This window comes from Heteronotia binoei, chromosome 20 (assembly GCF_032191835.1).
Source record: "Heteronotia binoei isolate CCM8104 ecotype False Entrance Well chromosome 20, APGP_CSIRO_Hbin_v1, whole genome shotgun sequence".
Taxonomy (NCBI): Eukaryota; Metazoa; Chordata; class Lepidosauria; order Squamata; family Gekkonidae; genus Heteronotia; species Heteronotia binoei.
In genome coordinates this window covers 10,086,976-10,158,626 of record NC_083242.1, presented here as the reverse complement: position 1 = coordinate 10,158,626, position 71,651 = coordinate 10,086,976, and the positions used below count along the sequence as shown (strand labels likewise).

The following is a 71,651-nucleotide window of genomic DNA, read 5'->3' as shown; positions in this document are numbered from 1 at the left end:
TGGTGCTTGCACAGGGGACTACCTTTACCTTTATACTAGTGAACCTAATATCTAGGAAGTTTAAAGTGCTACCTTCTTTCCCAAGAACATCAGCTGTCTGCAAAAACTTGCTAATGAATGTTTTCCCCGCAAACTCTGTGCACACAGTCGTGCCGTCTTTTCTCGCAGCGCGAAATGTCTGTTATGGTTGCTCCTGAACAGGTCTGTCTACGGGGATGGTGCCAGCGCAAAGCAGCACAGAGCCGAGCGGGCAAAAGGAATTATTCATGGGCCTTCGCCACTCCAGACGAAGTGCTTCGTGGCACTGAACTGCAAAGGGAATAATTGATGACGGTGTTGCTGGGAGCTGCTAATAAGGATGATTTCGGGATGCCCAGGACAACGGCAGCTGTAAAGAATTAAATTGCGGGAGGGAACGTCTGGAGATATGTGACAAGGACGCCACATATTAAGACAGAGCGGATCAAAAACCCTGTTCTGCGCTTTTAGATTTTGAATCAGGGAACCCAGAGTTGGAGAAATGTTTTGTAGCATTGCATAGACTTTGAGTGTTCCTCGCGCCTCTGGTATTTGGTTGTGGCGAATAAGATGCACAGATCGTGTGTCTAAAGAAGTGCGGCAGCACCCAAAAGCTCATACCTTGAATAAATTTTTGTTGACCACTTTGGCGTAGGGGTTAAGTGCGCAGACTCTTATCTGGGAGAACTGGGTTTTGATTCCCCACTCCTCCACTTGCACCTGCTGGAATGGCCTTGGGTCAGCCATAGCTCTCGCAGAGTTGTCCTTGAAAGGGCAGCTGCTGTGAGAGCCCTTTCAGCCCCACCCACCTCACAGGGTATCTGTTGTGGGGGGGAAAGATATAGAAGAAGAAGATATTGGATTTATATCCCGCCCTCCACTTCAAAGAGTCTCAGAGCGGCTCACAATCTCCTTTCCCTTCCTCCCCCACAACAGACACCCTGTGAGGTGGGTGGGGCTGGAGAGGGCTCTCACAGCAGCTGCCCTTTCAAGGACAACCTCTGCCAGAGTCCGCACACTTCTTTCCTCCCCAAATCCATCCTCTTTCATAGCCACTATACGAAACCATTATGACATTTCCAGACAGTCAGTAGACACTTATCGCAGATGCCCTCGGCCAATTTACCTGAGAGCACAGACGTTGTTGATCACCGTGTCCTTCTCCTGCAGCCAGCTGTAGTGGTTAAGAGCAGTGGTTAAGAGAACCGGGTTTGATCCCGCCCTCCTTCCCTACATGCAGCCAGCTGGGTGACCTTGGGTCAGTCCCAGTTCTCTCAGAGCTCTCCCAGGCCCACTCACTTCAAAAGGTGCCTGCTGCAGGGAGAGGAAGGGAAGGAGATTGTCAGCCACTCTGAGATGCCTTTGAGTAATGAGAAGTGGGCTATAAAACCAACTCTTCTTCCTCCTCTTCTAGAAGACAGCCTCCCCAGAAGCCGGCTCTGCGGTCAGCGATGTTGCAGTGCAGACATGCCCAGGAGTTCAGCTTTGGGCCACGGGCGTTGAAAGATGCGCTGATCTCCACTAATCCAGCGCTGCAGGAACTGTACGCCAAGGCCTTCACCACTGCCGAGAAGCTCTTCCTGTCGGAAGCGTACAATCCTCGCCGGACGCTCTTCTGCGGCTTGTTCATCAGGACGGCCTTCGACTGGCTCCTCAGCCACCCCGACGCACCCGAGGACTTTGAGACTTTCTACTATTCCCTGCTGCGGAGGAAACCCCGCTTCTACCGCAAGCACATATACCTGCAGCCGATAGGTAACCCCGCAAGATTACCGGGGGGGGGGGGAAGGAAGGACGAGGCAGAGGTGGGAATTGAGTCAACCTTTTCCGCTGGCAAACTTCTTCAGCCACCCGACATGACTCAGTAAACAGTTCAGAAATTACATAATATTATCCTGCCTACAAGTAGGGTTGGCCCTGGTTAGTATTTGGATGGCAGACCGCCAAGGAACACAAGGGCTGTGACGCAGAAGCAAGCAAGGCCCAATGGCCTCTTGCCTTGAGAACTCCACCATGGGTTCCCGTAAGTCAAGGCTGATTCGGTGAATTTCAGTGCAATGAAAACGGCACCGATGCTTAGCATTTGAGCAAAAATTCTATGGTAGAAGCGGAATTCACCATAGAGTTTTTGCCCACAGGCCAGAGCATTGCCACAACATCTCTGAAGTGATGATGTCACTTCCAGGTCACATGGGCAGTGACATAGACACATCGCTCCACATTGGTTGGGCCTCCCTTGCTGCTCCCAATAAGACCCCCCCACCCCCCGCCAATTGTCAGGAAGCACCAAGCAACCCTAGTGTCATGTTCCGCTTCAGGGCGCTCTGCTGGTTCCAGACATGGAATCATAGAATCCTAGCATTGGACGGAACCTCCAGGGACATCTAGTCCAACCAATGCAGGAACTTCACAAATACCTTCCCCCTCTCACACACACCCAGTGACCCCTGCTCCTCCAGGATCCCTGGCCTGCAGAAAATGGCTTCCTGGCCCCAAAGCGGCCAGGAAGCATTTCCCAGGGTGTGTAAGAAGAACTAAGCACTGATGCAACCCTTCCCACCCTCCTTCTCATGATCCGCCTAATTCAGAGAATTGGTAACCGGAGAGAGGACACTTTCAACTGGAAAGATAAACGACTCAAAAGTTATAGTGACCAAAATTACTAAATTCTAATGTACAGTATTAAACATACAAGAAACATAAGAGACGTAGGGACAACCAATACTACAAAAGTCCGTTTAAAGGAGTCCCAAAGACTTCCGGAAGAGTATCATGCAGAGCACCAAAGTGCAATTTAAAAGATGCTTTGAGACGACGGGTCTTTTTCTAATGTACCTTAACAGACAAAAATTAGTTGTTACTGGAAGAGGAGAGAGGAATTAGCGCTTTTCAAGCTGTCCTTTTTGAAAAGATAAGAAGCGGAGCGTACCATTGGCTTGAAGATTCGTCGAAGACGACACCCTGCACTTTGGTGCTCCACAGGATACTCTTCTGGAAGTCTTTGGGGCTCCTTTAAATGGACTTTTGTATTACTGGTTGTCCCTACATCTCTGTTTCTTGTATGTTTAATATTGTATATTGTTGTTCAATTGCACAGTCGAGTCCAACTCTTTGCAACCCCACGGACAAAAACACGCCAGGCCCCCCCTGTCTTCCACTGTCCTCCGAAGTCTGCTCAAATTGGCGTTAGTGATATCAGTAACGCTGTCTGGCCATCTCCTCTTTTGCCGTCCCCTTCTTCTTTTGCCTTCTGCCTTTCCCAGCATCTGGGTCTTCTCCGGGGAGTGCTCCCTTCTCATTGGGTGGCCAAAGTATTTGAGTTTCAGCTTCAGCATCTGACCTTCCAGGGAACAGTCTGGGTTGATTTCCCTTAGGCCTGACTGATTGGAACTTCTTGCAGTCCAAGGGACTCTCAAGAGTCTTGTATATTAGAATTTAGTAATTTTGGTCACTATAACTTTCGAGTTGTTTATTTTTCTTAATTCAGAGAATCAGCATTGAAATTCAGAGAATCAGCACTGACTTCTAAAATCTTACTGCCTTGGCTACTGACTATCCCGTGTCATTGATTCTACTAGCTTGCTATGGGTAATCCGCCTTGAGGCCTTTTGAGAAAAGTGGACAAAAAATAATGTAAATAAAGATAGTAACGGACAATGCTGTAGGATGAGGGTTGTAGAACCAACCAGAAATTTAAAAAGGAAACCAACCAGAACTGAAGCAAAGCAAATGGTTAACAGGACACATTAAATGAAGCAAAACCACATAGTATGGTCCGACTTACAGCAAGCCATGCACAGGAGAACAGAGCACAGTCCCTAATAATTTGTCCAAGTTACTTTGTGGAGCCTTTTGTACAGTTCTACCCAGGGTTTTTTGTTTTTTTTAAAGCAGGGACTCCTTTGCATATTAGGCCACGCCCCCTGATGTAGCCAATCATCCTGCAGCTTACAATAGGCCCAGAGTCCTGCAAGCTCTTGGAGGACGGGCTAGTGGCTACATCAGGGTGTGTGGCCTAATATGCGAAGGAATCCCTGCTACAAAAGAGCCCTGGTTCTACCCAATTATCTGCATAGAAAAGCCCTTTTGAAGAATTCAGGTTGGCAGAAATCGCCCCATTTCTCCCCGGTGAGCCAACACCAATTTATGGCCACTGCCCAAGGTTTCTTAGGCAAGCAGTCATCCAAAACGCCCTTCCAACACATACATGGAGATATACGGTATGCAACTTACAGGATGGAAGGGGGAACAAGCCGAGCTTGATGCACACGTTATGGCCGCACTTCATCAAATAATATAATAATATAATAATAATAATAATATTTTATTTTTATATCCCGCCCTCCCCGCCAGGCGGGCTCAGGGCGGCTAACAGACATGGGAGTCCCATGATTCACATAAAACATAACAGTAAATATCAATTACAAATAAATTAATTAAAATAGATAAAACATATAAAAATAGGTGCTAAAATGATGTAATCCTGATGTACATAAGATGGCTAAGCATCTGTTCGTTAGTTAATCAGGTTCTGTCTCAAATGCCAACTGAAAAAGAAATGTTTTGCAAGCCCTGCGGAATTGGTTCAGGTCCCACAGGGCTCGCACCATCTCTGGAAGGTCGTTCCACCAACGGGGGGCTATCACCGAGAAGGCCTGCTCCCTAGTGGCCTTCAACCTAGCTTCTCTTGGCCCAGGGATTGTTAATAAATTCTGGGAACCAGACCTCAGTGCTCTCCGGGGTACATATGGGGAGAGGCGGTCCTTTAGGTAGGCAGGTCCTCGACCATATAGGGCTTTAAAGGTGATAACCAGCACCTTATAGCGAACACGGTAGACAACGGCAGCCAATGCAGATTGCGCAGCCCAGGCCGTGCAGGCTCCCACCGTGGTAGTCCCTCCAACAGCCTGGCCGCCGCGTTCTGGACTACCTGGAGTCTCCGTGTTCGGTACAAGGGCAGCCCCATGTAGAGGGCATTGCAGTAGTCTAACCTCGAAGTGACCGTTGCGTGGATCTTTACACTTTATCTTCAAAGTGGCATGAGACTCCTTTGCGTTTTCTTCCATAACGGTTTAACAATGCAATCCATAAGAAGAGTTACTCCAGTCGAAGCCACTGAAGTGTATGGGTTTCAAAGGAAGTAAGTCTGCATAGGATTACACTGTAACATGGCTATCCCCACGAGAAATCTTTTCCTTTGGAGCATTAACACTCGAAATGTGCATACAGCCAACTTCTACACAAATAACAAACCTGGGGGGAGATCCCCCCCCCTCCTTATATTACTGCATGGTGCATGCTTCTTTTCGTACTCATGTAAAGAATGGGGGTTACAGATCCCGATGCCTCTGTTTTTTAGACCTGAGTGAAGGTCCCGCCGGGGTCTCCCTGTTGGACTCCCTCCGGAGCTGTGTCGAATCTTTCTTTCTGGGCCTCCGAGTCAAGTGCCTTCCTTCCGTCCCGGTGTCCTCCATCCACTGCTGTTACCGCAACAATGAGGATTCTGATAGGGTACAACTCCACACAGGTAAGGAGAGCCAGTTTGGTGTAGTGGTGAAGTGCACGGACTCTTATCTGGGAGAACTGGGTTTGATTCTCCACTCCTCCACTTTCAGCTGCTGGAATGGCCTTGGGTCAGCCGTAGCTCTCGCAGGAGTTGTCCTTGAAAGGGCAGCTTCTGTCAGAGCTCTCTCAGCCCCACCCACCTCACAGGGTGTCTGTTGTGGGGGGAGAAGATACAGGAGATTGTAAGCCGCTCTGATTCAGAGAGAAGGGCAGGGCATAAATCTGCAATCTTCTTCTTCAGTCTTCTTAAGGCAAGGTTCTGAAATGCCAGCCGAGGCAAGCAGATCTCCCAGAATTGAAGTCCCAGTAGCAGAGATCTGGAGAAAATGGTTGCTTTGGAGGGTGAACCCAATGGCGTCACATGCTGTCTAAGCCCCTCCCCTGGCTCCGCCCTGAAATCCCCAGGAATTTTCCAAGCTGGAACTGGGAGTTTTATGGATCATCATCCCAGAAGGGGGGAAGGGAGCAAGGCGGGAAAAATCCTGTTTCCGTGGAAGAGAGTTACACACCCAAGCGTTAAAAACAAAAGCCAGATGGACAATTTTCCTTTTAGGATTCGGCTATTTTTGCTCTTTTGTTTTCAGGGCCAGGCTGGAAGGGTGTGTGTGGAACAGACCCTCGATTAAACTGATGCTTTCTGGGTGGCCTCTGTTTGCTTTAGTCATCCTGCCTCATCCCAGTGGCTTTGAGCAGCTGACGGCAATATTTACACTGGAGCACAGAATTAAGCTCTAAAAACATAACCAGGATATCAACCCATTACAAACCTAAGCTGATGAGTTGTCTTTCAGTGAACTGATCAAAATTTACGTTTTACCAAAACCTCAATAAGTAGGGATGCCAGCCTCCAGGTGGGACCTGGGGATCCCTCCAGAATTACACCTCATCTCCAGACTGCAGAGATCAGTTCCCCTGCAGGAAATGGAAGCTTTGGGGAGTGGACACCATGGCATTGTGCCCCTCTGAAGTCCCTGTCTTTCTCAGGCTCCATCCCCAAATCTCCAGGAGTTTCCCAACCTGGATCTGGCAACCCTACCCCTTCCCATCCTCCCTAGAGACCCAGGTGGCACCTGGAAGGTGAGAGCCAGTTTGGTGTAATGGTTAAGTGTGCGGACTCTTATCTGGGAGAACCGGGTTTGATTCCCCACTCTTCCTCTTGCAGCTGCTGGAATGGCCTTGGGGTCAGCTGCAGCTCTCGCAGGAGTTGTCCTTGAAAGGGCAGCTGCTGTGAGAGCCCTCTCAGCCCCACCCGCTTCACAGGGTGTCTGTTGTGGTGGGGAGAAGATATAGGAGATGGTAAGCCGCTCTGAGACTCTGATTCAGAGAGAAGGGCGGGGTATAAATCTGCAGTCTTCTTCTTCTATCAATGAGAGCAGCTTTCCCAGATACCATTTGGTCCAGCCACAACCTTGTTAGAACAGACGGAGCAGAAACAGCTTAAAATAAAAAAGGGCAGGGTTGTAAATTGCAGGCCCGCTGATTAAAACCGGTTCACTGCAACAGCTCAACTGGATGAGCTGCCTATTGATCAGTCCGTGCTCGGTTGGCAGCCCCCAATGTCTGTGCCAAACGGCGAGGCTGACGTGGCACAAAACCCTCTGGGGAATAAAAGAGCCCAAGCAGATGCTTGAATCTAAGCCAGCTGCAAAGTCCTCCCGCTCCAAAAACCCAGCAGCAAGGAGAATTAAAGACAGGAGAGGCCCTGACAATGAATGGGCAGGAGAATGGGCAAAAGGACAGACTTCTCTTGGGGCCAATTGTTCTCATTTAACGAAGTATGCATTTTCACCCAGCTGTCCATCACAAGGGTCCACCCCCAATGTGGTGCCTATGGGCACTGTGATAACCCCCCCCCTTTCTTGGTGCCCACCAAGTGTTTTTTAAATGTGGGTGTAGCTGGGTGGGACTTTTACCCAACAGGGCTTCTGAATGGCCAACCGAAGATCCAACTGGCTACGCAGATTAAAGTAGCGTTTTGTGGCAGCTGCCACCGCTGCGTTTTTCTTCTCTCTCGCTCCTCTTCCCCAGTGTATTTTGTTAAAAAATTATCCCTCTCCGCTCCTGCATTTGGGCTTCCTCTGGGTGCTTGGCTCCGCCTCCAAATTCAGCCATTTTGGGGTTGCGCCCCCATGTCACAATCCCCAAGGTGTCCATAGGCTCCAAATGTTTGCCTTCCAAACACTGAGGTTTCAGCGTTGCTCTCTCGCTTCCTGCTTGCAGATGGGATCCTGACCTTTCTGAAGAACAACAAGCCGATGGATGCCCTCTGTGTCCTGGGACTCACCCTCGCAGACCTCTACCCCTGTGAGACGTGGAGCTTCACTTTCGGCAAGTTCCTGCCAGGCCAAGGTACTAAAAATTTTTGCTCCAACTGTGGCAAGATCACGAGTCACAGAAGCACTTGGGATGGGAACTGGGTTGGGAAACGAGGGATTCCGGGGGTAGAAAGAGTTGCAGCCAACTCGTGACGACCTTACAGGGTTTTAAAGCAAGAGAGGAACACTGGCGGCTTGCCGTTGCCTGCCTCTGCGTAGCGACCCTGGACTTCCTCGGTGGTCTCCAGCCCAAATAGTAACCAAGTCTGGCCCTGCTTAGCTTCTTAGCTGGATTCGTGCTCTTTCCCGCTGCTACAAATGGACTAACGTGGCTACTCATTTTGCTCTGTCTTATTTCAAAGGCCTTGATTCTCAGACGTTATGGCATTTTTAACCCTTCTCTCTCTCAAAAAAAAAAGGCCCTTCACCATCACAGTTGCCACGCTGCCATTTCCACGTAACAGACCCATTCTTGGTCTATTTGTAGGCCCGCTACTTCAAAAGATCCAGTCTTCTGTAGCAGCCCAATTTCCTAGAAACCCCGGTCTAAATAGTTCAGCTTGATGTAACCTCCCGATAGACCAACGCCACAAGTGCTTTCCTGGCATGCTTAGGAAAGCTGTTCCAGCAGGAAACGACCATCCCAGAAAATGCTCTGCTATGGGTAGATAGTTTCCCCTTGCTTACGAGATGGAAATTTATGATTACGAGATGGAAATTTATGAAATTTATGATTATGATTGCACTGTTAGCCACAGGGTATTGATGGAACTCTCTGTCTGGGGCAGTGATGCTCTGTCTTCTTGGTGCTTGGGGGGAGGAGGGAGGGAAAACAGTGGGAGAGCTTCTGGTGTCCTTGCCCCACTGGTGGACCTCCTGATGGCACTTGGGTTTTTTGGCCACTGTGTGACACAGAGTGTTGGACTGGATGGGCCATTGGCCTGATCAAACATGGCTTCTCTTACGTTCTTATGTTCACTTGAATGGACCTGACACGGTACCGCATGAAGTGGTCCCTCATTCCATCTGTTCAGGGCAAGCTCTCTCTGTTGTTCAATTCGCTCCCCAGATCCACCTTTTCACCAAAGCCCTGAGTCAGTCTACTCCTCCCCTTCTCTGATGCAGGGTTCCCCAACACGGTGCCCGTGGGCACCACATGCCCATGACACCTTTCCTGGGGCCTGCCAGATGTTTTTAGAAGTGGGCAGGGCCCAGCAGGGGCTTTTGTGCAGCAAGGCTTCTGACTGGACACTGAAGATCCGATTGGCTGTGCAATTTTTTTAGAATGTTGAGTTGGCAGCAGCTGCTGCCACAGCATGAGGATCTTCACTGTGTGACTCAAGGTAAGCCACGACAGCCCTTTTGGGGCTGACCCCACCTCCTGCAGCAGCCATTTTGTGGCTCTGCCCACCATGTGCCGGAATTCCAAAGGGATCACAGACTCAAGAAGGTTGGGGACTCGATTTTACAGAACATGATTAAGGGTACTTGGTTTGAGACGAGCTACCGATTATAATCCTGGATTAACTAAGGGTTATAATCCTGTTTAAGAGCCCCGTGGTGCATTGTGTTAAAGCTGCAGAACTGCAGTCCTAAGCTCTGCTCACGACCTGAGTTCAATTCCGGCAGAAGCTGGGTTCAGGTAGCCAGCTCAAGGTTGACTCAGCCTTCCATCCTTCCAAGGTCAGTAAAATGAGTACCCAGCTTGCTGGGGGGAAAGTGTAGATGACTGGGGAAGGCAGTGGCAAACCACCCCGTAAAAAGTCTGCTGTGAAAATGTGAAAGCAATGTCACCCCAGAGTCGGAAACGACTGGTGCTTGCACAGGGGACTACCTTTACCTTTTCTCCCCACAATCTGGTTTGTGGGGAGAAAACATGCTCGAATTCACCTAGGAGTCTGCTTTTCTATGTCACAGGGAGCTGTGAATCCTTAATAGCGCACTGGGAAAGATGGAATGGAGAGGAGACAGGCAGGCACGTGATCTGAGCAGGGAGCTGTCTTCGTGCATGTCTCGGTTTAATGTTTTTCAGTGCACTTTAGTACCTGTAACTATGGAAAGGCACCTGTTGTTCCAGCTTCCCCCATCCCTTCCCTCAATGGCCCTTTAAATAATATTTTTTAAATGACATTTTTTGAAATGTGCAGTACAGTGAGTATTGATATATATTAAAGTATATTTTAAGAAATCATCCTGCAAATTGGTGCTCAACTTGTTTCTCATTCTTCTGTATGGATGGAATAGTTCTCGGCTACATACGCAGCAAGTCCTGTCATCTTTAGGCCCACGTCCCTCTTGGTTAACGATCTCACTTACTTTAAAATACAATAATGTCAGAAATGTCTCTGCACTTAGAGCTGATTTCCTGGGTGAGAGGACAGCGTTGGGGTCTTGATAAAAGGCAACACTATTTCCTATCACTTGTGTTTGGGGTGGGGATATGGCTCAGTGGTAGAGTGTTTGCTTGGCATGCAGAAGGTCTCAAGTTCAATCCCCAGCATCTCCAGTTAAGTGGATCAGGTAGGATGAGCAAAGGACTCAGTGGAAGAGTAACTGCTTGGCATGCAGAAGGTCTCAAATTCAATCCCTGCCATCTCCAGTTAAACAGGTTGGAGACAATGTGAAAGACCTCTGCTTGTTACCCTGGAGAGCAGCTGCTGCTCTGAGTAGACAATGCCAGCCTTGATGGACCGAAGTTGTGATAAGGCAGCTTCACGCATCCCCATGTCCCCCCTCTTTCCGCAGAAGTGGGCGTGTGCAGCTTTGCCAGGTTCTCCGGAGACTTCTCCCAGGTGGGCTGCGCCATGCCGAACCCCTCCCCCCGGACGCAAGAGGGAGACCGTGAAGCCGTAGAGCAGGCTGAGAACCAGACGCTGTTGTTTAACATGCTGGAGATGCTTCAGTGCTGCAAGGTGAGAGGCGCATGGGCCACTAAGCCAGGACTAGGGAAGATGCATTTTCTAAAAGCCTCCCACGGGAGCTGTGCCGATGAGACAGTCCTCTTTTATGCCATCGGGCCTCAGCAACGACCGAAGCAGGGCTCTTCCTGGATTGTGGGCCACTTCAGAACTCTCTGCCTGGGGCAAGTGATGCTCTTCTGTATTCTTGGTGCTTGGGAGGGGCAACAGGGTGAGGGCTTCTAGTATCCTGGCCCCACTACTGGTCCTCCTGATGGCACCTAGCTTTTTTGGCCACTGTGTGACACAGAGTGTTGGACCGGATGGGCCATTGGCCTGATCCAACATGACTTCTCGTATGTTCTCATTACAGAGGAGAACAACTTGTTTGAATTAAAAATCCCACACTGAATTGATTTATAGCCTGCCATTCTCGTAGAACGGGTTCAGGGCGGGTTACATCGTAGAAGATGACAATCGACAGTTAAAACCAAATTAAAATCGATAGAATCGAACATTGCAGACTAAACATAGGAAGCTAAAAATGACATACATGCCTGGCTGAATGTCTGTTTTGCACACACCCTGTGGAAATGTACTAGGTTCCACCGGATGTGGATGTCACCAGGCAGAGGGTTCCACCAGGCCGGAGCCAGGGCCTTTGGATGAGGACCGCCGGACGTCTTTTGGGCCAGGGATCACCTGAAAATACACTGAGGCTGCCCTGACACTAGATAGTGATTAAGACAAGGCCAGGGGTGGAATTCTAGCAGGAGCTCCTTTGCATATTAGGCCACACACCCCTGATGTAGCCAATCCTCCAAGAGCTTGGAATTCTAGCAGGGGCTCCTTTGCATATTAGGCCACACACCCCTGATGTAGCCAATCCTCCAAGAGCTTACAAAAAAGAGCCTTGTAAGCTCTTGGAGGATTGGCTACATCAGGGGTGTGGCCTAATATGCAAAGGAGTTCCTGCTAGAATTCCATCCTTGCTTGAGGCCCTTTTTAAGAGCATTGGAATATCAAATAAAAGAGGGCGATTGAAGAACCGTTTTTGACAGTTTGGCAGTTGTTGAAGGGAGCTTTGACTGTCAAAAATGCACACACCCCCCCCCCCCCCCCAAAATCATGTTGGTTTCTAGGGAGATACCTGGATTCGAAGTTAGTTGGTTTGACAGTGAATGTTTGAGTAGGTATTTTAAAAAAACACTCCCTGCATGAGAAAAGATAGCAGCTGAGGGAGATGGCTAAGATAAATCCTTTCCAGGTGGGCATGTGCAGGGAATTCGGACTGGAAGGAACATCTAGCCACACAGTTCTTCATCAGTATAGCAGAAGAAGAATCAGAGGTGCGGAATATTTGCTAACAGTTGAGCTGCTCTTAGAAAACTGAGAAAATGAAAACAGGAAGAAGATGATGTTATCGGATTTATACCCCGCCCTTCACTTGGAGTCTCAGAGCAGCTTACAATCTCCTTTACCTCCCCCTCCCCCACAACACACACCCTGTGAGGTGGGTGGGGCTAAGAGAGCTCTCCCAGAAGCTGCCCTTTCAAGGACAAGAGCTATGGCTGACCCAAGGCCATTCCAGCAGCAGCAAGTGGAGGAGTGGGGAATCAAACCTGGTTCTCCCAGATAAGAGAGCTGTGGCTGACCCAGGACTTTTCCAGCAGGTGTAAGTGGAGGAGTGGGGAATCAAACCTGGTTCTCCCTGATAAAAGTCCGCACACTTCACCACTACACCAAACTGGCTTTGGAAGGGGAGGGGGGATGAAGGAAGAGAGTGGAAGAAGAAGGTGAACTTGCTTGAGGTCGGGAAGAAGAGCCTGACACAGCTGCTTTGACGGCTCTCAAGAGGTTTTTATTTTCATCTTCTCATTTACAGGTCACATGCCACGAAATCTGCCACCTGATCGGCCTGGGCAACTGCCGCTGGCTCCAGTGCATCATGCAGGGGGCCCTGAGCTTAGACGAGGTGCTGCTGCGGCCGCTGGAGCCCTGCCCCATCTGCCTGCGGAAGCTGCAGTACGTGGTGGGCTTCAAACTGATCGAGCGCTACCGGGTGAGAGAATCCGGGCAGTGTATGACACGCACGCACCCCCCTTTCTGTCAGGCGGGATAATTGCAGTTGTCTCCTCTAACCAGATCGGCTTATTTGTCCCAAACGGGGCAGGGTGTCAGAAGGAGGGAGCAGGGGTTCTGCAGGGCAAAAATGAATCAAGAAATCAGGCAGCTCGAGTAAGTGAGCCAAGCCGCACAGTCCAAGGGAAGGAACTTCCCAGAGTTGCTTCCCGAGCTGACCTAGCTCATCATTTCTGCTTGACTCATAAAAATGGCGATCGGTCTGTACGCCTTATTTCCTGGTCAACCTGTTAATACATAATCTGTTATGGCCAGGCTGTGAGGCCATGACGTACTGTTGGGGGACGAGACTGACCTCTGACCCTTAACTGAGAATTAACAGGAGTTTGCAGTACCAAAGGGCTGGCTGAGAATTGCACTTCCTGGGGAACTTCACTGAGATGACTGTTGTCATAGAGTCGTAGAGTTGGAAGGGACCTCCAGGTCATCTAGTCGAGCCCCTTGCACAATGCAGGAAATTCACAAACACCTCCCCCTCACACCCCCAGTGACCCCTGCTCCATGCCCAGAAGACGGCAAAAGAAAACCCCTACAGGATCCCTGGCCAAACTGGACTGGAGAAAAATTGCTGCCTGATCCCAAAGTGGCAATCAGCATTTCCCTGGGAACTCAGCACGGATGCAACCCTTCCTCCCCTCTCTCTCATGATCTACCTAAGTTCACGGCAGTGCTGTTGTTCCAAAGCCCTTGAAGTACCTGAAGGACGACCTTCTCCCATACATTCTTGCCCAGGAATTAAGACCATAAGCAGGGTCCCTTCTGTCTCACCAATTAAAGATGCTTGTTTGGTGGGTATACAAGCAGGGCCGGCCCTAGGGCGCATAGCCTTGCTGCCCACCGCCCCCCTCTGTGGCACTGCACCACATCCGCCCCTCCCCCCACAGCACTGCCTCCTCCTTCCCTCCTTTCCTCTCAAATTTAATGCCCGGGGAACCGGTGGTAAAGCGCCGCGTTCCCAGTGCTCTTTAAAGGCCGCCACCGATCAGCTGATTGGCAGGGGGACGGCCTTTAAAGAGCCCTGGGAACGCAATGTTTTACTGCCGGTTCCCCAGGCATTAAAATCGAGAGGAAGGGCGGGAGGAGGAGGCAAATAGGTATTTGCCTAGGGGGCGGGGAGAGGGGAAGGCCGAATTTGGCGCCCCCACCCTGCCGCCGCCCTAAGCAATTGCGTAGTTTGCCTCGTGGGTGAGCCAGCCCTGTACACAAGACAGGGCCTTTTCTGTGGTGGGCCCACATTTAGGAAACCACCTTCCCAGGGGGGGGGGCATGCCTGGCCCCTTCATTGTCAATCTTCAGGAGGCAGCTGAAGACAGTTTTATTTAGGTACACCTTTTTATTTGGCTTACCTTTTATTATTGGCAGTCTGATGTGGAGGTTTTAAATGGTGACTTTTAACCACAAGGACTAGAAACCTGTTCGTTGAACAAAAATAAAATAAAACCGTCAGGATGCATACATCCTGCATTTCCAAGTCAAGGCAGAAGACACGCCTAAACCTGATGCATAGTGCTGCACTTAGTCTATAAGCCACAATCCCATTTTTCCCCCCTTGTTTGGCACAGAAACTCTATGCCTGGACCCAAACCATCCTGGCAACCTGGCCCAGCCAAGCAGAGGCAGACCTGTCTGTAACCGAGGACGCTCTTCCCTACAGCGCGGACTCCGGGATGGGCGGCGAGACCAACTCGGAGGCTGTGACCTCCCTCTCAGAGCCCCTGACTCCTGATACCTGCAGCCAGGCGGTGTCCACCCTGCAGGATCTGGACCTCGATGAGGAGTCGTGCGCTCTGACCGACGCTCCCAGCGAGGAGCAGCTGGGGGGCACCCCCAAGCCCCTGGACATAATCAAGGAATACATTCTGTGGCTGGAGATGTGCATCGCCGCTCTGGAGAAAGACATCTCCGAGGAGGAACTCTTGCAGGTGGACAGAGCCGTGGACACCCTGGCGCGGTGGGAGATGTTCACGGGACGGCCACCGTCCGTACGGAGAGACCTGCTTTTGCCCAGCGACAGCCCGGGGCTGAAGAAAGTCCTGGGGGACAAATTTTCCTCCTTGAGGAGGAAACTAAGTTCCAGGAAAATGGCTCGAACGGAGTCGTCTCCTCGCCGCTGGAGGTGGGAAGACAGCTAGCTCCCCTGGAGGCTTGTTGCCCGCGGGGAGGGGTTGTGGGGGTGGGAGTATGCGCTCAGCGTGGGTTTTGTTAGTCGCACTTCTTGTCACACAGCTCATCCTTCTCGTGGCAAGTTCTTGTCATTTTTCATCGGAGAAAAGGACCAAGAATCCCAATTGATAATAAAAGAAATTTTGTCCTATTGCTGTGTTATCCTATCTGAGGCCCAATATTACCTGGAAATGGAGAAATTCAGTAGGTTCATCTTCAGCTGCTTGCTGGACTGCTGGAAACAGATGGCCCCAAAGGGCAGAGAAGGGTTCTAGGTTCTTATACTCTAGGTTATGGGCACCCAACCTTTTTGAGCCTGTGGGCACCATAGAATCATAAAGTTGGAAGGGACCTCCTGTGTCATCTAGTCCAACCCCCTGCACAATGCAGGAAATTCACAACTACCTCTCCACACACACCTCCAGTGACCCCTGTTCCATGCCCAGAAGATGTGGGAGGGGGGAACCCTCCAGGATCCGTTGCCAAACTGGCCTGGAGAAAATTGCGTCCTGACCCCAAAGTGGCAATCAGCATAAGAACATGAGAAGCCATGCTGGATCAGGCTAATGGCCTATCCAGCCCAACACTCTGTGTCTCACAGTGGCCAAAAAACCAGGTGACATCAGAAGGTCCACCAGTGGGGCCAGAACACCAGAAGCCCTCCCACAATTGCCCCTCCCCTGCAAACTACCAAGAATACAGAGCATCAGTTGCCCCAGACAGAGAGTTCAATCTATACCCTGTGGCTAATAGCCATTGATGGACCTCTGCTCCAGATGTTTATCCAATCCCCACGTGAAACTGTCTATGCTTGCAGCTGCGACCACTTCCTGTGGCAGTGAATTCCATGTGTTAATTACCCTTTGGGTGAAAAAGTACTTCCTTTTATCAGTTCTAGCCCAACTGCTCGGCAATTTCATTGAGCGCCTGCCAGCTCTTGTATCGTGAGAAAGGGAGAAAAGTATTTCTTTCTCTACATTCTCTTTCCCATGCGTTTCCTTGGGTGTGTAAGAAAGAGCACATGCTCACTTCTTCAGAGAGAGGGTGAATGCACATGAAAGGTCATACCCAGAGCCTTGTTGGCCCCAGAGCACACTAATTTATGCAGGAGCTCGCAACTTTAACGCCAGTAGCTCACAAAGTAAAATTTTCGCTCACTCTGCAGCTTAAAAGGAACATTGACTGTGACTGGCCCAACGTCAGTCCACTGCATGTGGAGAAGTGAGGAATCAAGCCCAGTTCACCCAAATAAGAGTCTGCCGCTCTTAACCACTCCGCCACGCTGGCTCTCCCAAAGTTTGTTTCAGCAAAGGGATGGGGCCGGGGGGTGGGTGGGGAGGGAAGCAAACTCTCCTTCCAGTTGCATCTCACGTTCTTCCTCCTTTTATCTCCCTTTGAAGCCTTTTTATGCCCTGAAGTAGGTGCCTCATCACAGCTCTGATTTTTTTTTGTGGGGGGAGAGTTTAGGTTTTATTAAATTTATCCCCCCCCTGCTTAGGCAGGCTCAGGGCAGCTTACAACCATCATCGTAAAAGCAATTAAATTGAAAACAATTGAAAAACAGTTGGTGCTAATCCTGATATTATTCAAGATCGATGACGTCAGTATTCCCTGGATTCCTCCCGCTGTTACAAGTCTCAAAGTCAGTCAAAAGCAAGCCGGAAGTGTATGGTCTTACAGGCCTTCCGGAATTGGGTAAGAACTATGAATGCCATCTAATACATCCTGTAAGATTATATATATCACCCTGCTTCAGATCTTGAGATGCATCTGACGAAGAGAGCTGTGTTTCTCGAAAGCTTACGCTACAAAAAACTGTCTTAAAGGTGCTACCGCAGCTCTGCTATTTTGCAGCAACAGCCTAACACAGCTGTGGATCTATGCCTTCTTAGGAGTCCCTCCAACTTTGCCAATTGCAGAATCCCGCCTGTCACAGAGGGCTCCGGAACCCGCTCTCTGGTACGTTCTCAGATCTAGCCAGGCCAGTTGGAACCCGTTCAAACCGACACGCCTCAGACATACCCACTCAGATCCAATTTTGAGATTTTGCAGGGGATGATGAGTGGCAGAGAACCTTTCTTTGGGGTTAGATCTTCCTGCTGAAGAGCCTCTGATAATAAGCCCCACAGGCCACAACATTTCCAAGACCGCGTGAGGAAAAATCGCAGCTGCGATGTGCAATTTAAGAACTTTCCAGAGAGCTGGACAGATACAGGCCTGGGAAATGGAGAACTCCCCGTTTTGTGCTTTCTCTATTCAGGCTTGTATAATTACAGAGGCCGTAAAAGGAATTTCAAGCGTTAACACGTTAAAGAAGTCTAAAACGAAACACATGAAGGGTGAAATAAGACGGGGACTGGTGAGTGAAGGCGGACAATCTAACAGCGTCAATTACTTAGCAGAAACGTTCTCCTCTCTCCCCCTCCCTTCCACAAAAAAACCCTAGTGCATCTGCAAACTACACATCTGGAGTGCATTGTGCTGCTGCCCCCTACTGGTTGTTTAAATATTATGGCGCCTAGTGCTTTTGGGGGGGGGGGAAATCATTTCTGATTTGCAGAAAAAAACACCAGGAAAACACACCCACCCCTGATAAAACAAGTTCTGCCTTGCAAAAAAAAGAGGGGGGGGGTATACACATCTGGTAAAGCCAGCTCTCTCAGATTCCTTCTTAGCCCTTTAAAACAAATGGCTAGTTCAGGTAAAATTGGGAAGAATGTCGGAGGCAGACGGGGTTGGAGATTTTTTTGTTAAAACATCATTTTAGCGAGCAAATGTTTTTAAAAGGCATTGGTACGAAGGCAAAGACATGTCTGCATTTCCCGCTGTCGACCAGCCAAGCATTCGCCACCCCGGTGCCGTTGTTATGGCAACTGATCCAGCAGACAAGAGAATCTCTCTTCTACCTCCTTAAGCAAGATGTGTATTCACATCACATATTTATTGGTGTTTGTGCAGCGGTGGCGGGAAGTCCCCTAAAACTCCTGGGACTTGTTTTGGTTCAGGAATGAGCTACTGGGAAGGGAGTTCGATTCACTGCAAACAGAAGCACATGGGGGTTTCTAGGTACCACCTATCAAGCATTACAGACGAAAGCTCTTTTCTTCCTAATGGTTGAAGGCTGCTCTATTAGTGGATCGTACCACTTTAAAGAGCAGCCTGTGTTTGCATTGAACGTTTAAGCACGGCCTCCTATCTAAAAACATCTCAGGGCATGCTCAAACCTATTTATTTAGAAATATATATATATATATATATATATATAAATGCTGCCACATGGTGGCTTATGATGAAGCCAATGTGAAGAGAAACCAAAACAAGCCCTTTTAAAATGAGCGAGTGCATAAAAACGCTGCCTTGAGCAAGCCAGAGCTGATACTCGTAAAACAGTCCTTGGAATAGGAATGGAACATAAAACAGGTTAAAAAAAGAACTCCTTGTTGAAAGCCTAGGTTGACATGTTTCAACCAGGTGAGCCTCAAAGGAGCGGGTATTTCAAAGACTGAAAATGGCCCATCTCTGCTGTAGGTGGGGGAGCACACAGAAGAGGGCTTGGAAAGGAAAACTCACCAAAGTAACCCACCACATTTAAGTCCAATGAAGTTTAATTCTGTGTATACGCTTTTGTGGGGGGGGGGGGGGCATGGCGCAGAGTGGTAAAGCTGCAGTACTGCAGTCAGAGCTCTCTGCCCACAACCTGAGTTCGATCCCGGTGGAAGCTGGGTTCAGGTAGCCGGCTCAACGTTGACTCAGTCTTCCATCCTTCCGAGGTCGGTAAAATGAGTACTCAGCTTGCTGGGGGGGGGGGGGGAGTGTAGATGACTGGGGAAGGCAATGGCAAGCCACCCCATAAAAAGTCTGCCGTGAAAATGTTGTGATGTGACATCATTCCAGAGTTGGAAACAACTGGTGCTTGCACCGGGGACTACCTTTATCTTTATATGCTTTTGTGCACATGCCCACTTCTTCAGAAAAAGGCTGAAAGCACATGAAAGTTCATACCCAGACTGTTGTTCTTAAAGGTGCCACTGAACTAAAACTTTTCTATTGCTTCAGGCCACGGGCCAGCATACCTATGGGACTGCCTCTCCCTGTATGAGCCCCGAAGGTCTTTACGATCAGCAACCCAACAACGTCTGGTGATATCCAGCCCCAGAGATCTCCACCTGGCCTCGACAAGGGCCAGGGCCTTTTCAGCTCTGGCCCCTGCCTGTTGGAATGAGCTTCCCCTGGAGATCTGGGCCCTGTGGGATCTGCTTCAGCTCCTTCCAATGGCTCAGTCAAATTTGAGCTTCATATCTTGGGCCAATCGTGCTCCTGGGAAAGTGGGTTCCCATGTCTAGATATGGGACCCTTCCCTATAAAAAAAGCTACCTCATATCAGTGAGGTGTGTACCAGGTTCTCTCACTACCCGAACACCTCTGCAACTGCTTCGCAGGCTCTCTTTGGAGCTCAGCTGCGTGTGACCCAGGACCTCTCCAGACCCAAAAGAGCCCGTGTACACATCTAGTATTGATGAAATGGGACAATCAGGCCAAATAAAAGATATGGTGGCAAACAGCAAGTGGGGACAACTGGATCCTGTTGTGCTTGGCCTCAGCACAAGCAAGGCTGCAGTCTCTTACTTCACCCGACGGAAGCATTGGACCGGGTTGCTGGAAGGGTTGCCATAAGAACATAAGAGAAGCCATGTTAGATCAGGCCAATGGCCCATCCAGTCCAACATTCTGTGTCACACAGCGGCCAAATATATATATATATATATATATATATATATATATATATATATATATATATATATATATATATATATATATATATATATATATATATATATATATATATATATATATATATATATATATATATATACATATATATACACACACACACACACACACACACACAGTGGCTAATAGCCACTGATGGACCTCTGCTCCATATTTTTATCTAACCCCCTCTTGAAGGTGGCCATGCTTGTGGCCGCCATCACCTCCTGTGCCAAGTCCAATTCAAGAAATATCTGGGGACTTTGGGGGGTGGAGCCAGGAGACACTGGGGTGGAGCCAGGAGCAAGGGTGTGACAAGCATAATTAAATTCCGAAGGGAGGTCTAGCCATCAGATTGAAAGGGACTGCACACCTTTTAAATACCTTCATTCCACTGGAAATAATGAAGGATAGGGGCACCTTCTTTTGGGGCTCATAGAATTGGACTCCCTGGTCCAATCCTTCTGAAACTTGGAGGGTATTTTGGGGAGAGGCACTGGATGCTAAGCTGACAAAGTGGTGCCTCTACCTCAAAAAACAGCCCCCTCCAGCCCCATATACCTGTGGATCAATTCTTCATTATACCCTACGGGGATCAGTCTCTACAGGGAATAATGGATTGCCCAGCAGACATTTCCCCCCTCCCCCGCTTTCTGATGACCCTGAAGCGGGGGGAGGGCCTCCAACCCGGGGGATCCCCTGCCCCCACCTGGGGATTGGCCACGCTGGTTGCTGGTGACACAGGGTTTCAATCTGTGCCACAAAAAAATTAAACGAGATGGGCAGAAGCCCACGTTAAATCTGTCAACTGCAGAAGACATGAACCCCAATGAGATTTGGTCACCGTTGTTCAGGTAAGCCGTTTATTGAAAGTTAGTTAGCAGAGGGTCTCTCAGCGGGCAAGAGCGAAACACCAGTTTCAGTCTACACTGCAGACCGGGGGTGGATGGGGGAGAACGTTCAAGCTGTCCCACAAGCAGTGCCACCACACACAAAGCTCCATTGTTCCTTGCCATAATGGGGAAGGGAGAAAAGGCCCCTTGAGCTTAGCAAGTGCTTCTGTTCCCCATTGGGAGCCTGCCTGTCTAATTATGGCAACATTGCTGTCGCGCAGTGTGCCTGGAGACTTCCGGAACGGTTTTAGGGGGGGATGTTCAGATTGCAAACTCAACAAATGCGGCCTGCGACTTTGCAACACCCAGTTGAGCTGGGGACAAAAAACGCCTGGCTCTCAAAACCCCGATGGGTGAGAAATTAGTTCTGCTCTGATGTGAAATGCCTCCTCTCAGCTTCCATTGGCTCTACCGGGGAGGGGCACACAGATTGTACATTTACCCCAGTGAGGTAGACATTCACTCAGAGGGGCTCGTTAGAGGCAAGATAAATTGTATTTGGAGAGAGCTGACCTCCATCTCCTCCAATTCAAACGAGGCCCTGCAGCAACGGTTAGCACATAAGCGTTCTCTGAAGACCTGTTCGCAAATCTTATAGCGTCTTGTCGAGTTAAGAGTCTCAAGAAGTGGAAATGGAGGCAGGCACGAGGAGGGGGGAGAAAACTCTTTAATATCTCTCTTCACAGATTCACACATCTTTCTGCAAAGTCGGGATCACGGCATATTCCCCAAGGCAAACAGATGGTTGCCGTACGTTTGGGGGAAACGCTCAGCGAGCAAAAGAAAGGGAAGAGTAGCCAGCATTTGAGAAACTATACGACCGTTTTCACCACCAACCGATTCACCCTCTCCAGTCGCCCCTGGGAGGCTGGGTGTTTCAGCTACCCTATCAGATAATTTCAAAGGAAAGTTTTGTGAGCTTTCCTTCCCAAAAGGGCCATCAGCATAGGAAGAGGGGGGGGGAGGAGATAATAAACGCCCCACAATGTGTAGTGTTGAAGAAAATGGGAGGAACGCCACTGCCTTGGTCAGAGAATGCCCCAAATGACAGAAGAGAGTGGGAAGGATTGTGTCTGTGTCCCATATGCTTGACCTGAAATGTTTGGAGAGCATAGGGAAAGGGGCACAAATGTAGGTCATGTTGCTATTCCTGGATTTTACGCCGCTCAAGAGGAATCACTTAGCAGGTGCTGTCAACTGAAACCAACAGGAGTTCCAAGTCAGGGCTGAGCATGACATATCGCACAGAACAAGGGTTTCTGGCCGTGGGCCACCCGCTTTAACATCTGTACAAAATACTGAAAGGCTGGAAGACTCCTCAGGAGTTTAAACAGCTCAAGGCTTTTTGAGTTCTTTTCTGCTGGGTTCATCCTCTCCTGATCCTGAGAGCCAGTTTGGTGTAGCGGTGAAGTGTGCAGACTCTTCTCTGGGAGAACCGAGTTTGATTCCCCCACTTACAGCTATCGCAGCAGTTGTCCTTGAAAGGACAGCTGCTGTGAGAGCCCTCTCAGCCCCACCTATCTCACAGGGTGTCTGTTGTGGGTGGAGAAGATATAGGAGACTGTAAGCCGCTCTGAATCTCTGATTCAGAGAGAAGGGCGGGGTATAAATCTGCAGTCTTTTTCTTCTTCCTTGAAGAAGCAATCGCTCTGTTTCTTCTTCTGCTCATGTAGAGCCCAATATGAATTGATGTAAAGTCCTTTGTCAGAAGATCATATGTGGTTCAGATGTCCCAAGGTTGGAAACCAAAGCGCAACGGTGAACTGGTAAACAGACCGTTTCCCAGAATGCTTCATCAGTTGAAACTGTGATAGTGGGACTATGTGATACAATCACAGTTGCTTTTCGAGTCAAGAATGCAATGCTGGCGTCTCCGGAATGAGCATCTCTAATGTGGAGTGGTATTGTGCAGTGACTGTTTTTGTTCGTGTCAGCATTGTGAATTTGCAACTGTATGTGCATGAAAATTTGTATATTTTTGATAGTACTTGTTCACTGTTTATAGTTATATATTAGTTTGCAGTAGTTTGGCCGTGAGCTTTGTGCTTTCACATTTCCAGTCTTGAGGCTGCAGCTGGCAGTGGGTGACAGAGGTCGGTGTCTCTCCTATTTCCCCCAAACAATTTGCTGACTTCTGTTCAATGCCAGGGTCTGAACTCCTGTCTCTTCCCTCCCCACTCCTTAGCAAGGCGGAAAGAACTAGATAGGGTTTGATATAGGGTCCCCGGCTACTGACACCCTGTGCTTTAGTTTAGGCCAGGGGTCCTCAAACTTTTTAAATAGGGGGCCAGTTCACTGTCCCTCAGACTGTTGGAGGGCCGGACTGTTGTGGTGGCTGCCGTTACTGTACAAGGCCGCGGGCCGTCAGTTCTCCGTCTTCTGCATCTCTCTCCCTTCCCCACACCACACACCCCAGCCTGGGAACTCACCTCACCTCGGTATCGCCTCACACTCTGTCTCCGCCACCTCAGCCCAGTGCCGGAAGTGTGCGTTGCTAACGCGGGTTTAGGTCGAACGTCACTTCCGGTCTGATTTTGCCATAACCCGGCGGGCCGCATAAACGTCCTCAGCGGGCCGCAGTTTGAGGACCCCTGGTTTAGGCTGTAGTAAAAGCACCTAACACTCATCTTAAGTACGCTGGAAAGCACAGTAACAAGTCAGGTTTTAATAAACTTACAAAATTCATATATACACAACAAAAGCAATTCCAAAGTTATAAAGTACATTTTTTTTACACCACAATATATATTTCTTTAGAAAATCTGATACACTTCATAAGCTGAGGGCTATCACCGCAAAACAGGATGCAAAGTATTGTGGATGCTCTTTTGGCACTGAGATCGCCAATTCAGATTTTTAAGAATCCCCCAAAGCCGCAACTACCGTATGCATCTTCCGTCCAGTCGCACTTAGGTTTGGCACCGTTTTTGCACTTAGCCCTCTCCAAACAGTTAAGAAATGAAGGCTAAAAAACCAGGCCTTTCCTGTCTGGGTTTTCTAACGCCTTGAAACGTTGCACTGAATGCAGCTCTAGATTGTTGTGCAGAATGGGGAGCTGAACAGGAAGTCCTTGGCTCAGATCTCATGTCGGACGCTGTCACACTTGAGGCCTCTCTCAAGGCAGGCATTCTTTTTGCACTGTAATTATGGAGGCCGACCTGACAAGACTATGGAGAGAATGCAGGCAGGCGCTGCGAATACTTGAAATGTGCTACGCAGGTAATGTGGTGACGCAGAAGGCATTTCACCAGCCAGCTTTCACCTTACAGTTGCTTATGTGCAGCAGGCTCAACCTGTTCTCTGAGAGGCTCATTTGCCTCCATCAAGGGTCCCCAAGCTGGAAAGCAGTGCGCCTCCCCACTCCACCCCCGTATGGACCAGCCCCCCCCAAATACCACTTTATGCATCCTTGCAGTTTGAACTTAGTGAACTGCTAGTAACAGACAGAGCTTGTAGTTGATCTTAATGGACTTGATGGAATAAAGACAGTAGTGATCTTGATACGCATGGTCCCCCAAGGCATTAATGGCTTCACATGCATTTTTTAAAATGAGGCACTTGTTAGATTTGGGGAGGTACTGTCTTATCTGGGCAGCGAAAAGGTTCTCATACTACACTGGAGGAAGCCCAAATTGGTGTGCCCCAGGCATAGACAACTCAGCAAGCTTGTGGGGGGGAGGATTTGTAATGGGCACCCCAACAGCCGACAAGGATGCCAATATGCTGTTTTAATCGGCTGCCAAAAGCTTCTTCTGGAGACGGTCACTGCAACACACAGGCTCTTCATTGATGGCATTTTGTTTCAAAATACACAGACCGTCAAGTGTTTAAAGCAGCAGTCCTTGAAAGCCTATTTAAAACTAGATCCTACCCTGACCCAGACCTCTCCTGCCCAACAAAAGATTTTGGCTCGCCCCCAGAAAACCAAACGCAAAAGTCCAGAAGGCCCTTTCCCTTGGCCTGCGGTAACATTCAAGTTGGTTACAGTCTGCTAACTATGGGAACCAAGCCAAACCCTAGCGTACCATTGCCAAAGGAATAAGCTAAACAGGCTCTGGGAATGGCAAATGCTATGAACAAGAACAAAGAATTTAAAACAGAACTTGGAGGCAACACAGAACCCAAGTCAGGCAGCTGTTTTTGCATTTTGGGGGTTAATGTGCCTGGAGTCGGCACCCAGGGCATGGCTGGATGAACCAACAGACACCTAGAATATTACAGCCACTGGCGGTGTGCCTATTCGTAACCTGTCATCCTATGCAAGTTCAGAACCAAGCTCAGTTCCAAAACAAACTTTTACACAAGGGATGCTGGGAAATTCCCCAGGAGCCAAGCCATTCACATCTGCATTTAGGCCACTGCTGCCATTAGAAACATTCACTGATATTTAGCTCCCCTTTGGCCTGATTTTCTGCATACACCTTCACAGTCACCTTTTAAAAGTTCAAATTTTCCAAACACCCCTAGTCCTTTCCACTACTTAAGTATAAGAAGTGGCTCACTGGGTAATCAAAGCAAAGGCAGCTTCTTGCTGTATCATTCAACATTCCAAGAATTTATGCTATACAGATGTTACAATCAGACAAGGTAAGGACACAATGAACATTAGAACAGGCACCAGCTGATTGGACAGCCAGGCGACACAGGCAAAAAGTGAGAAACTATTAATAAAATGCAAAGGTGAAGATCTCCAATCTTTTTTGAGCCTGTGGGCACCTTTGGAATTTTGACACAGGGCACAATCACAAAATGGCTGCCATGGGAGGCGGAGCCAACCACAAAATGTCAGGAAGCAAGGTTATACATAAACTCTAATAGTATCTCTTCACCACTTCAGGAAGAATCTGTTTAACAGGATACATTTTTAAATCTGCATAGTCGCAGTCAGATCACCTTCACAACCAATCAGCACAGTCAATCAGAAGCCCTCCTGGGCAAAAGCCCCACTAGTCCCATTCACTTTCTGAAAGATCCTGGTGGGCACCAGTTGGGGCCCCCTGGCCTAATAGGACAAAACACCAGAATATGCCATTCCCAATGCTGAAGAAAAGCGAAAGAAGCATGTTAATATCTGAGCAATACAATATACGCTATACTATGCTGTAATGCCAAGATGTGCCTCACAAAGGACTGCGGGATGTGTGATATTGCCAATGACTTTTGGAGTGATACACAACAAGCAAAAGGTGTAGGGCCAAGGAAAATAAGTAACATAAAAGAGATAAGAAGTTCTTTTAACTGAGCAGTGACATCATATCAAACCACAGGCTATTGGCCAAGCAGAAGACCACCCCATTGAAGATCCTCCTAATAAAAGGCCACATTGGAGGGTCAACAGAAGATCAATGTGATCTCAGGCAGAGTTTTCATGTTTCCTGCAGGGTCAACTGAATTCTATCTTGGCCTGGCTGGGTCAACATCAGGATTTCACAGAAAACAAGATATTGTTGTGTTAAGAACTAATCTGCAGAGGTAAGGATTTTATTTTTTTTTGGGGGGGGGGGGGGCAAGATGAACCTTAACTAAGTGATACTGAAAATCCATGTGTTGAGACAAAGAGCCTGGAGCGTGCAACCCAAGAGATCTTATACCCCAAAGACTTGTTCTGTCTCAGAATGCTCTCCAAAACAGGGAAGAAGAGCCCAGTGCAGTTCAAAGTCTGAAGGATCCCATGTGGTAAAATTAAGACACCAGCAGCTCTGGGGAAAAGTAAAACTGTGTTGAGGAAAATCTGATTAATGACAGAACCTCTTCCTCATGGCTCATGGAGCAACCCTAGAAAAGTTACCATTGTAAGAACTTGTTCCATGAGGGATAATTTAGTCCACATTGTCGCGCTGTTTTTGGAGTATCTACCCGGGATAGAGAAATATCAAGGGAAAAATGCATTCAGCTATTACGCAAGGTGCTTTCTGTGTGAATGCCTGAATCTGCCTTATATGTAATCAGACCACTGGTCAATCAAAGCTAGTCAGTCTATTCTGACTGGCAGCAACTCCCTGGTCTCAGGGAAGATCTTTTACGTCACCTTCTGGTAGGGACTGAACCCAGGACTTTCTGCATGTTATGGAGATACTCTGCTACTAAACCACAGCCCCTGCACATGTGCTTCAGCTAACTGATGAACTGACTTCATGCTAAGTCTTAAGAACATAAGCAGAGCCCTGCTGGATCAGACCAGAGGTCCATCTAGTTCAGCATCCTGTCTCACACAATGGCCAACCTGTTCCTCTGGAGGACCAACAACAGGGCAGAGAGGATGAGGCCTTCATAAGAACATTAGAAGAGCCCTGCTGGATCAGACCAGAGGTCCATCTAGTCCAGCATCCTGTCTTACACAGAGACCAACCAGTCCTGTTGCTCTTTGCCAAAACTAGGTGTTTCAGCAATGAAAATTAGAATAGGGGAATACATAAAGCCCTTGGTTCAGAGGGTTCCTTAGTTCATTGAAAATAAACTGATGGTAGAAGTAATCAAGTATGGTTATGTTCACATGAGCAGTTCCAGAACTGTCTCAGATGGAGGGGCAGGGAATTTTGGTTACGGCCCCCAAACCGTCCAGATAAGGCCTTCTCACACTGTCTGAATTTCAGGAGATGTGTTCAGCCTTTGCTCTCTTCACTTCCAGTCATGCAGCAGCTTAAGAACCTATAATTAAAAGTTTGCTGAAAAAAACATTATTTTAAAGCAACTTGAGCAGACAAAAACTGGCGAGGGCACAGTAACGCTGGCAGTTTCAGGACTTGTTCCAACCGTGTACCGCTGGGCCAGACTCACGTCAGACCACTCAGATGAATTGGCCATGAACAGCATAAACTGGAGAGCTATGAATTCTCAAGCTTTTTTCTTCTTCCATAGAAGGAAAGCTGTAAGTTTCCCAAGACTTATTCCTGAAGAGTTTACATAAGCAAGCACATTTCGGCAGAAAGGACCTCCCACATTTCCTCTCTTTGTCCTTTGTTTTAACGTACCCTTCAGAGTAACCTTCACTGACAAATGAGAAACTCTGCCAATAGCCAAAGATTATTTATTTGGTACAAACCATGTGAAGCGCACGTTCAAGGCCTGTACTCGACTGTCCTGTGTGTGACCCATTTCCCCATGAAATTGTGCCAGGATCTGTACTAGACTGTCCTGTGTGTGACCCATTTCCCCGTGAAATTGTGCTTTGCATCTAATGGCCCTCCCCACAAAGAGTTCCCCATGTTACAAGTAAAGGCACATGCCCTACGGCTTTGATAAGGGGAAAAAAGATGAGGCAATTACGTGGTTGCAGAACACCTAGCACCTTGACCCTAGATGGCCCATCTCATCTCATCAGATCTCAGAAGCTTAAGCAGGATCAGTCATGGTTTGTATTTGGAATGGCAGACCACCGAAGGATACCCGGCTCATGACACGAGGCAGGCAAAGGCAAACCACCTTTGAACTTCTCTTGCCTTGAAAACCCCCCCAAGATGGCCGCCAACTGTCACATGATGGCAAAAAAAGAGAGAAAAGATCTAATACTAATGCACCGAGATTAAAAATGCATTCTGAATCTTAAAAACTGAATACTGATGAATATCACCTGAAGTATTATGGTTAAGATGTTCGAAGTCTTTCAGCACAACCGCTAGTAACAACAACTTAAATTGGATTGTGCTGGGAATCCTGGTTTGGTTAAGGCAGACTTCCCTCCGACTGAGTGTGCCCATGCAATCGCACATGGGTGACCGTAAGAGTTTAGATATCAAGCTTCAGCTGCAGTGAGAATTGACACAAGGGCTGCAGCTCTGATGGTGACTGAATGGACCCAGGAAGAATGAAGACAGTCAAAGGCAAAACGATGCACCTGAAGCAATAACAGGCTGGACACTGGTTTTAGTTTGGCTACCCAAACCTGCTGTAATCAAGCATTATCATTTCAGCAAGGGGTACACATCTTGGCAAAAGAGGGCTGTGCGAGCCAAAAGGATGGCGCATACAGCGTCCTGCAAGCAAGCGTTCTAGTAGTCATACTCCTGAACAGTTGTAGTTAGGGCGGGAAATGAGGATTACAGCAGATTAGCTCTTAAAATGCAAAAGAGCTGCATAATTCAGGTGTTAAAATAAGGTGTTGTGAAAGTCTGTACTATCGTATGCCACTTCAGGGCAGGCAAAGATTTATGTATACAATACTGAGGCACCTTAGGGAAGCCTGAAAGACAACTTCAGTGGTCAGGATAGCAAATTACTCCTGCGAAGTTTTGCTTTTAAAAAGAAACACCCGGAATCCAGGAGGACTATTTCAGGCATTAATCTGAGCACGCCCAGTAGGAACAATGACCTCTTTTTGAAGCTCCTCTCAGCTCTGAAAGCTATGTGGAAGGGTGATACTTTGTATTTTCAAAAGATGCAGCAAAAAGATCACCAATGTAGAGCATTAATCCTAGTGGAACAAACAGAATGGGCGTAACGGGCGTAACAGTAACGGAGGTTCATACCTGTTGGCTCTTGAACCGCCATTTAAAGGCTAGCCCCATCTTGTACGATCTTGGAAGCTAAGCCTTGGTTAATATTTGGATGGGAGGCTACCAAGGAAGTCCAGGGTCATGACGCAGGCAGCAGCCAACTACTTCTGAACATCTCTTGCCTTGAAAACCCTACGGGATCCCCGGAAGTCACCTGTGACTTGATGCCATTTTCCACCATCACCAAGTTGCTTCAACACTGTAGCGTATGCACGGAAATTTGCTTCATTTTCTACAAGCAGGTGCTCAAAGAGTAAAGCAATTGGTCCTAAAAAGACATGTGACATTAAGTAATAAACCCAATGTTAGGTGACCTCCGAAGGGCTGGAGGTTCCGTAGTCACTGGTCCTTTGGGACCGTAATACATTTTAATTTTATATGAAACAAGGAGACTGACTTATTCCTCATTTCCAAAATTCAGCTTGATTTGTGCACAAGACATCACTACAAGAATAGAAAATTTCTGGTTGGCCAAGTATGGTACATAACACACACACACACACTTATATATAAACTTGAGCAATCCACGAAGGATCTCAGATTTTCTTTTGCTTTAAAGACTGATGCTGCTTGTGCTGTTAATTCCTGGAGCGCCCACCTCCCATTCAAGGCAAGGCATTGCCAAGAGGCATAGCTACACAACGTGATACAGGTAACACTAGCCCTTTAGGTATTATTACGACAAGTACAGTACCAACAGCTTAGCCATGTTAAAAAAGAAATCCCTGACAACTACGGCGCTGAAAAGGCAGGTTAATACAGATTCCAAAGCAAGAAGTGTGAAATACCTGTACACACAGAAAAAGGCACCCATATTTAAACTACACATTTCAGAATTAAAAACGTTTCACTTCAACATTGATAGGCTCCTGCAAATTCACATATACTCTTGTAGTAGCCCCCAAAGTGGCAACTTTAGACTCGGCAATTTACTGTGGTTTAAATGTGTATTTGTTCAGGCTCATAAACCCCCCCACAAAAACACATCGCAGATTAATTAAGAGCACAGTCCGGATTCAGCGCAGCTGTCAAGCGGAGAAATCTCAAGATGGTCTGGCTTTAGTGTTATTGACCTACCAAATGTTTGGACAAGAGCAGTGTTAGCTTCCGATCTATGGTACAAAAGCACCGTCCAGCTGAGAAGGAGGAGGAACATTTTGTAGTTTTCTCCAGGTGCAAGAGGATGCATCTCTGGAGCATCCACTACGTGCTGAGGTGTTCTGAGTGCTGGTCTTGTGCTGTTAACACTGCAGAAATCTCCTTGCCCATGATGCAACAAACATGATACGTGTAGTGCAAAACAAAAAGTCTGGTATTATGCCAGCCCGAGTCTTTGATTTCCACCCCTTGAGGCCAACTAATCCCATTAGTAGTCCTGAATTTCCACGCCAAGGTAGTCGAAGAGAGATTTTTGGATTAACAGCTGGAGAGCCGCTTTTGTATGCCCCAGTTCAGCTATTGTCAAAACCATACTGTAGCCACCGTAATGGAACAAACTGTGAACCCCTTGCTATTGGGAGTCTTGAAATACAACTTTTGTCAGTTAAGAGAACGGAATATATTACTTCATTCGTGAGTTCAGCACCCCCAAATAAACAAGGCTTTATGGTGAGCGAGTTCTGGTGCCGTTGCAGAATGACATTAATTAAAACAAACAAAAAAACCCGCTTTACATGGTTTTCAACAGTCAGGGTTCTCTCTTCTTTTTTTTGTGAAAGGCAGAAGGCGGTAGTGTCTTTCGGTGTTCAAAAGAAGGCACTGCACTTAAAATAGCCACTTTATGTCAGTAGTGTTTTCGGTTTAAAATTCAGCAGCTAATCCACTTTCACAGCACTTCTGCCCATTGCTCCTGTGCTCAGGCTGGTTAACTCTGCAGCTTCCTCGAGCGAAGGAAAAGATATCTTCTTGTTTGTTTCAGAAACCCATTCCAAGAACTGCACGTGTGTAGTATTTTTTGGCCTACAACTAGAGTAGATTCGAACAGGGCAGTTTTCCTTCATTGCAACATAATATCCTTAAGGTTCTCCTGAAGGATCGTATCCTTCACGGCGTGGAATACAAAGCGGATGTTTTCAGTGTCTATGGCTGTGGTGAAATGGTGGAAGAGGGGCTTGCTGCGGTTCCGCCGCTTGCGGTCAAAACACTGCACCAGGTAACGTTGGACGTCTTCCAACCTGTGGGGGTCGCCTCTGAAGTCTGAGAAGTACTTCTTGATGCTGACGCTCCTGACCTTCTCCACAAGGAGGTCCATTTTATTCAGGAACAGAATGATGGACACATTAAAAAAGAGCTTGTTGTTGACAATGGTCTCAAAGATGTTCATGGATTCCACCAGTCTGTTTGTGCGCCGGTCTTCCATGAGGACCTGATCGTATTCGCTGGAGGAGACCATGAACAATATAGACGTTATCCCGTCAAAGCACTGGAACCACTTTTGGCGCTGAGATCGCTGCCCGCCCACATCAACCATTTTGAAAGGAATCTTCTTGATGATGAAGTCGTGCTCCACAATACCCTTAGTAGCTTTTCTAGCCAGCAAAATGTCTTGCTTGCTGGGAAAATAGTTCTGTAGGAAGAGACAGATATAAGGAAAAGATAATGCATCAGGCAGAGGAACAATTGGGGTTAGTGACTACGGGGAAGAGAGTGGGAGAGAAGATAAACTAAGGGCCAGTCTCACAACACTTGGTCAGCTACAAAAACGTCAAATTTCATTAATTTCAAAAGGTCACATGGACACTTTACTGCACAAACAGCTCTCAGCCACTCAAAGGATTTTCACCACATCCCTTAGCAGCGTGCATAAACTGGTCCAAAGCAAATTCGGTAAAAGGGGAAACTCATCTAAATTTATATGTCTCCTCAGTATAACGTCCTTTGAAGTAGCTTGCAATAGTCTTGCAACATATGCAATAAAAGACCTGGAGATTCTGATAAGCCAAGTCGTGCAAAAGTTTCAGTGTTGCTGGTACAGGCCAAGTCTCACTGCTACAGTATACACAAAATGAACAGATGAGATGCATCTAAAATGTTGTTTAATCAATTTGCAAGAGTGACAATTCTCATTTTGCTTTTTCACCTCTGTTCTCTGACAAAAGGAACAGGAAACACACACACCCCACACACAACAAAACAATGAGATCCATGGTGCTTTTGTTGCACTGTTTTAAGATCTGATTCAGGCATCCCATTTCTGCAGGCACAAGCAAAGTCCCATGCCCCTAGACACTACCAGTGCAGTCCAGATCGTGAAAAACGAGTCTGAGTTGCTGACAACTCCATGCATTGTGGATATGCTTTGGAGTTCTCACTGGTGGTACCCTGTGGCTCATGGGAAAGCCACATTCTCAATTGCTTATCAACCGTATTCACTTCCATCCCTGGCATGAGGCCCACACTTCACGGAGGCTTAAAACTTAATCATTCCTCCAGCAGTGGCTATTCAATGCAGAAACCACCTGCCAAGCACAAGTCTCATGCTCACTTTTCTGAAACATGAGGAAGGTGCCACACTGGAGCAGAGTGATCAGAAAAGCCACAAATGGAGCTACATGTGATTTCTGAGCCACTGAGTATTACTGGTCAACATCCGTATTACCTACTCTGTCTCACAAAAACACTTAACCTAATGCTTTCAGTATGGTCAATGATCGATTTTAAGGTACTGTGGTTTGAAATATGTACATTTCTAACGTTGTTTTGATCCACTGATTAGAAAAAGCTGGAAACATTTTTTTAAAAAAGACAATGGTAGATGATTATAAGCAAAGCTTAACCCTGCTTGGAAGTTCTACATATTCTGCATCTGTAGGGACATTTAATCCTATGATTTTTTCTGTAACTTATTTCTTCCACAAACAGTATCTGGAGTTCTTAATGATCCAAGGATATAGCCAAAGCAAACAATGTATTACATTAAGTTACAAGCTAGCAGACAAATCTTACCAGTTGACCAATCCGGTCCAGATTATCCAGGAAATACTTTATCGATTCACCCTGTTGAGAACAAGAGGAGGACATTGTGGATTAGGTTTACAAAGCCCTAAAATGGTTTAAAACAAGCTATTTGCTTTCCTATGCACACCAACACATTGCCAGAATATGCAAGTTCAGAACTAGAAATTAACCAAGACCCTAACAAAGGAAAAATGACACTATTCTGTAGTAAACTACACAATTTATTTCTAATGGAGCTGAAGACCTTTAACACTTCTAGGAAAGTAACAAGGAAGAATTACTTTTGGGCGCTAAATTAGAAGCAATTATACACACACGCTAACACCACAAACTGTAATCATTTCAAAGTAAAGTATGTGAACATCAAGTCTCATTTCATCATTCTTAGCATATGCATTACCCAATAGTTTTTCAACAACTTGTGCAACTTTTTCCATCTTGATAATTCCCCAGTCCCCTGTTCCCATTCATGACAGCATCAAAACTTATGTAAGACTCACATAGGCTGATGTATGCAAGTCCCATGGCCATCGCAGCATAACTCCTGGCACTGTGCAAGAATGATGCCCCTGTCCTTTATGGATCAGAGTCAGAGAGGCTGTGGCAATCTTACATTAGAAGAAGAAGAGATTGGATTTACACCCCACCTTTCACTTGGAGTCTCAGAGCAGCTTACAATCTTTTTTCCCTTCCTCTCTCCACAACAGACTCCCTGTGAGGTAAGTGGGGCTGAGAGAGCTCTCAGATAACTGCTCTTGAGAGAAACAGCTCTGCTGAGAACTTGTGGCTCACCCAACGTCACACCATGTAGGTGCATGTGGAGCAGTGGGGAATCAAGACCGGTTTTCCCAGGTTAAAATCCACGCACTTAATCACTACACCAAACTGGCTCCCACTCATCTTCTTAGCTCCTTCACCAGATGACAACACTGAGAAGAGGGCAACAGAAAACCAGGAAATTGACCAGGAATGTCTGTATTCTTTGTAAATTACTCAATTATAGCTCTTAAAAGCAGCCATGCCGTTAAAAAGTTTCTCATAAAAATAAAGAAGAACAAATCTTAAATTACAGTATGTTCCACACTCAAACAACTATGCAATTTGCTTCACCATCTCTTAGCATTATATTTCACTAGTTTTTTCTTAAAGCTAATAGCAGGAAGGAACGCTAACAAGGAGGAAAGGAAGGCTCAAACAGTTGCTGAAACAGGCCAGCCTTTAGTCCCCCCCCAAAGGTACACCTTTTATCATTCTCTTTTAAATGATTAATTTGCTGAGTGCCCCAGCTGCCAGTTTGTTTTGCAGCACACAAGACCACATTCTCCCTAATATCCTGTTTCTCTTAGCCAACACAGAAACTTGGATGACTCATCGTAACACTGTAGATCTCCTCTCCAAATGCTGCATATTCTCTGAGTCAGTCCTGCCAACTAGAACCACATAGGAGGTGCAGTTCCCATTGTTGAGCAGCGGCAGTGAGTCACTGTACATCTGGGAATTGGAAAATCCAGAACTATTAACTGCAGGGCTGAAATAAGCCAGGAATCCCACTCCGCAGCATTCTTTTAAACCATGTTTCTCTTTCTTTGTAGACCGGGAACATACACTGTGGAGTGCCTTGGCTCTAAACAGTGAGTTACAGGCACAGCAATTTCCATTTGCGACATTTAAAGGCTTGGATGGTTTGGCCACCAATCTCACCCGTACAAATGGCAGGGGGACAGAAGTATACATACTGCCTCTCAGCCCACCCAGTACAGCAGCCTGACTGTGACATCAAGACTGTTTATAATATTCAAACTTCCTGTTCTGTGTGCGTAGGCCGGTGCTGCACAACTGGTTTCTGAGATAAGATCCAGAACCAGCAACACAATCTGAGCCTGTGTGCATATGACCTGTGTAACTCTTGCATCCCCATGTGAAATGTTGGAAGCTCTGCTCCGCTCAAACAGCAGGAGAGCAATCGCAGGTCTGAGCCAATCTGACTCACAGGCAAGGCTTTTTTTGTAGCCGGAACTCCTTTGCATATTAGGCTGCACCCCCCCGATGTAGCCAATACTCCTGGAGCTTACAGTAGACCCTGTACTAAGAGCCCTGCAAGCTCTTGGAGGACTGGCTACATCAGGGATGTGTGGCCTAATATGCAAAGGAGTTCCTGCTACAAAAAAGCCCTGCCAGGTAACAAGAACAAAGACCTTGTTTAGGTCTTCACAACCCACGTACTCAGAAACTTACAAATGTACCAAAAAACATACAACTGAAAGCAGAAATATCAATTTGTTAAAACATGATCTGGAATTGTGTCAAGCACAGCTGGCAGAAAAATTTTTTTTCTTCGCGCATCAATCGATCACGATGCAACCTCCTAAAGAGATCTTCCACAGTCAAAATCAAGCTAAGTAACTGCCAAGTAAAGCACCAACCGCAGAAGTTTCATTTGCAGGTTTAGGAAGATATCTGACAAATTGTGAGCTAAACCTATCAGGTTTGAGGTGTGTCTGGGTGGAACTTATAGGATGGAGCACTTTCCCCCTGAAGTAGCGTGTTAAAAACAGTTTGTTCTTAACTATGACCTAAAACTAGATCACCATCTATATTTGCCAGTTTCTTTTGTCCCAGGACCTTCTGACACAGATTTAATTTAGTCTTCCTGATTATGCTTCTATGAAGCTCAGTGGCTAAATTTAGAACAGAAGATTTAAGGTTAAAAGCCAGGATGATTCTCGCTCAAATACAGCCAGATGAGAAAGCCTGCATATACTTGCTGGAGACTTGACAATCTAGTTCAGCCGAAATCTTTCTAATTTCTTTTATATTTTTGTGCGTTTATGTGGGCATGCCCGGATGTTATGGTGATTTCTGGCAACCCCTACTAGGGCATGAAGGGCTTTCAGAGAAGTGGCTTGCTACAGCCCATCTCTGCCTCCCAGTCCTGGTATTCCATGGAGGTCTCCTATATCCAAGTATTTGCCCGGGTTGGCCCTGCTTAGCTTCTGAGATCTGACAGGATTGGGTTTGCCCAGGCTATTCAGGTCAGGGCGTTCTGCTGGCATCTTTCATAAATTCCAGGTCAGGGTGTTCTGCTGGCATCTTTCATATGTTATTTGTTGACCATCAAGGCATATAAATGTCAGATTATTTTTATAAGGCAACCTACCGCAGGAGTGCTGTTAAAGAAAATGTAACCCAACCCTTTTTAATTGCATTTCCCAATGAGGGCGAAAATTAGATGGAAGCTCTGTCACGGTTGTCATGTACTGCAAGTCCCTTACATCCAACACACCATTTCAAGAAAGAAGATTTATTCATTGAAGAGCATGACAGGCAAGAGGACTCTCGCTAAAACCCCTACATATACCCCTACACATACCGCAGGCCTGACCGCTACTCAGTTAAAAGTTTATGTGCCAAAACTCCCCTAAAGCAGGCCCTCCCCACAGTCCACTATAACTTTTCCCAAAGCATACAGGTATAGACCCTGACCAGATAAGTCGACCTTGGCTGGAATGGCAGTGTGGAATGATACTTCATTAATGTTACACAGATAGCAGCAGACAGACAGCATGAAAACAAGGCCCTGGGGTTGCTACAGGTAACAGCAATATAAAATAGTATCATGGCAAGAGACCCTCTTGCAATTTTCAATTCCAGTAGTGCATAGCCCCAAATCAGTCTGGGGAGGAGAGGAAAAAATCTGAAGTTGAACCTATTCCTGGTACTCTGACATCACAGCAAACTGGATCTTGGCTAATGGCTTTCAAACTGGGAAGCCTTCCATGTGCAAGGGGAGGGGGAAGAGCGACAAAGGGTTTACAGAGACATCTGAACGTACTATAAGCAGCACTGTGATCATCAACAGCATTATTACTTGGATCAAAGTTCTCAATAACGTGAATTTGCTACCTAGCAATATTACATTGAGATATTGCTCTAGAAATGTTTGACTTTTTCTGAAAAAGAAAAAAAGAAATGTTGACACTCTCCCCTCAACCCCAACCTCAGTCTTCAGGGAAAGATAGGTCCATCTGCCTTTTGCACAGTGAGTTCTCCAGAGGAGGAAGATCCCTTAACTGTGGCGCAGCCAAGGATAAGAGCTCTCTGCATACTCCAATCTAGTACTGGGATGATAGTGAATCTTTTGAGTCCTCAAGGAAAAATGATTAACATGAAAACAAGCTCAGTCTGTTCTTTCTTCTCAAACAATGAATCTCTACCAGTCTGTAACACGTCCGTTTTCTAGGTGAGACCAAGAGGGCTGGAAAAAATTACTACATTTCAGCTATTCCTCGGCAATTCCTGACAATCTTGTTCGTAGATGTTCTCCCTTTAAACTCAGCTTCACAAGTGCACACTACACATTATAAATGCTATGAAACACTTATATTTGAAACTCAAGCATCTCAGCCCATCAGCAAGTGAAGAGCTTTAATTGGTGCAATCACAGCATTAGCTTCACACATTTGCTTCATGTAAGATTGCTAGTATTAATGCTCATATTCAAAAACAGTTAACACAGTATACTTTGCAAGTGTTAAATAGCTCCTGTATGATGTTAGCTCCTACGTGTGCTTGTTAATACGATACATCTATTATGACCATTAATTCAAATAGCTGCATGTGAGAATTTCTTCATGTGATTATTGCCACTTCAATAGCAATAATTATGCATTGGAATCTCTGCACACCCTATAGGAAGAAGTACGTAATTCTTTTTGTGCTTGCAAATAATTTTTTAAAAATAAGATCTAGCAGTTTATTAATCCAGCCTGAAATTTTAAAGAGTACAAGAAAAGGTAAGCTGGTTTTTGCTCCCATTGATCAGAAAGAGAAACAGACATCTGTACTGAATTTATATCGATCATCTTCTACAGATGTAAATGTATTATTTGGTGATGGGATGTACAGTTTTTAGGAGCGCATGCCCATTCATTAAACCATATCTGTGATGAACCCAGATTCTGAATACTCATAGTTAATGCAAGAGCCACTTTGAAACACAGGTAATGGTTTAGACTGGGGTGGCCAAACTGTGGCTTGGGAGCCACCTGTAGCTCTTTCATACATGGTGTGTGGCTCCTGAAACCCCCATCCCGCCTCATTGGCCAGTTTGGAGAATGCATTTAAAGTTGCTTTCTATCCACCTCTCCCTCCCCATCTATTTGCCTTCCTTCCTTCTTTCTATGTCTTGAGGCTCTCGCACATCTGATGTTCATGTCTTGTGGCTCTCACACATCTGACATTTATTCTATGTGGCTCTTACATTAAAGCAAGTTTGGCCACCCCTGGTTTATGCTCTTCCATACTATGAAGTCCCTGTGCTCAGAATACTGTGAAATTTCTTTTCCTGTAGTGCTCGGAATACCTAATCCCTCCAAATTCTGGCTCTGTTCTGCAGAATGATAAACCATGTTTCTTGGGGCTCAGAAACAATTCTGAGAAATATTCCTAAATTTAATTTACTCACAGCTAAGATATAAAGATGCAATTCCAATACCTTTTCCCAACCTCAATGCAGAAGTTGTACTTGTGAAAAGGAAGCCAAAGTATTCTTGTTGCTGTGAAAACTAATCCTCCATAGTAAACCATTTCTCAGCACTTCAGGATGAAAGCCTTTATTCTAGAATTTTAGACAACACTTGGTAAAAATTTTATTCAGTTGATGCATTCTCTCAGGCTCAAGATGTGAATATTTTAGAAGAGATGTTTATCAAATAACCTTGGGCAATCAATTTCTCTCATATAAACACACACACACTTGTTTTTGCAGGTTCCCCTGGCAAACCTACACCCCAAGATTACACAAATTACAGAGAGAATGCTGTTTCGGTAGGAGTGTTCACCCTTCGAAGAGATTTGTTGGACAAGAGAAACAGATAATGCAAAAGCTCGTATCAGAAACACAACTCAGCCATAATGAAAACTGCTTCTACATACCAATATAGAAAACAGCAATGAAGAAACCACAAGATTGGAATTGCTACTGGGGCTACAGTGATAAGGCTGGGCTTCAGCTCCTCCTTAGTAGTGGCAGATTTCCCAAACTAAACAGGGGCTACAGTATTTTTTTTAAGAGATGGATCACACAAAATTCTCATCTAACGAGGAGCGTTTGGGGCCAGAGTGGATTGATTTAAATCAAGGTGCTAAGATTCAAATGCATACACCAGTAAGACAAAAACGAGGGGCAATTTAACATGTTTTAATGTTTGCAGCTTTCTAGGGAGGCAAAAAGGGCACCAATAGGTTCTATTGAAAGATGAGGGTGACAATATCTTTCGCACAGGCTTTTAAAGCTACTCATATTTTGTGGCACGGCAAGATACAGATGGAGAATATTCACTTTTCCTGAAGACTACAGTCTGTCAGAAGATTGCATAAACAATGCAATTTGGATTCGTATTGCAACTCCCTTTAACAGTAAACTGATAGTACAATATAAAAAGGCTGAAGTATTATTTCTACTTGGCAAACAAGGAGAGAGCTCTATAGTGTTCCAAAACAAAAAATGCTTTACATAAAGATGAACTATTATAAGCCATTCCCCGCCCCCCCCCCCCACTAGAACTAGCCGCCCTGAGCCTGCTCCGGCGGGGGAGGGCGGGATACAAATAAAATTTTACTTACTTACTTTCCAAGATTATTTTCCAGACATAAAAATGAATAACTGGAGCTCAGTTAAGAAGCTTCTACTGGTGATGTGGTAGAGTAAGTTACCCTTCTCAGGACACATACCTGCAGTTTGTTTAGGAGCAGAGCCAAACGAAGCACAAACCAGCCACAGTCTGAACTGCAGAAAATGAGTGGGCCTCACAGAGAAGACATTTGAAAGGTGTCAGTAAATTACTCCTCAGACTAACACTTTCTTCTTTCTCAAAGAGGACACCTTGAAGGATGTCTCCAGAAGATCCCCCTCCCTCTGCCTGAAAGCAACTGTAAGCAAACAGTTGAGCCAGTAACACAATTCCTTCACATTGCCTCTTTTCTTCAAATGTACCTGGAAATTGGCGGTAAGGTGATATTCCGATATATTACTTTCACAGAAGTCTAAGGCTTTATCATTATTAAGCTGACATATTTAATGCTGGGGGGGCTCTTTTAATGAAAGAGCTTTTACACACATTAACATTTTAAAAAATCAACAGGCTTAGCAGGGTGCAACTCTGCCTAGAATGAAGGAGGAGAAGGACGAGGAGGAGAAGACAACTGCAGATTTATATTCTGCCTTTCTCTCTGAATCAGAGACTCAGTGGCTTACAATCTCCTATATCTTCTTCCCCCACAACAGACACTCTGTGAGGTGGGTAGGGCTGAGAGAGCTCTCACAGCAGCTGCCCTTTCAAGGACAAGAGCTATGGCTGACCCAAGGCCATTCCAGCAGTTGTAAGTGGGGGAGTGGGAATTCAAACCTGGTTCCCCCAGATAACAGTCTACACACTTAACCAGTTCACCAAACTGACTCAACATTATCTTTCCTAGAAGGCTGTTCTAAAGGACTGGTGCAGAAGCTCACAACCAGTGTTCCCTCTAAGCTGAGTTAGTGTGAGCTAGCTCACAGTTTTGTAGCCCCCCAGCTCACACATTTCTTGTCTTAGCTCAGGACAAAGGGCCCCCGAGCAAGCTAATTTATGCGGCAGCTCACAAGTTTAATGCCAGTAACTCACAAAGTAGAATTTTTGCTCACAAGACTCCACAGCTTAGAGAGGGAGCATTGCCCACAGCTGAGCTGCAGTTCATCTAATACACTTAAGGGAAGTTCCTAGTTAAACTCTAGTACTTCAAAAATACTATGAACAGCCCCACCCTATCGCTTACATCCACACAGCAGTTCGGAGCTTTGACAGATTCCACTATAAGCTCCAACAGGTCTCCTCATCCTTACTGCCAGAGTTGACACACTGTCTGTTCCACAATCTTTACTTAGCCTCCTGCACTTCTTAGGCGATTCAATATTTGTCGAGGTTCTCCGACTAAAGCCCTGGCTAGTTATGTATAAGCTGTTTCATCAGAAGCCAAGGTCTGCCCACCAGACTGAACTTTAGGTGGACACATCAGAGCTTTTTACTGCACGATGGAAAAAAGGGCAAGCTGTACTACTAACATAGCCAATGTGACAGCAGGAGTTCGATCTGCGGTTTCCTCCACGCTTTCTCACAATGTATGCCAGCAATTTGTGATGGGAATGCAAAAGCTGTTCACAAGTCCAACAACACACACTATACCCTTGCTAAGTCTTAAATGTTATATTGAACATACCTCAGTTAATCCAGGGTTAGAAGCAAACTAGCAGATTTTTGAATACACACCAACAAACAGTTCTGAGCATCAAAGAGAGCATTCAAAACAAAATTCTGGACACAGCCACCCAGATATTTAATTTTACTGAAACCAAAGGGAGGCATGGAGGATAAAAATAAGTTTTAGAAATGCTTCTGAAGATGGTATTAGCTTTTCAAATTCTGAAATAAAATATTGTTGACTGCAAAGATTTCACAAATCACAGAAGTATTATGTTTTCACTGGGGGTGGTGGTGGTGGTGGTGGTTTAGTCCCCAGAAACAAAAATTACACTGGCTGGAGAGGAAAGATAAAAGAAACCTCCCTCCCTTTTCTTCTTGGATGCAACTCTTAAATGCTACATCAATCCACAAAGGGGGGGGGGGAGGTGGGCAATGTATTAACAGGAGTGGCAGCTATCCCTTACCAATTATTTCCATCTTTTCTTAAAAGATCAGTACTTGTTCATCAATGATCCCCTTCTTGGAAACTATGGTCAGCTGAGTTCAGGGTTTCGGCTTTGAATGGTGGAAAATGTATCCAATCACATACTTACTTGATGGATAATATATACCCTATTCCCACCCACCCATTAAAAAATTACAGTGTGTGGCCAGCCTTGGCTTACAAAACCTGGACAGAGTGAAGCCTGGCTTTGTGTGTTAGCCATGGTTAGAACCCCCTCTGCCATCTCCCAAACATTTGTTTGGTAAGGCTAGACTATCTCTCCTGATGGCTGACACCCTAGACTGCCATGCCCGACTACCTAAACAGACGCCTTAGTTACTTGTGGCTGGCGGAAGCCACTACTGGTGTATAATCACCAATTAGCCAAGCCAAGCTTCACTAGAGACCAGGAAACTGTAGCCTGAAAATATGTGTAAGTTCAGTTTCTGGAAGGACAGTATTCTTATGGCTCTGCTCACAGTAAACTGATGAACTGGAAGTTTTGCAGTAAAGGACCGCAGGATCCCTGTGCTATTCAGAATCCATCACGTGCCTCTTTTAAGCATTCAAGTGCTTTAAGGAACCACAAATGTCCAATTCATTTTGATATTTTTGGATGAGGCAGCGGGCATCTATCTATTAGATCGGTTGGCCTCCCCTACTGTACTGTACTCCTGTATGGCTTTACTATTCTTCTGTGCTATTCTGAAGTACCATTCTGATATACTATTCTGTTATGTCATCCTGCTGTACTTTATTAAATGTTGTAACTGTTTTTATTATGACTGTAATTTTATTGTGATTTTATTACTATTTATGTTGTACTCTGCTCTGAGCCCCCAAATGGGGGAATGTGTGGGATATAAATAAACTAATAAATAAAATAAGAAAATATTCAACAGCCTGCAGTATATTACACATATAACTTCAGGTAATCTACAGATACTGATATGCACCATTCATTTGAAGTTTCTTTGTTTCTGAAGTTCCCCAAGATAGATTTAAATCAAGGTTTCTATTATAGCACATGAAAGCCAAGTTAAAAAAAGTGGTTCAATTCATTTTGATGTTATAGGTCATTTCTGCAAGCTTAAAGAATAGTGTTGTCTTCCGGGAACATCAGACCATGCAAGAATGGACTTCAAACTGCTGACTCTACCAGTAGCCCTCCCCATCTTAAGCATGCCACAGACTCAAGTATGTAGTGAAGTACTATGCCAGACAAATATTGTGCAATTGCCTTCTGTAGAAAGCTGGAATTCGCATGTTTAGGATTCTGTAACAAATGTTTGCTTTGTCCCACCTGTTTGATTTTAAAACTTTAAGGAAGGGCCTTCTTTCCTCAGCAAAACAAGCCGCAACTTTGGTCTATTTCAACTAAGAAAGATCCACATTAATGTAATTTTCAGTTCCATCAGAGCAACCAGGTAGAGGGAGAGTGAAAGATAAAGTTAAGAAACAAAAATCACTGTTAATAATTTAAACAGCAGTTTGACATTTAGATTCACAGCCAAACTGCACAGTTGATATGTGTTCCATATTTCCAGAAAGAAAAAATATGACAAAAGTATACCTAGAGATGTTAGGGCCTGGAAAAAAACACAAAAACATTAGATTTCCCCCCCCCCACCTCCCATGTTGTGTTTTTTTAAAAATAATATTTCAAATGGAAAAATTGGGAAAAGTTGAGGGAGCAGTGAAAAAACCTTGTACAACTTTTTAAAACAAGAAAACTGCCTGTACAAAACATTTTACTCATTCTAAAATATACACCATGAAAAGTCTAAGGACTTCCTTAATTTTCCCAATGGAAAAATTGGAAGATCTGGGAGAATACTGGAGAAAAACAACTTATACTATAGCTAATATACAATATTTTCAATTCTTTTTTGTTAAAATATAAATAATTTTGGCAACAATATACTATAATTTTTAATGGTAATATACAATGAAAGAGTTTAGTGTTTTCAATGCTATGATATTCACTGCATATATTTCAATTTTCCCCCACATTTCTGTCCCCCTCCCAAAAACAAACAAAAAGGCTTTCCTAGGGCTTCAGATTTTCTGGAAATTTTATATCTAAGTACACTGACATCAGCTGTCCAGTTCCTATTCTGAGGAGGATGGTACCCTGAATTGATGGATATTCCTTCCACTTTTTATTTCAAGACCAGGCAAAAAAGCCACATACATACAAACACAAACCAAAACATTCCATCTCCACCAGGGTATCTGTGTGCATGTCAGAATTCTCCTTCCAATTCTCTTTCTGATTTGGAAACAACAGAAAGAGTTTGGAACTAGCCATGCGCCTTACAGCAGTGTTTCCCAACCTGTGGATCAGGACCCAGAAGCGGTTTACAATGCTCCTAGAAGTGAGTGTCAGGCCAGCCCTCCGCAATGGTGGCTCCTGTCTTTTGTATCATTCTTTCTCTCCTCACTCGCCTTGTCAATATCACACATTCTTGTCTTCCACCTCCCTTTGTGACACCAAGGTTGGGGGGGAATCTGTCTGGCAACCAGTAACTTTATTGTAGTAACTGGAAGGAGGGGAAAATGGAATGCCACCTGCATGGAGGCAGCTGCATCCTTGGTATGATATTTGTGGGTTTCTCAAGAGTATCAAGACGGCCACTGAAAGAAATGCAGTGCTGTGTGATAAGGTCATAGTTGGCCTTGGGTGCCAAAAACCCTCAGGCTGGCCCTGGATGGGTCACCAGAGTAAGTAAATTTGTACTATATCAACAAGGTAGGGAACAGAACTCATAGCATTGGTAGGGAAAAACCTTTCCTGACTCTTCCAGTTTTGACTCTTTTCCTCTCACGTAAGAAGAGGCTGCCTGGGGTGGGGGGAAGAGGAGGGGAAAAACTCCAGCGCGAGAAGACATCCATGACAGAGGCTTCTCAGAAGACTTCTCAAAGCCTGAACACAGCCGGGTGTGCCTTCCTGTCTGGTGGGGCCCAACTATCTTTTGGGCACAGGTTGCAGCTTAGCCAACTACAGTCAAGGCCAAGGATTGGCCCAATGACCAACATGACTCAGCAGCCATTTTACTTTTGAATGTAGTGAACCCTAAGAATAGAGACAGCCTTTAAAGATTCTACTGAATGCAAAGCCAAATTTGTGAAGTGGAAGGAAGAGCCCAACAGGCAACAGTCCAGTCGAGCCTGCCAAGGCCAGGCAGGATGAATCCCAGCAAGGAAAAAGCTGAAGCCCCAGCTGGTGCTAACAGTAGCTGCTACCAGTGTTTCCTCTAAGCTGAGTTAGTATGAGCTAGCTCACAGTTTTTTAGCCTCTGGCTCACGCATTTTTGTCTTAGCTCAGGAAAAATGGCCTCAGAGCAAAATAATTTATGCAACAGCTCACAACTTTAATGCCAGTAGCTCACAAAGTAGAATTTTTGCTCACAAGACTCCACAGCTTAGAGGGAATATTGGCTGCCAGCTCCTTTCTCTTAAAAGCAGGGGGAACTCAGTCTTTCCACTGTGCTACTTGGAGCACGGGAGACCAGAAGCTCCTACCCTTAGAACCACAAATAAGCAGCTCTTGGCATTATATTTATATGCATTCTTTCTCCTCTCAGTCAAATTTATCAAAGATCAAGGAAGCCAAGGAGATCTCTCCAAGTGGTGGAAAGACACCCAAGAACATGATTCCCTTTGCGGGATTTGTCAATGCTGGAGTAATAGGTCACCAGTTTTCCAGCAAGCCTGCCTCCAGCTGTTCTAAGGAGTCTACTCCCCAACAGCACACCAAACATGATCTGGGGAACTTTGGTTGAGGTTCCCACTGCCATCTCAGTTTTGAGCGCAGTGAGCGCTCAAGATAAAGTGAGCCCTTAAGAAAACAACGCAGGAGCAAATTTTCAGAGTGGAAGACTCATGAAACATCTGCTCTGGCCACAAAAGCCTCAAAGGCCACTCACCTCCCAAGCTGGTCAAGTTGAAACACTGATCTCTTCCATTCAACGGAAGAACCAACACTATAGCCCCCATACAGAACAAGCAGACATTAGGCATGCCACACCAGGCTCCTTCTATTTGAGGGTAAGAATGACAGCCTGACAACTGAATACCCCTCTTTCCATCATCCCTAAAGTTACATAGCTTCATTTTCTCTGCTAGATGAAGTCCTCATGTGCCTTCATAGATCTTACAGAGAACTGCACCTACTATTCTTTTTGTTTTACAGAATTCAGTAAACTGTAGAACCACTTTTTGAGTTCAGTGGCACCTTCACAGAAGAGTGCATGCACACAAAAGCTTATACCCAGAATTAAACTTCACTGGTCTTAAAGGTGCCGGTGGACTTTGTTCTTTTGCTTCAGACCCACATGGCTACCCACCTGAATCTTAACAGCAAGCTGTAGTTAGTTCTGAACATGAAATCATCAGCCAGGGAAGGGAGAATCAGAACACCCACAAGTGCTACATAATAAAGAAGCATGACAAGATTTGGCAAAAACACGAAAAAGCGACTAATTCCCTTCTAGTAAAGAATTCAAAAATACTATGCATAATCTGCCTATCATTCAAGAGCTCTCTCTGTAGCCTGGGTAGAAACTGAAGGGGTCTAAGAAAGTAGGTGCTATTTAGATGGATTCCTTTCAAATACACTTACTGAAGATATGGAGGATGGGGAATAGAGCTACATACTTATTTCAATTTTTATTTTGCTCTCTCCCTCAAAAAAAAAAAAAGAGAGAGAGAGAGAAGACAGATACTTGACAATATAGCAGACATGCACAATGAAGCTTCTGTCACTCGCAGACTTGCCTGCACGGAAGAGACAGTGCGGCTTCCCAGGAGACACAGATGGGGGAAAACTGGTTTAGTGTGCTTTATGCAAAGGGAGTGGAAAGCGCAGAAAATACTGCTATTGTAGAATCCACCCACACAGAGCTGGAAGTCTCAAGGTCCCAGACAAGGATTCACAGCCAGAACTTTGATGAATTGGGTGCTAAGCAGAATGTCAACAACAAATGCTTACATACAGTTCCTGTCTTAGCAAAGTCATTTTTCAATTAACGCAAGCGTCATGCTCCTAATAAATTACATCACTATCTTTACACTTACCAAGCAGAACATTCGTATGTCAGCAACTCTCCGCTTTAGACAGTTAAACAGAAAGGTTGCTTTGAGACAGATTCATCGTTCTGGCAGACCGTTGGATACAAAAATTGCAGTTTGGTGGATACTAACTCCATTACGCTGAACGCTAGAGGAGAGCATCTAATTCTGCAGCTCCACAGAATCTTGTCCCAAATCATGGCCATTCTGCATGCCGCAACTGCATCTCTAACTGCTGACGTGTTGGATGGAGCTTGCAGCAAAAGCTAATAGTGACACAATCTGGCTCACTGTCATCACAAACCAGTGGCAAGCTTGTGTCAGACTTGAGAGAAGCTCAACCAGAGTAGCTACACAGTGTGCTCTTCTACTCCTTGAGATTTAGGCTTTGATGCACAATGTAATACTCACCGTTTAAAGAAAAAGGACGATTAAACTATGTACTGAAAAACTATGTTCACTAACTTACATTGTAGGAGCCCATAAGAACAATTTGAAAGCTTTAAGGGTTATGACTGCAAGATAAAATAAATAAAATTACCATTTAAACTTTTAAACCATTTTAAAAGACACTTAAGAATTTGTTAAAAGGTAATGCTTGGCCTATTTACACTGGAGAGCCGGTCTGGTATAGTGGTTAAGTGTGCGGACACTTATCTGGGAAAACCGGGTTTGATTCCCCACTCCTCCACTTGCAGCTGCTGGAATGGCCTTGGGTCAGCCATAGCTCTGGCATTGGTTGTCCTTGAAAGGACAGCTGCTGTGAGAATCCTCTCAGCCCCACCCACCTCACAGGGTGTCTCTTGTGGGGGAGGAAAATAAAGGAGATTGTGAGCCGCTCTGAGACCCTTGAGTGGAGGGCGGAATATAAATCCAATGTTGTCTTCTATTTGCCTTGCTTTTTGAGTTCCTTATAAACCTGGGAATAGAACTTAGACACCCATCTTGTTGTGACTCATTTAGTCTACTTACTTATTAATATGTAAGTATTCCACTTTTTCCATTTGCCACAGCAGCTCACTGCTTAAGTACACGTTTTTCATCTTCATTTCAAGTTACAGCCTATCACAGTAGAAAAGAGCAAGAATCTAGTAGCACCTTAAAGACTAACAAAATATGTGAAAGGATATGAGCTTTTTGCGAGTCACTATTCACTACTTATACTGCTACAGACAAACTAACACAGCTATCCATCTTGCCTATTGCAGTGTATTTATAGTACTGTGACAGTATGCTGGAAGGATGACCATTTCTTCAACTAGAGTACTCTGATAACTGCTTTTTATTCAGCACAGCCTAATGCACTCACCAGCTGATATTCACTTCGACGGCTGAAAGCTTCCTTAATCCCAGAATCCTTCCACAGGCCACTCAGGGCAGGTACGTACAACTGGAATGTGCAAGGTTCGACGGGCATCCCAGCTTTACTTTCGAAGGCCATTAGAAACATCCCATGCTTCTCATTCTCTGAGTACTCCCAAGGGATCCCTAGTTTGTCCCGTGCATCAACCAGGACTCTGCAGCCCTAAAGAACAAAACAAAACAAAACACACAGGCTTAGTGGTTAATGAAATGAAACCAATATAAAATTTCAAATTGGAGTCTTAGTTAATTTACCAAACACATATTGCAGAAATCAAGAGACACCCTTTCATTTTGCAGCATCATAGGATTCATCTAATAGGACCGGCAGAAGTAAAGGACCTCTTTCCTTAAGTCTGGTTAGGGGATGGAAAGACTCAGTTTACAAATGCATACCCCTACATTTAGAGATAAGATACTTCTGCTCTAAGAACTCCCCCTGCAGTGTTTGACCCACACACTATCTAAACTCATCCACATGGGCTAGTGTCTCCAACTAACTCTTCGGTTCACCAGCTGGTGTCTCTGGAGAACTGTAACACATGCTCAGACATACAAAACCCTTGTTTTTTGTTTTAAAAAAACAAACACAGCACAGAAGATAACCTTAGACAGATCATAAGCATCAAGGCTTCAGGAAAACACCCCTCCCCCCCCATTTCCTGTATGAAAAGTGGCTGTGCTCTCAAAAGCTTTAGTAAGGGACTGAATCATGAGTCTTTGAGAAATGTTTAACTGGCAAGATTGTTTTTTTAGTGTAGTTCTAACAAAGTCAGGCTTTACATATTTGACCACTTGACCAAGTTTGTTTTTAAAAGCTCAAGTATCAACCTTAACAATCATTTAGGTAATTTTAGCAAAAATATTCCTCAGGGAATCCAAAAGCCCAATGCTTCCACCTTTCCAAGAACCAAGTTATCAAAACAAGCATTCCTGCTTTCCAATAACGAACATTTTGTCCATGTGTAAGTTTGAGAATCTTGTCTGTATCTGCTGGGGGGGAGAGAAACCACCATAGTAAAGTACTACAGATTGACCTGACACTGCTCTGTTCCATCTTGGGAAAATTGGTATTGCAGTTCCTCAAGCTTAGCATGATCATTACCACTTTACCCCAAAATTAAACTTTAGGGCCCCAGATCAGGGCAGGAAAAGGGCACAAAAACAGTGTGAAACTGCACCACCGAACAAGCATCCTACCATTATTTGTTTATAGAATGGCCAAGATTATGATATTGGATTTATATCCCGCCCTCCACTCCAATCTCAGAGCAGCTCACAATCTCCTTTCTCTTCCTCCCCCACAACACACACCCTGTGAGGTGGGTGGGGCTGAGAGAGCTTTTACAGCAGTTGCCCTTTCAAGGACAACTCCTGCGATAGCTATGGCTAACCCAAAGCCATTCCAGCAGGTGCAAGTGGAGGAGTGGGGAAATCAAACCTGGTTCTCCCAGATAAGAGTCTGCACACTTAACCACTACACCAAACTGAGCCTCTCATGCCAGTACTTGCACCACTGACCCAGACTTGCCATTAACGTTAATGCTGCTCCCTATTGGTGGAGACCAGCGTGTCTGAGCCTTTTCTGAAAACCACCTTTTCTTCACATCCGCCAAGCAGCAAGTCTAACGTTGAGCTTAGCAATACCCTAGAAGCAGTCAGGATAAGACTGATTATGAAAGTAAGGCTTCAATGTACACTTTAGGAGGAGAAGACCAAATTCACACTGCTCTTTTGTAAACCAGAAGGAAGATACCGTACTTTCAGGCTGCCAGCCTGAGCAGAGAGGGAATTGCAGCCTCTCTATTGCTCCAGCTCAAGAGCAGTTAATGGTTACTTGGAGACATTTTTAATTATTAGGTTGGGCTCCTTCTAATGCAGCTTCTCTAATGTAAACACTGAGCCGTCTTGAAGGGCTATTACTTCATCTCTGTACAATGTAATCCTTCGCATATGCCGTTCAAAGGGCATGCCTTTGCTCCAGAGCACAAAATACAGTTTCTACAGTCTCGTAAAAGGAGGCTACAAACTCAGGACATGGAGTGAGGATTGTGTTTCGCTGGACTATGATTACAAGTTTTAAATCCTTGCTTTCGTTCCCATGCACTGATTGTTTCCTCAACTCTCTCACCAAAGCCAGTGGCTGTTATAAGGCTTCTTGAGTAAATTGAAGACCAAGGGAGAATTTTAACACAAATTTCTGTATCTGCTAGTTTTAATATCTGCTAGTTTAGTTCAAGATGAAGTCTGACGGAACTCTCTCTTCTTCCTAAAGAATAGTATTTGACTGAAGGACTCACTGCTGTTTCCCAAAGAAACAATCCATACTGTGGCCACATTGTGTCAGCTGGGGTCACTTCCATCTTCCATGCCTCTCTCAAAGCTGAGCTGCCAATATTTAAGCCCTGATCCAGCACTCACAAGCCAGAGCTCTGACCTTTCCCCTGCTTAGGCTCCAGCACTCTAAAGCCATTTAACTCATACAGTTAAGCCTTATTTCATTTAGGGAGCTTTCAAACACTTTTAACCCTGTGCAAACCCTAACCATCACACAGCTGCAGCCCTGCCCGAATGTTTCTCCACGCTGGGGAATGAGGTCATAATAGCTGCTTATCACAGAACGGCACAATACAAGTTTTCTTCATTTATAGTGCTTATTCTGTACCCTTCTGTATCAGGGAGGAGACGCAGCTGCTTTTTTCAACCCCTCCCTGAAAAACTCTTTTCGAGCAGGGATGCTTCTCCAGATGTGAAACTTACAGGTGATGTTTCTCCTTTTGAATTAAACAGGGAATAACAGTAACACTGACCATGATCCTTCGAGCATCCCTTTTGAGGGATACAGTATCTTATACAGAGTAAGAACTTGGGCAATTAATCCCACAGCACTTCTATTAATGATTCCTGAGGTTCCCACTGAAACTAAATAAGAATGAGCCATTCCATGCTCAAGACTTATCTGCTGGTCCACTTTTGACCCCAAAGCAATCTCTATGTAGTTCTTAGTCTTCCAGAGCAAGCCCAGACAGTACCCCTGCAATGCAAGCTGCCAGCAGGGCTATTTAGAAATTTAAAAGTTCTACTGAGTACAACTGTGAACATTTCTCCCTCTATGGTTGGGGTGTTGAAGTCATTCATTAGGAGAGCCAGATTGACATAAATGTCACTTTGTTGAGCCAGGACATGTGTGCCATAAAATGTAACGTGAGGTACCAGAGATATAAACTTTATAAAGGTGATTTCAGATGCTGAGCAGTGATAGCAGGCTTGCAGAAGTGTAGAAGGCATGGAGATATCAGTATTAGTAATGAGACAGGAAACCTAGGTCTCAGTTTGGCACAAGAGGATTCAGTCCAGGAGGATGCAAAGAATAAACCGAAATAAGTCTGAAAAAGTGAGGAGTGACTCATGAAAGAACATATCCTACCACAACGCTTGTTAATCTTTAAGGTGCTGCTAGACTCTTGCTCTTTTCTACTGCTATAAGAAATCACATCATTGAAAAACCAGTGGGGGAACATTTTAACCTACTAGGACATTCACCTGCTGATCTAAGAGTAGCAGTTCTCTCACAAAGGAATTTCAAAGAGAGATTAGAAAGAGAGACTGCTGAATTGCAACTGATAATGAAGCTCAAGGCAATGCATCCTCCTGGACTGAACTGAAACCTAGGTTTCTTTTCTCATTACCAATGCCTGCTATTGTCATTTGGCGCCTGGAATCACTTTACTCTTCAAGATACAAGGACAGATGGTCTCACATTCTAGTCGTTATCTGAAGAAGTGAGTAGTGACTTATGAAAGCTCATGCCCTGCCACAAATTTTGTCAGTCGTTAAGGTGCTGCTGGACTCTTGCTCCCTTCCACTGACAAAGAATGTAGGCTGTGCTGTTAGGTTCTCTCCCCCCCCCATTTGTAAGGAATGGAAAAGGGGGTGGGGTCTCTTTCTCTCCCCCTCTGAAGAAGTATGCAGGCACACACAAGTTTATACCTGAAATAATATTGTTGGTCTTAAACACAGAATTTTCTCTCTCTCTCTGGCTTACTCTCCCTGGCACTTTCCTCCCCACCCCTCCCTCCCTCCCTCTTTCTCTCTGAAGAAGTGTGCAAGCACACAAAAGCTTGTACCTGGAATGCAACACTGTTGGTCTGCTGTCATGGGGTTCTTTTCCTCCGCCTCCTTCCCCTGAAGAGGAGGAGGTGGTGAAGGAGCCCCCAGTCAATTAAGAGAAGGCTTTCTTTCTCTCCTCTGCAAAACAGGAAATAGGAGAGACTGGGCAAAAGAGCTGTGGCGCAAGAAACAGGAAGGAGGAAGCAGCAGAGGACCAGTTGCTCAGTGGGCACAAACAGCAACTGGGGCCCTGCAGGGGCTGTATCTCTGACACCTCTGTTCTATGGGGAGTAAACAGTCAATAGTCATGCATAAGCATTGCACTGCACATTAAGTTCCAATTTAAAAGGTAACTGGGGAGGAAAAAACCCTATGACACACCTTTTCACCTTCAGAGGCATCTTATAATACTTAGTATATTTTCACAATACTATAGCAATATAATGCAAATTCAGAATATATTTTTAAAGAAAGATGCCAGTGTTGCAAGAATGCGTTTGATCTATGGGGTTTAACAATGTTGGCACAAACAGCAATTCCAACATTCCAGATAATATCCCTACTCAGCTGTGAGGCTCAATGGGCAGCCTCAGGAAATCACTTCCATTCAGTATCATCTCTTTCAACAGGGCTCTTGCACGGACAAAATGCACAAAAGATTACACTTCACCCTTGTAATAGTCCATGAAGACTATAATAAAATTCAGCTGTTCCGCTGAGAACAAGAATTTATGTGCACAGCTATTCAAGCTATCCCTCAACAATAACATCAAATGCACGCTGGAAATATTTTTCTTCTCATTTTCCTTTAAAACAATTTAAAACATGCTTTCAAAATTTCACAGCTTATGCACAACTCAATTAACATGCTGTATGGTTTCTACAAGGCCACCTGCACGCTGCTGAAGGTACAGGCCATATGCTTAGTATTGTACGATTAAGGCACACTGATTAAAGTAGGAAATAAAGAGTATGTCAACAGGGATGTGTTACCTACCAACAGAAAAACTTCATCTCACACACATAATAAGCAGCCTATTGAACAGTTTAATTTTTCTCTTTTAGACAGCCTGCCCCATACACTGCCAAGCATCTTAAAAAGAGCCCCACATATTTTGTAATGCTGGTAAGTGAAGCAAGCACACAGATTATTTTCCCAGATCCCTATACAAACACACAGATGAACAAATAAAATTGCCCTTTATACATACAGGAAAAACTTTAAGACAACAGATTAAATGCCAAGTCTCTATACTGATAACTGCTTGGGTCGCCAGACCCCCCCTTGGTCACCAGTGGGGGCTGGAGGGGTAGGGTTGCCAGATCCAAGTTGGGAATCTCCTGGAGATTTGGGGATGGAGTCTGGAAAGGCAAAGGACCTCAGTGGGGTACAATACCACAGAGTCAACTCTTCAAAGCATCCATTTTCTCCAGGGAAACTGATCTCTGTGGTCTGGACTGGAGATCAGCTGTCATTCTGGAGGATCACCAGGTCCCACCTAGAGACTGGTATCCCTAGATCTGCAGTTAAATCTGCAAGCTGTAAGACAATTCTCCATCTCCATGTATATCCAATGAAAAGGAAAAGACACTGTTGTTGTAACCATTTTGGGCAGGAGCTCACAAAAGCAGAGCTCCGGAACCTCTAATGTGCTCTTTCTTTCATACTTCCCTCGTAAATACTTGCTTCTGGGCTCCACTGTTCAAACCCACTGTGAGAATTTTGCTGAACACTAAGATTTGACAAATTTTCTATTTCCACCCCTCCCCCCCACACACAAAAAATGGGGAAATAACCAAAACATATAAAGCAGACAGTTGGAAATCTTCATCATGCCACTGTGGCCTCATAGCAGAAAGTAATTTTAGAAGTATGATGGGAGTAAGGTTTTATTATGACAATTATAATTCAAGAAGCATTTAAGGTAGTTGCTGAGCTGATATAATTTAGTATACTTTCCGGTGATGTCAGGGATGTGTGGCATATGCAAATGAGCTCCAGCAAACACAGAAATGACAGTGAACCTTGGAGGAGGAAGAAGGGCTGATCAGAAGTTTTCATTTAGAAGCTCCAGAACAATCCTTCTCAGAATCACAGTCAACACTTATTTCCTTGATGGATTTATATCTCCCCTCTCTTCCATCAAGAAACCCAAGATGGGATGTGTGGGGTTCCCATGAGCTCTGCTACTCAGGTATAGACCAAGCCCAGATCTGCTTAACTTCGGAAAGGCTGTTGTAGTAGTAAGTGCCTCACTACCCTATCCTGGACCCCAAGGTACTATGCTGCACTGCTACTAAGTCAGAAACAAAATTATTGTGCATTATTTGTTGATAAACCTATTTATATGGTGTTAGATAGCTATATGGTAGGAGCTCCGTGGCGCAGAGTGGCAAAGCTGCAGTACTGCAGTCGGAGCCCTCTGCTCACAACCTGAGTTCGATCCCAGCAGAAGCTGGTTCAGGTAGCCGGCTCCAGGTTGACTCAGCCATCCATCCTTCTGAAGTCAGTAAAATGAGGAGGACCCAGCTTGCTGGGAGGGAAAGTGTAGAAGACTGGGGAAGCCAATGGCAAACCACCCTGTAAAAACTCTGCCGTGAAAACATTGTGAAAGCAACGTCACCCCAGAGTCGAAAACGACTGGTGCTTGCACAGGGGAGACACACCTATGTAGTCAAAACAGACCAGATACAACACACAATACTTCATGTGAGAGACAGAGAATTTCTACACCCAGAGGAAAAGTAAGGATTTCCTGGGTCAAAGGTATGTTTCCAGCCTTCATTCTAGTGAGCCTCGCAGGGGCTGTGCACAAGTTTAGCAGTGGGGAGGAGCAGTTGATCATATGTGGACTCTTGCGATCCCAAAGATGAACGAATGGGTGAAGGTGTAAAAACAAAAAATTAACATGGCAGCCTGGAAAAATGGGACTTGCTTCTTCCTCTTAAAAAAAAAAGGCACTCTGCTTCCACCCCTGTAAGAAGTAAAAGACAGCAACTGATTCAGTATAAAAAGCCCTACAAAAACAAGTTGCTCTGATCTGTTGTTGAGAAGTAAGCTATAAACAAGTGGCTAGCCCATTTTACCAAAGATCCTTCTCTCAGGAAACCAGGCTGCTTAGACTAACATGGAACAGGCTGAGGGGGCATCCGATATGTATTCTGAAGACAATTAAATTCTAAAAAAATAGTGTGGCATACTGTCTGACTGTCCTGCCTATACTATAACTGCACAATCAAGTTACTCAAATTAAGCAATCCTACTTTTTTCAGACATTTTGTTTACTTAGACATTTTATAGTGTGCTTTTCAACAGAACAATTTTCCAGGCAGGGAGTAAGCGTAAAACCAATATACAATTAAAACATCAATAAAAAACCTGCAGGAGACAACAAGCAGAACACAACAAACACGATTCCTATCAAAGCAAATAGGCATGTTAACCATAACAACCCTGCCTAGACCTTCAAATTCCAGTGATGTGCAGATGGGAACATAGTTCACAGCTCATTTTTATTCATATTTTGCGGGCAGGGAGGAGCGTTCCAAAGCAATCTGATATGCAGGAATGCCTAGATTTCCTAAGATATGCTTTGTTTATTTTGCATAAAAGCTAAAAGGCACTGGCCATGCTTCTCTACCTCACCCCCCCCCCCCGAAACTTACAAGACAACACAGTTTAAAAAGACATCACATGCATTCTCAACATCAGCCCAAGTAAATTATGTTGGAAGAATACGTACGCTCTAATCATTTTCTGAAAGGCAGCCTAAAGAATGAAGTTGAGGAATTGGTACTAACGATGAAATGTTAATAGTCACAAATTAAATAGTAACATGTCACTGGGGCTGGATGACCTTTAAGGATTTTTAAAAGAAACTCAAACATCGTATTCCTCATTTCCTGAAGACTGTTGTGCAAGAATGGTAACTCAGAGACATGTGGGAAGCAAGTAGTTAATTTTATTATGAAACATCCACATTGCTACTTGCTGAGTATCCTCAGCTAAGCTCCCTCCTCCACATCCCAACATTAACGGAAAGAGCAGGAGAACAAGACCACCAACATGGAAATGGAACGATTTCATAACAAAGAAACTGAATTCATAAAAAAAAACCAGTAGTACATACCTTTGATGCAAAAGAAAATTAAGGAAAATTTTGAACCCCCAAAGTAATAAAGTTCCATACTAGTTTATTTACAAATTAGCTCTAATACACCAAAAGCTTCTGTCAAAAATATATACTAAAGCAGACAAGATCCAAAGTGTTTTTAGGGATACCCAAGGCTCCTGTGCATCTAATGGGAATTAACTTTTTCTTCTTTGAACACCAAACCTCATGCCATATTACAAATGGCTTTGTAAATTCCTACAAGTTTCAAAGTAATGCTGTGTGTCTGTTCATTAAAAATAAAAATAAAACTAAAGTCCTGTTGAGTGTGCAGAATAAGTTACATGGTTCTTTGGATGGTGGCCATCCTGACTTTATTTTCTTCTACTGGAAGTGCAATAACCTCAGAGATGTTCTTTTCTGAGAATAATATGCCTGGCCAACTCATCAAGAAAGCACACACAACTCTCAGCTTCTTAATTAGTAATGAGTGTATAAACATTACCAAGCTAGCCTTAAAGGCCTACTAATTTAATCTAAGTACTGTCAAGGCCCCAAACGTAAGGCTGTTGTCTCATTCCTGCAGTCCACTGCACAGAAATCTTTGCAGAATTTTCAAAACATTTATGGTATCCCGAGCAGAAAAATAAAGTGCCGTTCTAAAAACAGACCTTAGCCGGCAGCCAGTTCCAGAACAGATATTATATATATATTTTTAAAACGTGGAACTGATTGGCCTAACTAACTTCCCTATGCGAAGGAACCAAGGACAAATTGCCACGGTGACCAAAACTGGTACAAAGATGTATACAAAGAGAAGCTGCCATTCGACGCATGTAAAATGGAATGTACTCTATCCATGTGACTGATAAAGTACAAAGCAAAGGAAGCACCCATTCCATGTTAATGATCCCCAAGAGCACACTAAATTCAAAGTTATGCTACACTGCCCGAAGGCAGCCTCCAACCTCATGTTATGATTTCCTGAGGACATTACCACCTTTTACATATACATACTTATGGCACAGACCTTCGTCACCTTTCCTTTCCTCTCAATTTCAAACGGAAGGAACTATAAACGTTCTCAACTTGTCCACCTGTCTACAGCCTATGTCAGTTATTGATACATGACAGTGCCAAGTTGTACTTATTCTCATGGATAATATTTATATAGATGTTGCTCGAAACAAGGCCCAATCCAATACACCTATGCTAAGCAAATTCTTATGGGAAAAGTCTTATGAGGCAAACTTCCTTCTACCACCCACTAAAGCGCTTTGACATTGCATCCACGGTGGCAACAAAAACATGTTTCCAAATTCTCAGTGTCCTCCCTGTTACTCTTACCAAAAGTTATTCTTATCTGGAGAATGTGCATACCAATCAAAATCACCCAACCTGTGACACATTGACTTAAGTCCAGCCTCCCAGGTGCATGTTTCAGCCTGCTGGGTTTAGCCACGAAGAATAAGACGGGCTGCTGCCTTGCTCAGCTCAGCATCATGAGATGGATGTGGAGCAAGGGATGGTTACAGCAGCAATCCCTCTTGCAGGCCAATGGCTGGATAGGCTCAGGTCTTGGCCAGTGACCCCACTCCTTTTCAGGGGGCTCCACGAACTAAAATGGCTGCTGACAAGGTTATAGCAAATACAAACTGGAAGTCTGCTTCTCATGTGACTCCAACTGCCTGATGGCCTCCTTAAAAAGGAAAACCACACAGAAGGATCAGATAACACACTTACTGCCCAAACCTGTGCTACTGAGCCTGCGGCATGAAACTAACTATCTGCTCTGCCCCTCCCGTATGTCCCCATTTAGATTCCGACAGGGTGGTAACACAATGGAGCCACGCAAGATGGAACAGGCAGTCACAGAGCTCAGGTCATGAGGAACTGGCTGTGAATGATAGTCACATCTGAACTCAGCTATGCATTCAGCTAGGTACCTATAGGCAAGTAATACAAACCATGACTGCAGAACAGACACTGAGAAATTGTGGCGATGGAAGTATTAACATACCTTACAGGATTGTTGAATGAATTACTAAGACTCATCAATGCTAGTCCAACATTTAAAGGATTACTATTTCAGTTACTGTTTATTACTTTCCCCCCTAAATCGGGGTGGCCAACGGTAGCTCTCCAGATGTTTTTTGCCTACAACTCCCATCAGCCCCAGCCAGCATGGCCAATGGCTGGGGATTATGGGAGTTGTAGGCAAAAAACATCTGGAGAGCTACCGTTGGCCACCCCACCCTAAATGATCAAAAGTGTTACTGTTTTGTTAGGTGCTATAGTTGTTCTCTGTATCCCACTCTGATTAGTGGCCTGGTCAGGCTGAACAGCAAAAGACTGGCTCAACTCAGTGCCTCTCTGTAGCCAGAAGAACTCACAGAGCCTCTCCTCTCTCTAGCCATATCCCTACCTTCTTCCAAGACCTTCACTCAGAGTGATTTACGCTTCATTCCCCACTTTATACTCATAACAACTCAGTGAGGCAGGCTAAGCTGAGACCTTCACTCAGTTGGCCAATGGCAGTAGGGAGTATGTGTGATTTGAAGAAAGGACAAGAGAGGGTATAAACACATACAGGACGCAAACATTAAAAATTAAAATGTTTTCTAAAGCTCGAAAAATCAGGCAAAGATTTACCTGCACATTCCAGGACTGTCTGTGCCTCTGGAACCTATGTTGCCTAATGCTGACTGGAATTGCTTGTAAAGACTGACAGAAAACCACAACAGGTTAATAAGTAAAAAAAAATGCATATACCATATGAAACAACCATTATTCTCACACACACGTTAGACCATAGGTGTCAAACTCATTTGTTATGAGGGCTGGATTGGACATAAATGAGACCTTGTTGGGCCGGGCCATGTTGGATTGGGCAGAGCCATGTCGGGCTGGGCCATGTGTACCTATTTAAGATTAGGTAGCTATTACTCCCCCCCTCCTCCCCAAGGGAGGAGTCTCAGTCAATGGAGAAAATAGAGGTTTTGTTCTGTAGCTCCTGTGCAGTTGAGCAAGCCTTGCAAAGCAAGCTATTATGCAGAAGGAAGCAAGAGAGAGGGAGAAGGAAGCAGATGACAGCCAGTTGCTCGGGGGCCTGATAGGAGCCCTCTGGGGGCCTGATTCAGCCCCTGAACTGCATGTTTGACACCAATGCTTTAGACCACTGGTGTCAAACATGTCATCTGAGGGCTCCTATCAGGCCCCTGAGGAATTGGTTGTCATCTGCTTCCTTCTTCCTCTCTCTTGCTTCCTTCTGCATCACAGCTTGCTTTGCCAAGCTTGCTCAATCACACAGCAGCTACAGAGCAAAGCCTCTATTTTCTCCATGGCTGAGGCTCCTCCCTTGGGGAGAAATAGCTTGCTTTGCCAGGCTCTCTCAATCACGCAGCAAAGTTACTAAGCTACTCTCTTCCTACCCAATTCCCTGGATTGCATGGGGAAGATACAAAGAAAGCACCTTTAAGACCAACAAGTGCTAATGTTTTAAGCATGTTGTATTTTAAGCTTAAAAAAAAACCCTTTGTGTTTGTCTGTGTCCTTTATATCTCTTCTACCTGGAATTACATTTTATGACATACATAGCCTGGCTCGACAAGGTCTCATTTATGTCAGATCTGGCCCTCATAACAAATGAGTTTGACACCCCTGCTTTAGACATTTTAGAAAAACAAACTACCAAACATGATTGTGGACAGTCTGCCTCACAGCTTCCTCATGTGTAATGGATGAGCACTGGATGCTAACTGCAGTTCTAATCCTCACTTGGCCATGAGGTTTGCTGAGTAGCATTGGGATATCTGCTCTCTCCAGTTTAGCCTAACTGACAAGTTTGCTCTGAGAATGGAAGCGAGAGAACCATGAGCCCAGCAAGTCACTCTCTCTCAGTGCAGCCTACTGTGCATTTTGTAATAGTGGTCAGTCTCCGACTAGTCTGGAGGACCCAGGATTCAAATCCCGACTCCTCCATAGAAGCTTGCTGAGTGTACTTGGGCCAGTCACAAGCTCCCAACCCAACTTACCTCATAGGGCTACTATGGCAATAAAATGGAAACGAAGAAAAGGAAGTAAGCAGCTCTGAGTCCCCATGGGAGAAAAAGGTAGGGTATCAATGAATAAACTAAAACACATACAAGATTAACTTTACTGGGCAACCATGGGCCAGCAAACCTCTCTCTCTTGCCCCAGCCTACTTCACAGGATTGCTGTGACAATACCAAGAGAAGTTGGATAGGTGTATAGCTGAGGGCAGTGGCAGCTAGAAAGATCATCCCCCTCCCTTTGTTGGGCCACAAATCTTGCTGTACTGGCTGCCCCTCAGTTATTTGCTCTGAAGGCTAGCTAAGACAGACTGATTATTAACTTTCAACTGTAGGTTTTAGCTTAAATTATGATGCTGATTTTATTGCACACCCAATTGTTGAAAGCCCCTTTGAGTCTTGCTTGACGGGGAAAGGAGTGGGAGAAAAGTCAAATGAATAAGAGAAACCGAGGAGGCCAGTCTCTCTCTTGGCACAGCCTACCTCACAGGGCTATTTGTAAGGATAAAACAGAAAAAGGGAGGCTCATGAACCTCGTAGCATCTCCTGGGCTCTCGCTCCCCTTCTTCCGCTGACCTCACAGGGCTGTTGTGCAGCTGCCCACCTCTTTTCAAACTGCTTCCCCACCAGGAAGAGAGAATACTGGCCTCCCAGGTTTCTTCCCCCCTCTTCTATTCTCACCTGTTAAGATTCTTCCCCATAGGTGGAATATGGACGTACGCCAGCCAATGTTCCCTCTAAGCTGCAGAGTCTTGTGAGCAAAAATTCTACTTTGTGAGCTACTGGTATTAAAGTTGTGAGTTACTGTCGTTAAAATTGTGAGCAACTGAATAAATTAGTACGCTCCGGGATCATCCTTCCTGAGTTAAGACAAAAATGTGCGAGCCAGAGGCTAAAAATCTGTAAGCTAGCTCACTCTAACTCAGCTTAGAGGGAACACTGATGCCAGCCACCAGCTAATTGTAAGATTGTTGTACAATTGAATGGTACAGCAAGCTGTTAAATAGTGCTAGAGTTAATGTATTGTATGTATTTTATTATGTATTCCTCTTTATCTATGCTGCACATCACTCTGAGTTCTGCTGGCAGGAAATGGAGTTGGGTAGTAATCAAATAAACTAAATAACCACTCTCCTTCCTCCCACGTCCCTTGCAAGGCCTGTTGTGCACCACCTCCCTCCACTTTCATGGCTGTTCATCAGGAGAAAACAGGAGGGATGTTCAGGGTTGCCAAACTCCAGGTGGGGTCCTGGAATTACCAAGGATTTTCAGATGACAGCAATCATTTGCCCTGGAGAAAATTGCTGCTCTAGAGCATGGAGACTATGGCATCACATTCATGCTAAGCCTCATTTCTCAGACTCCACCCCCAAATCTCCAGAAATTTCCCAACCTGGAGCTGGCAACCTTGCTCATGAACATCAACCAGGGTCCTCAGGGCACTTCCTCCCTCTCTCCTTTCTCTTTGAGCCTGTGGTGCAGCTATCCACCTCTTTCCACATTCCTCCCACCTTACAGGTAGGGCTTCCAGGTCCCCACCGGCTACCAGTGGGGGATGGAGGGGAAGGGCGGCCAAATCCAGGTTGAGAAACTCCTGGAGATTTGGATGGGGCCTGGGGAGGACAGGGACCTCACTGGGGTACAACGCCATGGAGACCACCTTCCAAAGCAGCCATTTTCTCCAGGGGAACTGATCTCTGTAGTCTGGAGACGAGTAGTAATTCCAAGATCCCCAGGTCCCACCTGGAGGTTGTCATCACTGAATCTCAGTGAGGTACAGACAGGGATGCTAGTCTCCAGGTGTGACCTGGGGATCTCCAAGAGTTTTCAAACCTGGACCTGGCAACCCTAGAGAGTCCACCCTCCAAAGTATCCATTTTCTCCAGGGGGAACTAATCACTGCGGTCTGGAGATGGAGAGATCACAACGTCTGCTGTGAAAACGTTGTGACGTGATGTCACCCCAGAATCGGAAACAATTGGTGCTTGCACAGGGGACTACCTTTACTTTTTAAATACTGAATCAGACACTCAGTCCATCAAAGTCAGTATTGTCTACTCAGACTGGCAGCGGCTCTCCAGGGTCTCAAGCTGAGGTTTTTCGCACCTATCTTCCTGGACCCCTTTTTAGTTAGAGATGCTGGGTATTGAACCTGGGACCTTCTGCTTACCAAACAGATGCTCTACCACTGAGCCACCGTCCCTCCCCAACATACATGCACACATGAAGCTGCCATCTACTGAATCAGACCCTCGGTCCATTAAAGTCAGTATTGTCTACTCAGACTGACAGTGGCTCTCCAGGTCAGGCTGAGGTTTTTCACGTCTATCTGCCTGGACCCCTTTTTAGTTGGAGATGCCGGGGATTGAACCTGGGACTTTCTGCTTACCCAACAGGTGATCTACCACTGAACCAAGTAAGTATTGTCTACTCAGGCAGGTAGCCGCTCTCCAGGGTCTCAAGTGGAGGTTTTCCACGCCTATTTTGCTGGACCCCTTTTTAGTTGGAGATGCCAGGGATTGAACCTGGGGACATTCTGCTTAGCAAGCAGATGCTCTACCACTGAGACACTGTCCCTCCCCAACATATATGAATACATGAAGCTGCCTTCTACTGAATCAGACCCTTGGTCTATCTAAGTCAGTATTGTCTACTCAGACTGGCAGTGGCTCTCCAGGGTCTCCAGCTGAGGTTTTTCACACCTACTTGCCTGGGCCCCTTTTTAGTTGGAGATGCCGGGGACTGAACCTGGGTCCTTCTGCTCACTAAGCAGATGCTCTACCACTGAACCAAGTTAGTATTGTCTATTCAGGCTGGTAGTCGCTCTCCAGGGTCTCCAGTTGAGGTTTTTCATGCCTACTTGCCTGGATGCTATTTTAGTTGGAGATGCCGGAGACTGAAACTGGGACTTCCTGCTTACCAAGGAGATGCTCTACCACTGAGCCACTGTCCCTCCCCAACATATATGAATACATGAAGCTGCCTTCTACTGAATCAGACCCTCAGTTTATCAAAGTCGGTCTTGTCTACTCAGACTGGCAGCAGCTCCCCAGGGTCACAAGCTGAAGTTTTTCACGCCTATTTGCCTGGACACTTCTTAGTTGGAGATGCCGGGGACTGAACCTGGGACCTCCTGCTTACCAAGCAGATGCTCTTCCGCTGAGCCGCCGTCCCTCCCCAACATATATGAATACATGAAGCTGCCTTCTACTGAATCAGACCCTCAATTTATCAACGTCAGTCTTGTCTACTCAGACTGGCAGCTGCTCTCCAGAGACTCAAGCTGAGGTTTTTCATGCCTACTTGCCTGGACTATTTTAGTTGAAGATGCCCTCCCCAACATATATGAATACATGAAGCTGCCTTCTACTGAATCAGACCCTCAGTTTATCAAAGTCAGTATTGCCTACTCAGACTGGCAGCTGCTCTCCAGAGACTCAAGCTGAGGTTTTTCATGCCTACTTGCCTGGACTCTTTTTAGTTGAAGATGCCCTCCCCAACATATATGAACACATGAAGCTGCCTTCTACTGAATCAGACCCTCGGTTTATCAAAGTCAGTATTGTCTACTCGGACTGGCAGCAGCTCTGCAGAGACTCAAGCTGAGGTTTTTCATGCCTACTTGCCTGGACTCTTTTTAGTTGAAGATGCCCTCCCCAACATATATGAATACATGAAGCTGCCTTCTACTGAATCAGACCCTCAGTTTATCAAAATCGGTCTTGTCTACTCAGACTGGCAGCTGCTCTCCAGAGACTCAAGCTGAGGTTTTTCATGCCTACTTGCCTAGACTCTTTTTAGTTGAAGATGCCCTCCCCAACATATATGAACACATGAAGCTGCCTTCTACTGAATCAGACCCTCAGTTTATCAAAGTCAGTATTGCCTACTCAGACTGGCAGCTGCTCTCCAGAGACTCAAGCTGAGGTTTTTCATGCCTACTTGCCTGGACTCTTTTTAGTTGAAGATGCCCTCCCCAACATATATGAATACATGAAGCTGCCTTCTACTGAATCAGACCCTCGGTTTATCAAAGTCAGTATTGTCTACTCAGACTGGCAGCTGCTCTGCAGAGACTCAAGCTGAGGTTTTTCATGCCTACTTGCCTGGACTCTTTTTAGTTGAAGATGCCCTCCCCAACATATATGAACACATGAAGCTGCCTTCTACTGAATCAGACCCTCAGTTTATCAAAGTCAGTATTGTCTAATCAGACCGGCAGCTGCTCTCCAGAGACTCAAGCTGAGGTATTTCGCTCCTCCTTGCCCGGACCCTTTTTTAGTTGGAGATGCCGGGGACTGAACCTGGGACCTCCTGCTTACCGAGGAGATGCTCTACCACTGAGCCACCATCCCTCCCCAACATATATGAACACATGAAGCTGCCTTCTACTGAATCAGACCCTTGGTCCATCTAAGTCAGTATTGTCTACTCAGACTGGCAGTGGCTCTCCAGCTGAGGTTTTTCACACCTACTTGCTTGGGCCCCTTTTTAGTTGGAGATGCCGGGGACTGAACCTGGGTCCTTCTGCTCACTAACAGATGCTCTACCACTGAACCAAGTTAGTATTGTCTACTCAGGCTGGTAGCCGCTCTTCAGGGTCTCCAGCTGATGTTTTCCATGCCTACTTGCCTGGACTCTTTTTAGTTGAAGATGCCTTCCCCAACCTATATGAATACATGAAGCTGCCTTCTACTGAATCAGACCCTCGGTTTATCAAAGTCAGTATTGTCTACTCGGACTGGCAGCTGCTCTCCAGAGACTCATCGCTGAGGTATTTCGCTCCTCCTCGCCCGGACCCTTTTTTAGTTGGAGATGCCAGGGCCTGAACCTGGGACCTCCTGCTGACCAAGCAGATGCTCTACCACTGAGCCACCGTCCCTCCCCAACATATATGAATACATGAAGCTGCCTTCTACTGAATCAGACCCTCGGTTTATCAAAGTCAGTATTGTCTACTCGGACTGGCAGCTGCTCTCCAGGGTCACAAGGTGAGGTTTTTCATGCCTACTTGCCTGGACCCTTTTTAGTTGGAGATGCCGGGGCCTGAACCTGGGACCTCCTGCTGACCAAGCAGATGCTCTACCACTGAGCCACCGTCCCTCCCCAACATATATGAATACATGAAGCTGCCTTCTACTGAATCAGATCCTCAGTTTATCAAAGTCAGTATTGTCTACTTGGACTGGCAGCAGCTCTCCAGGGTCTCCAGCTGAGGTATTTCGCTCCTCCTTGCTTGGACTAGTTGGAGATGCGGGGGACTGAACCTGGGACCTCCTGCTTACCAAGGAGATGCTCTCCCCCTGAGCCACCGCCGCTCTCCCCCTCCTCCGAGCCCACCTCGCGGGGCCGTCGTGCGTGGCCCCGCCCCCTCCCCCCGGCCCCGCCCACCTTGAGGACGTTCTCGTAGATGGTGGCGCGGAAGTCGAGCAGGGCCTTCTGGTCGAACTCGCGGCCGTGGATGATGCGCATCTGCTTGAGGAAGGTGGACTTGCCGCTCTCGCCGGCGCCCAGCAGCAGGATCTTGACGAGGCGCCGCACGGAGCGCCGCTCGCGGGCCAGCAGGGCGTCGATCTCCCGGCTGCGGCGGCGGGCCTCGCGCTCGCTGTCCCGGCTCCGCTCTTTGCCGCCGTCCAAAGGCCTCTCGACGCCCGAGTCGGGCGACAGGAGGCAGCGGCTCAGGGTCCGCACCACCCCGGCCATGGCGGCGGCGGCGGCGAAGCGGGGAGGCGGCCCAGAAGCGGCGGCGGCGGGCGGCGAGAGGGGCTCCGCCTCCTCCGGCATCTGCCGCCGCCTCAGACCCCCGTGAGGCCCGGCCCGCCCATCGGGTTCTTCTTCCTCGGGGATTCTCCTCAGGGAAAACAGTCGGTTGTTTCCCCCGTCGGAAAGGGCGGGAAAAGAAGGCGGCCCAACCGTCGCTTTCCGGCAGTTGAAATCGCCTCAGGCATCAGCGGCGGGGGAGGGGCGCCGCCTCGGTCTCCCCCCCTCGCGACTCTCTTTCGGTCGCTCGCAGCGGAGACTTTTTCTGCCTTCTCTCAGAAAAAAAAAAAAAAGGGGCGTCAAGCCATTGGGCCGGGCGTCGTCCGTCAAACGCCGTCCCGCCTTTCCATTGGGTGAGTGGCGTGGAGAAGGGAGGAATAGCAGGGTTCCTATTGGGTGACTGTCGGTGAGGGGCGGGGAGAAGCTCGGAGTCGGGAACGCGACGGAGAGGGACGAAGCTTTTCATTGGGTGAGGGGCGGGGAGAAGGCGACAGGGGGCGGAGGCCCGGCGCTCAACCCCAATCAGAGCGGAGTAAAGAAAAGGGGCGGTTGCTTTTGGGAGGGGTGGTAGAGGGTGGGAAAGCTGGTTTTGGGGGGGAGGGGGCGAAGGATGCGTGGGAGGGGGCGGAGTTTTCCTCTTCCTCGGAGCGGAGAAGAGCAGGGCCCTTCGTTCATTGGACGGGGGTTTCAGTGATGTCATTCTTCAAGGAATTTATGAATGGGAGGGAGAGAAAGGATGTGAAAGGGCGTATGTATAATACTTGTAGTCGTCCCTGCAATCCCTTTATTAGAATCAGATCAATGAAACCGATTAGTGTGCGAACTTTCCCAGATTCAGATTTTACTGGGGGGAGGGAATGCCTTCGTAGAGTTATGGTGGAACTTTTGGCAGGGAAAGACGTTGTAAGATTCCAGGCCGTGGGCCGTAAAAAGCAAATGACACACTAAAATAATTTAAGCCCCATACCAACAATCCTCCCCAGCAGTGTTCCCTCTAAACTGAGTTAGTGTCAGCTAGCTCACAGATGTTTAGCCTCCAGCTCACACATATTTGTCTTAGCTCAGGAAGGATGACCCCAGAGCACGCTAATTTATGCAGTAGCTCACTAATGCCAGTAGCTCACAAAGTAGATTTTTTGCTCACAAGCAGGAGTTCTTTTGTAGAAAAATAGGTGGTGGAACTCATCCAGAGATTGTTATGCAGCTGCAACTACTGTTCAGTGGACAAGATGGGGAGGAGGAGAGGGAACAGTCAGAAAGGTTCAGGAGCTGTGCTCCTGTGAGCTCCTGCTGAATTCATGGCCTGCAAGACTCTGCAGCTGAGAGGGAACATTGCTCTCCACCCCCCCCCCCCCCCGCTTCAAGCTTGAACCTGCTTTTTGAGCAGTCCTTCCGTCAGACACTCCGGGGAATCAGTTGTAATCCCAGGATATCTCCAGCCACTATGTGGAGGTTTGCAACCTTGCCTATCAGGAGTAGCAAACAGACATGAAAGAAATAAACTGTGCTGGATTAAAGAGCATTTTACTCCTTCAAAGTATTCAGTTTTCCCCCATAACATGGCTCTGGGATGGCTTTGCCTAAATAAAAGGAGTCCAGTTGTCACCTTCAAGACTGCCTTAACATACACTTCTTCAGGTAGGTTACATGAAGGCATTCGTCTGACTGGGTGGGAAAGTGAGCTGTGTCTCAGGAAAGCTCATATTGAAAAAGATGTTGCTTAAGATCACATTGGACTTTTCTTTCACTGCAGCGGACTAACATGCCTATCCCTTTGCATTTGTCTAAACAGCTTAGACAGGAAAGAAGGTTGTGGATGAAGCTATGGACAAAAATTAAGATCACAAAAGACAAAGGGAAGACAAATATTCTTCCTCCTCCTAGGCTGGCTAGGTGTTGGGTGTGTCTTGTATCGGTTCGCTTGCATGCAGGTGCTGGAGTGAAGTTTTAGGTAACACCCTGAGAGCATTTGCAAAAGGAAATATCTTTATTACTAACACCACTGAAAGAGAATGGTGAATTGCAACTGATAAAGAAGCTCCAAACAATGTGTCCTCCTGGACTGAACCAAGACCTAGGTTTCCTGTCTCCTCTAAGCCAGGGGTGTCAAACATGCAATTTGGGGGCTGAATCAGGCCCCCAGAGGGCTCCTATCAGGCCCCCAAACAATTGGCTATCTGCTTCCTTTTCTCTCGTTCTTGCTTCCTTCCGCAAAATAACTTGCTTTGCAAGGCTTGCTCAATTGCACAGGAGCTACAGCACAAAACCTATTTTCTCCATTGGCTGAGGCTCCTCCCTTGGGGAGAAGGGGTGGGGAGAGCTTGCTTTGCCAGGCTGTCTCAGTTGCACAGCAGAGCTACTCAGCCAAGCCTCTCTTCCTTCTCTTGGCTGAGGCTCTTTTCCCTCCTGGTCCCCTAGGGAAGGAAGGAAACAGCCAGAGCTTCTTTTGCCCAGTTCCCTGGATCCCATGGGAGAAACAGTTAGAAAGCATCTTTAAGATCAGTAAGTGCTAACGTTTTAAGCATGTTTTAATTTTTTTGAAAAATATATATTTGTGTTTGTCTGTGTTCTTTATAAAATGTATCTCTCTGCTACCTAATCTTAAATAGGTACACACATGGCCCGGTCCAACATGGCTCGGCCCAACCTGACACAGCCCAGCCCAACAAGGTCTCGTTTATGTTGGATCCAGCCCTCATAACAAATGAGTTCGACACCCCTCCTCTAAGCTGTGGAGTCCTGTGAACAAAACTTCTACTTTGTGAGCTGCTGGGATTAAAGTCATGAGCTAATGCATCAATCAATTTGCTCTGGGGCCATTTTCCCTGAGCTAAGACAAAAATGTGTGAGCCGGAAGCTAAAAAACTGTGAGCTAGGGCACACTAACTCAGCTTAAGGGGAGGGGGAACAGTGCTCATCACCAGGGCTAATTTCTCCACACCCACTACCCCTCTAAACAACTAATCCAGTCACATCTGGTATTGCCGTCCACCTGCTATTGCCATTTGTCATCTGAAATCACTCCATTCTACGAGATATAGAGACAGTTGGACTCACATTCTAGCAGTACGATGATCCACGAACGCTCATACTCTGCCTCAAATTTTGTCTTTTATGGAGCTCCTGGACTTTGCTTTTTTCTGAAAGTACAAGAGAGAGATTAACGTCGTCCACGTGATACACAGCTCTAGGAAACAAAAGGCAAAAAAAAACTTGCTCAGCTCTACCATTGGTCATTTCTCTCTGAAAAATGGGCACAATACAAATAAGGCTTTCAACAAAAAGATGGGTACGCTTGCCCCTCTGTTGCCAATTCCTTCTTTCCCACCCCATGCCTGAGCATCTTACAAGGACCAAGCTCCACATTTAACCCTTCCCTTCCCATGTAGATAGATCCAGGTGGGCAGCGGTGTTGGCCTGAAGCGATAGAACAAAGTCGGAGTCCCGTAGCACCTTTAAGACCAACAAGGTTTTTTTCAGAGTGTAAGCTTTCGGGTGCTGAAAGCCCATTTCGTCAGACAATGAAACGGGGAACAGTTAGCAGTGCCACATATAGCTTGCGGGTAGTGGTTAAGGCATGCAAAATAGTATAAAGTTAGATTCCAACGGCAAGATAGTGCAAGTGACAAACTGAAAGAATAACGGTTTGGTCTGGGTATTATAAGTTGGGTGGGAAAGCAGCAAAAGGCAATAAACTTGTTGGAATTGGAGAATGATGGTGAGGATGTTAATTACGCTGTTTCTTCTCAAGCATGGGTTACATTCTCGATAAAACTGTTGGTCTTAAAGGTGCTGCTGCACCCCAGCTTTGTTCCTTTCCTTCCCAGTTGGGGGTGCATGTCAGCAGGGGTCATTTTGTAGAAAAAGAGGTGCCTGAGCTGATTAGCACAACTCATTTGCATATGCCACACACTCCCGACGTCACGGACAGGTGTGCTAAATTCTGTCAGCTCAGCATCTACTTTAAAATGCTGCTTGAATTATGATTGTCACCATAAAACCTTAATGCCATCGTACTTTTAAAATGACTTTCTCCTATGTGGTCACAGTGGCATGATGATCTCCATCTGTCTGCTTTATACGTTTTGGTCATTTCCCCATTTTTTTTGTGGGGAAGAATATTAGAAAGTTTGTCAAATTGTAGAGCTCAGCAAAATTCTCACAGGGGGTTTGAACAACAGAGCCCAGAAGCAAGTAAATTTTTTTGGGTGGGGGGGATAAGAGAAAGAGCGCAATAAAATTTAGAGGTTCCGGAGCTCCGCTCCTGTGAGCTCCTACCCAAAATGTGTGTTAGTACCTCTCTCACCGTGCAGCCCTATGCAGTTACACCATTTTAAGCCTGCAGAAATGTGCTGTTAGGCTGGAGCAACGCCATATGGGATGGCATTGTCTGACACCAAATCTGTCATTCATATCCATGCTGCTGTTGAACCAACAAGAGGGTATGAATTGAGAAGATTCAGTGGGAAGAACAGCAGTCTCTAAAGTGGTGCCAGGAGGATGTGGTGCCCTCCGGGTGTTTTTAAAAAGTAGGTGGGCTCAGATGGGCCTTTTGCCAGTTGGGCTTCTGATTGGCCACCAAAGGTCTGATTGGCTTTGAGGATTTTTTAAAACGTTGCTTTGGCAGCGGCACAAGGATCGTCACAGTGAGACTGAAGATGAAGCTGCGTGTATGCAATACTTAAAAACAGTCTTATTTCTTTTAAAATGCATCCTATTAAACACAGCTTCTGCCCAAAATGTGAAGAGTGATACGTATAACTTCACTCCCTGACACAGTGTAACTGTGGTAGCCATTTTGTGGCTGGCGCCATCTCCAATGGCAGCCATTTTGTTGCTGGACCCACCACTCTGCTTTGGCATTGGGGGTCACTTTTGAGAGGGCCTTAAAAATACTACCGGGTGGGTAGCCGTCTTGGTCTGAAGCAGTAGAACAAAGTTGGCCTCAAAACTTTGTTTTAAAAATACTAGCTAAGCCCGAGTTGCTCTAGAATTGCTCTAGATGGTGAGTTCCTGGAGTCCCATTTAGATGAAATCCAGAACAACACTTTTTGTTTGGAAAATTAGAACCTAGGATAGGCAATTGATTATTGCTACATGTAGACCTGATAAATCACTTTGAGGTCACCTGTTTCCCCCCACCACTTTATAAACTGTTTCATCCCTCCTTATCCACTAGGTGTCACTGTTACTTCAGAAAGCAGAAAAAAACCCCCAAAACGGTCACAAGCAAAGCAATCCTACCTATG

At 45.9% G+C, this 71,651-nt stretch overlaps 2 protein-coding genes across 2 annotated transcripts; one reads left to right on the top strand and one right to left on the bottom strand.

Moving 5' to 3' along the window:
* The first annotated feature begins 1,437 nt into the window (after positions 1-1,437).
* AMZ1 (archaelysin family metallopeptidase 1) lies at positions 1,438-15,069 on the top strand. The gene is made up of 6 exons (XM_060260602.1): positions 1,438-1,773; positions 5,378-5,545; positions 7,804-7,932; positions 10,644-10,810; positions 12,681-12,857; positions 14,500-15,069. Exons 1-6 carry the CDS (start codon positions 1,470-1,472, stop codon positions 15,067-15,069), a joined length of 1,515 nt encoding a protein of 504 aa, XP_060116585.1. The 5' UTR covers positions 1,438-1,469.
* A 14,395-nt stretch (positions 15,070-29,464) lies between these two features.
* On the bottom strand, positions 29,465-66,375 carry GNA12 (G protein subunit alpha 12). Its single transcript, XM_060260792.1, has 4 exons — positions 66,034-66,375; positions 48,316-48,531; positions 33,201-33,251; positions 29,465-31,821 (listed from the first exon to the last, which is right to left on the bottom strand). Exons 1-4 carry the CDS (start codon positions 66,343-66,345, stop codon positions 31,252-31,254), a joined length of 1,149 nt encoding a protein of 382 aa, XP_060116775.1. The 5' UTR covers positions 66,346-66,375; the 3' UTR covers positions 29,465-31,251.
* Between the last annotated feature and the right edge of the window lie 5,276 nt (positions 66,376-71,651).

Bases quoted from the DNA above. Each gene is read 5' to 3' on its own strand.
- AMZ1 (XM_060260602.1), top strand. From the start codon at position 1,470: ATGTTGCAGTGCAGACATGCCCAGGAGTTCAGCTTTGGGCCACGGGCG. The intron at 1,774-5,377 runs GTAACCCCGCAA...TCTGTTTTTTAG, and splicing joins CATATACCTGCAGCCGATAG to ACCTGAGTGAAGGTCCCGCC. The intron at 12,858-14,499 runs GTGAGAGAATCC...TGTTTGGCACAG, and splicing joins AACTGATCGAGCGCTACCGG to AAACTCTATGCCTGGACCCA.
- GNA12 (XM_060260792.1), bottom strand. From the start codon at position 66,345: ATGGCCGGGGTGGTGCGGACCCTGAGCCGCTGCCTCCTGTCGCCCGAC. The intron at 48,532-66,033 runs GTGGGCGGGGCC...TTTGTTCTTTAG, and splicing joins TCTACGAGAACGTCCTCAAG to GGCTGCAGAGTCCTGGTTGA. The intron at 31,822-33,200 runs GTAAGATTTGTC...CTCTTCCTACAG, and splicing joins TGGACCGGATTGGTCAACTG to AACTATTTTCCCAGCAAGCA.